Consider the following 72,089-nt stretch of genomic DNA (forward strand, 5'->3'; position numbering starts at 1 on the left):
TGCTTCTCTCGCCAAGACTTGCCCGCGCCCTACATATCTTACTCGGTCGAGCCCCTCCTGCCATAGCCAGGCTTCACGCATAGTCGGGCTTTGAGCTCGCACTCTACGCGGTCGAGTCCATCTCCAGCCTAATCTCGCATTCCGAAATCTTTACTGCTTAACGCAAGAGGAACGGATGACCAGGGCCACCTCTCGAAATTTATTTCTCTACGGACGGAGGCAGGTCAGTTCGACTACATATTTTACTTTTGGAGATTCTCAAGGTTTTCTTTAGAACAAATTGCACTTAAGAATCGTGGGCAACTATGACGAGGTAAAATACATAGGCCCAAAATGGTTCTCAAGACCCAGCCCATCATGGGGCCATTACTAGAAGACAAAGGAAGAGAGAAGGGACAAGGAGGTGAGGGTGTCAGAAGGCATGGAGGTGTCAGGAGAAAGTAGGAAAGGGAGAGACGGTAAGACACGCAAAGCAGACATATCTCACCTCTATCGAGGAGCACGCGTGAAGTGGGTCAAATAAAAGGGACGAACACATACGACTTTAGAGACTTTTTTGGCCAGGCTTCTTCTTCGACTTCTTCATCAACCTTTGGATAAAGAGCTCTAGAGAGAACATATTCTCCAACAAGTAGATCTCCAACTCCCATTATACAATGAGAAATGAGAGGCTATGAAAGACTATAAACAAGCACATTATAGTAGAATCTCCCTTCCCCAAAATCCCGTGAATGTAGGTCTAGTGCCGAACCACATAAATCTATGTGTCTATCTTTCATTATTTTCTTTGCATTTAAATACTATTAACTGTCATAGACGTATGCACGAACACCGTACAGCCACACCGGATCACTGCTAGGGCGTCACACCTCACCAATAAAGACCCAGTCCACCTCAGCGCGTTCGAAAATGGATCTTTGTCCTCTTCTGGACTATGCCATTTTTGGCCGTTAACAATATAATTCTCTTCCAACTCATTTACAAACCATTTTATAATTAACTAATGTAAGAATGCCACTTCAGTGAAAATAAAATTTAATTTTATAAAGTTATCCTCTATTTAATATATAATTAAAAAAAATTTAAAAAAAGTTGTAGGTTAAACGTTTTCCAAAAAAAATTATTTCTATAGGCAAACTATTTTCTACGTTAATCAAGGACAAAAGAAATTAGTACAAGAGTTTATTAGTTCTCAAAATACTTATAAGAATTTCATTACTTGTTAAAAGACGTAGGGTTAAATAAATGGGTGATGCTATTGGGTGTGCCCACTGTCCACTAGGGCAATCACCCTTTTTTTTTTCAAATATTTTTAAAAAAATACACAAATCACTAGTGGTGGTTTTTTTAAACATTCTAGAAAAAAAAATTAAAAAAATAAAATACACAAGCGATCAAACCTATGGGGCAAGTCCATAGCGGCAAACTAGCATTTTCCTATATTTTTATAAAGAGAGAAATGGACACTGGCTGGTTTGGATAATGAGTTGAGATGAGACGACTTAAGATGATTTGTAAATAGTAGTGAGATGACTTATGAATAGTAGTGAAATGATTTGAGTTAAAATATTTATGGAGTTTTGAAAAATGAGGGAGAAAAAGTTAAATTAAAATATTATTATAATATATTTTTTAATATTATTGGTAAATTGCTTGACCTCATATTTCTTTGTCTAACTAGAACTAAGTAGTTTTCATGATACTAAGCGAGTAATGTTGCAAAGGAATAGTTGTGTTGTATAGCAACAACTATGTTTGGTTGTTGAACCAAACTCAATTCATTTCAACTCATCTCAAACCCATTAATGATCTACTATTTTTTCAATTTTTCATAAAAAAAGTTAAATTCATCTCAATCTCTTTCATACATTTCAACTTAAAAAGTTAAACTCATCTCAACATTAAAAAGTTAAACTCATCTCAATTGGACTCACAAAATACTATTATTCACAATTCAACTCAACTCATCTCAACATCTAAACGCAACCTAAAGTTTTCCTTTATTGCATTACGAGGGAAATAATATATGGATCTCAACGTATTTGTAATATATTTGCATGTATTTAAGTGAGGCAATGAAGCTCTCTTGATCTGATTTGCCATGAGATAGATTTTGAGTTCTGGCTTTCAAAGATTTTCTTTCTATCTCATATCTATTGAATTTGTGGCTAGGGTTGTAAATAAGCAAAGTTATTCAATGAGAGCTCAAGATCAGTTCGGTCAAACTCAAATTTAGCCCGATTCATTTATCAAATGAAGTATTCATAAACACAAAATTATAATTAATTATTAAACTATACAACTCGTATAAAGTTCAACTTGACTTGTATAAGCTCGCATAAATTCAAATAACTTCATATTTATAACTTTTAATTGTATTATCTCTATATTTATAATGAGGGTAATTTTAATATTTAAAGAGATTATAGAAATTGATGTTACTAATACCATACAAGTTACTCAAATCGTTATAAATATAATCATTGATATAGGTATATATAGAATTTATATAGATATTAACAAAAAAATAAAACAAATTTAATTTGTAGATAAAATTATAAAATTCAATATAAATAATCTATTATATCAAAATGAAGTACCTCATGAACAAGCTCAAATATTAAATGAGTTATTTGTGAACATAATATCCAACTCGATGAAAATATCAAACTCAACTCGTGTTCGAATAAAAGTTAAATGATCAACTCACTTTTCACTCAAACTCGATTTGTTTCACCCTTATTTGTGGCATATAACTAAAGTATGGTCTTTCGAGAATTCTCATTTATGTAGACTGGCAAGCACTTAGAAGAATCAACTTTTCCACTTGCCAAAACAATTTTGCCAAATCTTTTTTTTTTTTTTTAAATTTATAACAAAAATACCTTCAAGCCATTTCCACCAAGTTAGGTGAAGGTGTGTGAGGATGGTAATATTATAATAATGTGTACCTATAACAATCTGATCCTAAATTAGGCCAAAAAATAATTGTTATCTATTTTCATATTATTATAAAAATCTTATTATTGTTATTATTATACTATTATTAGTTTATCAAATTCTATGTCTTTAATAAGTTGTTCATTTTTAATTTGGATTATTATTATTATTATTATTATTATTATTATTATTATTTATTAATAGCATAAATGTAGTTAAATGCTTTACACCGTCGTCACATTGATCACCCTATCTCGCATTTAAATCTCCTTTTCTCCCTTGAAATCGTAGTACTATCCACATAATAGCCTCCGTCAAACTGCCCAGCAACCAAATTGACGATGCCACATCAACCAACCTCTCCTGCACCACAAAAGTCAACGCACTTGATGTTACCCATGAACCTAGCTCCTCCCATGTCGACGAAAGACATCATCACCACAAACCAAGTTACACGGCAACAACCAATTGGACGTGCAACCTGGTAGAGAGACCAAGAACTCAACCGACTACTCCACAAGGCCCTTCCACCTCTTCGAATTGCCTAGCACCATTGCACCCATTCCCGAGCAACATCTCCCACAGCAAATCTGTTAGACCCCCACGTCGAGTTGCCTCTAGAGATGCCGCACATGCCCTAGTCATAGTGGGAACATACACCTTGGCTAGCCCACAACCATGCCTTGGCTCGTGGGAGGTCACGCACGGGGCGCCCATCATGCATGCATGTCTTGGCCCGCGCGATAACACTCACGGGGCACCCAGCATGTGGGCTATTGAGGACCTGCCCAGGCACACAGCATAGCACAGCCCAGGCGTGTAGCACAGCCCATGCGTACAGCCATGCGCGCAGCACAGCCCATGCGCATGGCATGGCGCGCAACAGCGAGCCGCACGCCCACGCACATTCCAGTGCGCAGGCCCGTGCGCACGCTAATGGGCCGCATGGCCCTACGCACGCCCAGGTGCCTCAAGGCCATGCGCCGCACATCCATGTGCCGCACATCCATGTGCCGCACAGCCAGCCCAACTAGCGCGCACACGCCCATGCCCACCATCCAGTCGCATGAGAGCGCACGCCCATGCCCATGCCCACCATCCTGCCGCACACCAGTGAGGTTAGTGGCATGCCTCACGGCATGCCATCCAGCGCACGGCTCCAGCCCGTGCCTTGCAGAGCAGGCCAATGGCATGCCCACTAGGCATGCCATCCAGCGCATGGCTCTAGCCCATGCCTTGCAGCCAGGGCCTAGGCCACCAGCCTAGACCATGCAGTGCACCCACATGGCTCACCATCAGCAAGCCATGCCGCACCACCTAGCCATGGACCAACCCGAAGACCACCATGCACCAACCTAGCCCACCATGGGCCCATGCATGCCACAATCAAGCTTGGTCCATGCCACTATCATGTTTATTTATTTTATTTAATTAATTTAATTTATTTATTTATTTCCAAGAGACCTATTGGGGGTTTCTAAATTGTATTGCTTATAAATAGGACTTCATTCACTTGCCTTGGGATCTTTTGGTAAAACTCTTAGTGAGAGAACTATTGTTTGAGAGATCATTTTCGGTGCCTTTGCACTTGGGCTTTTTGGGTGAAATTCGTGAATCCCAAAGAGATGATTACTCCTTGCAATTCATTGAATAGTTGTAATCCATTTATCTTGTTTCTTTGCAACTTGGTGCAATTCGTGAATCCAAGTTATGTTTATCAATATATGAGGTTTATTCAATTCTTGTGCAATTCGTGAATCAATTATTGGATTGTTATTGTTTATGCTTTTGTTCATTCAAGTTCATAAGTGTTTTGCATTTTGTTCTTGAGTGTTCATCTGTGTTCTTGGAGTTCTTCACATTTTGCTCTTCCAAATCCATTTTACCCTAGTGGTCGACCAACACAAGTGTTAGTTAACTTTCCATAAGTTGATTGCTCATCTTTTGTTGCCCTAGTCGAAACCACCTCCCTTTGAAATTTGAATTCAAATTTCGGCACTCCTTGCCTAATTTGAATTGTTCTAGCCGAAACCATAACTTGCCAAATTAAGGTTCCTATAATTTAAGAACCCTAGTTGACCAAGTTACACTCCCATAGCCGGCCAACACTTACTTTTTTGAATCCCTAGATTCTAGGAACTACTTCCTAGAATCACTCCAAAGCTTGGTTCGGCCACCCTAGCCGACCACACCTCATCCAAAACTTCCAAAACCCTAAACACAACCCTAGCCGTCCATCACTATCATCCAACCCTAACCCTAGTCTCAAGTGGCGCCAACCCTAATTCCACCATTGCCGTGCACCACTTTCCACCAAAGAACCCATACACTTTCCCAACCATTCTCACCATTCCATACAACCATTCTAGCCTAAACACCTAACCTCACCCTACCACATTGGTCATTGTGACCACCATTGCTCAAGAACCAAGAAAGAAAGGAACAAGCTTTCGGTCACTACTCACTACCCTTAGCGTGGAGAACATAGTGTTTAAAGACTTGACCGCCGAGGTCCCTAACAAGATCTCAGTCGATGTCACGCCAACGACTCTGTGAAGCTTGAAGCCGAGTTTAACCAGCCCAATGTCTACGTCTAGCACACATCAAACCACCCTCCACCACACAACCATTATGAGCCTCCCTCACACCCAGACCACCACGATGCCAAACACCATGGAAACCACCCCCAAAATCCACACTCATAACACTGTTTATCCACCCAAAAACACAGTGAGCTACTCATTCTCCTCCACCGTAAATGCATTATCGTGAGACCACCCAAATTCATAGCACCTTGGGTACTGACCAAGTTAGAGTCGAAATGCCCCACCTCTGATTCCATCTTTATCGGAGGTCAAATCCGACCTCCGACTCCTACTCCAAATTGTGTATCCTCTGATTTGGCTCCAACTCCGACTTATTGAAGCAAAGTCAGAGCAGAGTCAGATTTAGGTTTTTTTGGATTTTTTTTAACTTCATTTTTTGCCCATTCTTTAAAAAAGAATTTTGAGTGAACTTTCAAATTTTAATTTTTTCAAGAGTTACAATCTAAATGGTTGAAAGTTTAGGGGTGAGATGAGAATTTTGTATTTTGTTTTAAAGTTTAAAATATTATGTTTTGATATTATTATTTTCTTGGGATTTAAAAAAGTTAAATTGGGATTTGAAAATATTGAATTGTTTATTATATTTTGTATGAGGATTTGAAAAATGTGTAATGATGAGATGAGATAAATGAGAATTTTGTGTTCTGTTTTGTGCCCCAAACCAGTTTATAAATCAATCATTACTATTTACTTCAATTTTACTAAAATTATAACCAAAAATGAAAAATTAAATATTTCACTACAAGTTTAAAAAAATATAACCAAAACTACATCTAATCAATAATCACTGCTGATTTACTATAGCTTACAAGTCAAAACTAAAATATAAAAAAACCTAAATCATTCACTCAAAGATTAATATAAGCCAAAACTAAAACATAAGTTACATAACCAACAACACAAATTAAAACCAATTACATTTTCTCATTCCAGCAACAAACAAAAGCAAATATTGGGGGCTTCTTCCCATTCCAAGTTGGGCTAAAACACAATCAGCTTCCTAATTATCCAACCAACCCATCATTTAAATCATTCACATCTATCATTCATCATAATGTTATTTCTTTCCAACTATAACAACCAAAATTTTGTAAGTTCCCATTCCAATGACAAAAGAAACACAACAACAACAAAACAAGTTTGTTTTTTGTGCCAACCAAATTTCCATCAAATTTCTAACAAGTTAACAACAAAAGAACCTAACTCCAACTACTATTCCAAGTTGTGTCTGAAGAAAAGAGGACAAGATAAGTGAGGAAACAAAATAAGTCCACAAAAAAAATATAAGAATAATGAAACAAAATTGAACAAATAACAGTTACACAATTTCACAAATGCACCTCAAGGCTCAAACTTCAATTATCTTCATGTGGTATACTCGTCATACTGATTGTTAATTCTACATTAAAATGTTAAAGTATAAGAAATTAATATCACAAATGACAAAATCAAAGTATATAACAAAAATTATAAAAAAATCTTTAAATATATTACGTGAGTCTAACTTATAGTTGTCTGCATCATCAATTGTATCTGAATAACTTTGATTAAAGCATATAGGAGTGGACTTCAACCATTTTTGCTCACACACAAGAGCCTCTATAGTTCTAGGAGCCAAATAAATTCATCCTCAGACAAATAAACTCATGAGTAGGGATTCTCATCAAGCAAAAGTTAGAAGGTTTTTTTATACTTCTCAGCCGCATCCAACATAAGATAAGTTGAGTTCTATCTCATAGGCACGTCAAGACACAATAAACAAAAACATAAAACTTTTGACCTATCAACACAAGACTTGAAAGTGATAAGTCTTTGAGGAGACTTCACATGCTTGATCAAATTGTGGACCCTTATGATTGAGTTATCACCATCTTTTAAGACCTTCACTAACAATAAGATTTAAAATGTGTGTAGTACACTTAATGTGAATAAATCCATGATCTATAACACAATCATTACTTCCTATTTGTCATGTTCCCAACCAATCAATAGCGGAGTCGTTATAGGTAGTATTGTTCACCGTAAATATAAGAACTTTATCAATGTCTCAATCAAACATACACTCCTCCAACTACTTTCCAATCGTTGCCCCCTTGTGATTGCTAACTCAAGTAAATGAAATGATCAGATTATACAATTTCCAACTACTATCAATAAAGTGAGCCATGAAAATTTAACATGAAACAATTTAACACATGAAACACATTCACAAATATGAAAAACATTAGGTAGTCCATAATTACTCACAGCGGTGGTGCAAACAGACCCCAAACCTCGAAGTAAAGCTCCAAAATCAACTCATTTAATTGTTAGTGAACGTAAAAAAATAATATGCATGCTTGGAGGCAACATAAAATTTAATTTCTTGTGTGTATGTGCATATGTGCCTACTACCTACTCATGCCTATTAGATTACTAAGATAGCAAACATCCAAGCACAAACAAATATGGCGAGGGGCAGTGAAGGGATAGAGACTTACTATGGACCGTGTTGAACCAAAAATCTTGAAGCCTTTGGGCATGCAAGCAGATTCCAAATCTGGAAGCAAACACAAAAGAAAACTCAACTAAAAATGAAAAATCAACCAAAAATCTAAAATAAAAAATCAACCAAAAAGCTTGTACTGTGAAACAATGATGAATGGTGAGGGGGCAATGGTGGCCGATGAGGGTGAGGACTTGGGGTTAGACTTAGAGTTTTAAAACATAAAAGCCTTAGAGTAGAGTTTCTGAGAGACAAAGAAGATTTGAATCGAAAAATAATCACGCTAGGGGGGGTAGGGTGGAGAAGGAATTGGCAGAGAGGAGCAGTGGTAGCTAACGACAAGGAATGGGCAGCGAAAGCGATGGGTGAAGACTTAAAGAGAATAGACCAAAAATTAAAAGGATATATGAATGAGATAAGGTCCCGGGGGTGGGGTGGGGTAAAGCCCAAAGAATGTAAAACAACACCGTTTTACCCACTAAAATAATGTCGTTTTACTTGGTCTTTGGATGTGTTGAAAATTACCATTGATCAAACGACTTCGTTTTACTTGGTTTTTAGACTAGTCTGCCAGGTTTTTGGACTTCTAAACCCAATTTTGGGCTTTTTTGTTTTCTAAATTCTAAATTCTAAACCCTAAACCAAAACCTAAATTAATTTTAATCTTTGTTTTAGCTATAAGTTTTCTTATTTATGATTTTTATAATTTTTTCATCACTCAATTTAATTGTTAGTATTGATTATTAACAATTACTATTTTAATAGACTTGTACTATAGTGTTTAAATAGAATTTATTATACTGGTGTTATTATACATTACTATTATATGTACTATAGTGTTTGAATATATTGATTATTAATAATTACGTGTTATTATACTATAGTGTTACATAATTTACATGTTATTAACTCATTATGCTAGTAACCATTCTATACTAGTGTCTAGTTTATTTTTAACTTAATTATATTCTAGACTTAGTTTTATATGTTATTATACAATATACATTAGTATTATTGTATATTGTATAAATGGACTTGTACTATAGTGTTTAAATAGAATTGTTAGTATTTATATTATGGTATTGATTTATTAACATTACATGTTATTATATCATAGTACATGTTATTAACTCATTATTGATTATACCATTCTATACTAGTGTCTAACTTATTCCTATTATAAACTTGTACTATAGTGTTTAATTATATGTTATTATACTAGTGTCTAACTTATTTCTAACTTAATTATATACTAGACTTAGTATTATATGTTATTAAACTAGTGTTATTATATATTAGTATTACATGGTAGTCATACTATGATGCTTACATATACTAAATTATTATTAATCTATTGATATTATATTATAAATATATTATCTTAAATTAGTTCATACAAGTATATTATTGAATTTAACTATATAAGTTCTAGTTATATAAATATATAACTAAACTAGTATATATGATTAATATATAGATAAATACATATACTTCTATAATATATAATATCGAAGTCAAATTCAGATTCAGAGTCGAAATCGAAGGAAACAGTCAGAGTTGGCCCGATTGTAAAATGAAAAAAAAAAATCCAACTCCGACTCCGTTTTTTCAAAGTCGAAGCAGAGCCATATTTTTAGATTTTTGCTCATCCCTACTCGAGATTAGCTCGGTCAAACTCAAATTCAGCTCGATTCATTTATCAAATGAACCATTTATAAACACAAAATCATAATAAATTATTAAACGATACAACTTGTATAAGCTCGCATAAACTCAAATAACTTCTTATTTATTATTTTTAATTTTATTATCTCTATATTTATAATGCTTATTTGTCAAATTTTGTAGGTAAAGTTGTAAAATACAATATAAATAATTTATTATATCAAAATGAAGGAACTCGTGAACAAGCTCAAATACTAAATGAGCTATTCATGAACATAATATCCAGCTCGATGAAAAGGTCGAACTCTACTTGTGTTTGAAAAAAAGTTAAACGAACAACTCACTTCTCAGTCAAACTCGATTCGTTTCACCCTTATTTGTGGTATGTAACTACAAGTATGGTCTTTCGAGAGTTCTCATCAATGTAGTCAAGCAAGCACTTAGAAGAATTGACTTTTCTACCAGACAAGACAACCTTGCCAAATTCTTTTTTCAAAAAAATTTATAACAAAAACATCTTCAAGCTATTTCCACCAAATTAGATGAAGGTGTGTGAGGATGGTCACATCATAATGATGTGTACCTATAACAATCCGATCTTAAATTAGGCCATAAAATAATTGTTATCTATTTTCATATTTTCATATTATTATACTATTATCAGTTTATCAAATTTTAAGTCTTTAATAAGTTGTTCATTTTTAATATGAATTATTATTATTATTATTATTATTATTAGGATAAATGTACTTAAATGCTTTAAATTGTCGTCACGTTCTCCATCTCTTCTCTGATTTGTAACCAACTCCTTACCGAGCAGGTTGATCACCCTCTCTTATCTTTAAGGCTCCGTTTGGATGTTGAACTGAGTTGAGATTAGTTGAGTTTTTTTATGAATAGTAATGAGTTGAGATGGTGTAATGAGTTTTGTGTGACCCACTTAAGATGAGTTTAGATGTGTTTGGATGTTAAGATGAATTTAAATATATTTATGGAAAGTTGAGAAAGTTGTGGGTCTCGCGTGTAAAAAGGTGTTGAGTTGAAAAAAGTTGAGGGTCTAATGTATAAAAAGGTTTTGAGTTAGTGATATTTAGTAATTTGAGAGTTGGGTGTTTGGATATTAGACTCAGCTTAAAATTAGACTGAACTGAATTAATCTCAGTACATTCCCACATCCAAATGGGTAAATCTCATTTTCTTCCTCGAAATCGTAGCACTATCCACACAACAACCTTCGTGAAATTGCCCAACAACCAAATCGGCTATGCCACAACATCCAACCCACGAATCACCACCTCACACTGCCAAGCCCACTCTTGCACCACAAATATCGCTGCACTTAGCGTTACCTATGAAGCTAGCTCCTCCAATGTTAACAAAAGACATCAACACCGCAAACCAAGTTATACAGTAACAACCAGTTGAACATGCAACCCAATAGAGAGAACAAGAACTCAACCGGCTACCCCATACAATCCCTGCAACCACCAATTGGACGTGCCCAACACCATTGCAGCCACTCCCAAGCAATATCTCCCACAACATATCTCAACTATCGTCATGCTAATTGCTCCACACAAATGTAAAGCCCGAAACTAACTTTAGCCAACCCCATGCCTACGTCTAGCATGCAACAAACTTTTTATTGCCATGCAACCATTGTGAACCTCCCTCACACCTAGAACACCATGATGCCAAACACAATGGAAACCACCCCTAAAAGCCACAGTCACAACCCTGTTTATCTACCCAAAAATAGAGCAAACAACTTCTTCTCCACTGTGAACGCACTACGTACCATGAGACCACCCAAATTCGTCGCATCTCGATCTCCACCACGTGCCACAAAGGAAGCCGAATAGCTTCTGATTCTCAATGACGATCACCAGAAACGCCACGTGCTCCACCACCACGCCACGGAAGACGTAGATAGATGGTCGCTGTAGTCCTCAACTCAGCCACCTTGGCTCCATCACTCTTTACCCCTCTCTTGATAAGCCACGCCGATCTCTCTCTCCTTTTTCCTCCACTATTTTATCAGCCTAACAATGTCACTCTGCTATCCAGAAATTGTTAGTGTCATCAATCTCAGTCTAGCCACCTAGATCCACCGTCGCACGGCGTCCCTTTCTTTTTCAATGAGGCATGCACCTTTTTGTTGCATAGCCCTCCCCTCTGGTGAATTCTCTGTTGTTCTCAGAAGCTTGGGTTGCCCTTTTATTTGGTCTTCCCACAGTATAAGTTTATAACCATAGGTGTAGTGTTATTAACGAATATGCCATTAAACCCTTTGTCATGTAGTTTTTCCAAAAAACACATGGGAAACTTCTTTAAGGTTATGTTTGGATGCTGATGTGATCTCATATGATCTATGAATAGTAGTGAAAAAGAAGTAAATAATTTGTGAATAATATTAAACTGTTTGTGAATAGTAGTGAATTGTATTAATAAAGTAGTCTCCAACTACTTCACTTACTGAACACAATCTTACTTAATATGTAAGCCATGGCATAATACATTTTAGCTTGAGTTGTGCTTGACTTTTAATTGGACTTATGTTTTGAGCGGGTTGGGTTATGCTTTTACAAATAATCATTTTATATTGTTTTACATGGACTTGATTTTACTTGGGTAAATATTAGCCCATAAACCTTATTTTTCAAAAAATACTTAGAAGTCTAAATTATGTTATCAAGTGTTAATTTATACAACCAAATTACAACAATAAATCATAAGAGCTTAATTATATTTTAACAATAAGATTATGATTAAGCCTATTTACAAAACGTGTTTTCCACTGCTTTTTAATATATTTAGATAAAATATAGTTTCCATTAAATTATATATTTTAAAAGGTAAAGATGTGTTATTACGATTTATATAATAATAGTATTTATTGATTATAGTATGTGATAGAATATTTATTAAATTATTCTCCCTAGTATGAATTTAATTAGGTAGAATATTACAACACGTTTTTCTAGAAACACTAGTGATGATTTGTACTTCGTATACGTAATGAACTACAAAGTAAAATTAATGAAACAACGTAACGAATAAGTAGCTTGATCATAAATTTGGATTAACACATGTTAGTTAGTTTAGATAGATTATTATTAAAGCTTGTTCTTTGATAGCTACTTTTTAAGAACCATGCATTTCATTCATTATAGTACATGATCATGTTAATTCCGTATCATGTTTAATTCAACATTTATAATTATGTACGTATTATGTATGTCATGCATCTCACGTTGCATAAGACACGCAAGCTTCCAAGGTCAAGTGTAAGATAAGATTAGAACAGTTAATAAGATGATCATTCAGATGCATAGTTTCAATGTGACCCATGGATAGATGTGCAAGCCACAGACTCAAGCGTGATCCACCATAGCATGCCAAAATACTATTAGCAGTTCCCCTTATAGCCACAATATGTTAGGTCAGTGCACAACCTTGCACATAAGGTAAGTGTGTTGGCAAGTCATATGTGTCAGATAATTCATATAAGTCAAGACAAATATGCATGTCATAAGCATATATATTAATGATCATGATTTTAATTCTCAACACGAAATATTTTTATGAAAAATCTTGTGTTTATTATGTTTACGTTATTATGAGTTTCTTACCGAGTCTTCAACTCATTATAGTTTTATTTCATATTTTTAACCATTCAAGTGAGGATGATGATAAGTACAAATATGCGAGCTAGGCTTAGATAGAGCAGTTTGATTTAAGTCCAAGATCATTAGACTAATTTATTTTATGATAGCCATTTTATTTAGTTATTCGAGACACAGTCTATTTAATTATTCTTTTTATGAAATAAATTTTTATTTTATTAAACTATCAAATCTCTTGCCTAACTATATTTATGAAAATACATGACATCCTTAACCTACGTGAATGGGTGCTTACAGTACCCCCATGTAAGTGAATCTCCCATAGTGATAGGTTCAAGAATACCATTTACATGTGAATGTGGTGCATTTTGTTATAAAAAAAGCTTTTACTATGCATACATTATTATATAAGATTAACATACTCATGGAATTATCAATCAGTATAAATTAATATCATTGATTTATTGTATTTTCATTATTTCTGTAGCGTCATTTATCTATAAATAGGAACATATGTTATGTATTAAAAAATAATTGAGAATAAGAAAGATATAGTCTTCAAAGTCCTTCTCTCCTTCCTTCTCCCTTCCTCATCACATTTTCTATTTTATTTTTATTTTCTACATAGTATTAGACCCCTTGGCTAATGCCATGCTCGATTTTGTGGACCATTTCTTTTAAAATTCTTCCATTTGTTTTATTTCTCACAAAATTTTCTTAGTTACATCCTTTTTTTTTTCAATATGGTTTTTTTCATATGCCAATCAACTTAAAGAGTTATCATTGGCATTTTGGCATGAGAGCCACCGATTTCCTAGTGTCTATTGCAATGTTTCTCTGTCCGTGATAAGTCTCATATTCAACGTGTTATTTGATGTCCTTTTTCGTTCACTACACGCTCTCTATGAGTCTTACCACAAACAACGATCCGTTAAGTGTATAGAATGCCTCCAGAGAACATGTACTGAATGGAAAATAACAACAAATAAAATATTGAATATGAGATTTATCATAAATGACGATCCGTAACTGCGTAAGAAGCCTCTGCAGAACGTGTAGTGAATGGAAAAGAATACCAAATAATTCGTTGAATATAGGACTTATATTGAACCAAAAAACACTGCAAGATACACTAGGAAATCGGTAGCTCTTATACCAAAATTTCAATGACAACTTCTACAGTTGATTGTTGATCTGATATGAGACAAACCAGATTGAAAAAGGAAAGTAACTGAGAAAAGTTTGTGAGAGGTAAAACTAGCAGAAGAACTCTAAAAGAAATAGTTCACATAATCGAGCTTAGCGTTAGCCAATAGCTCTAATACCATGTAGAAAATAGAATAAAATAAAAAATGAGATGGGAAATAGAGACGGAGGGAGAGAGAATCTAAGGGTTATAGCTTTACTATTATCAAATGTTATTGAATACATAACATCTATCCCTATTTATAGGTGAATAAGGCTAAAAAAATAATGAAAATACAATAAATCAATAATACTAATTGATCCTGATTAATTTGCACAATAAACTAAATATAATAGAGAATAAGTTATATAACTATACATACTAAAATATTATGAATAAATGTTATAATAAGTATGGTAATATTCTAACAATTAACCTTCTCATGGGAGTATCCCTTTGTTCAAGTTCTATTCCAAGTTCCATTCAAAATCCTTGTGGTACATGAGTATATGTCATGTTTGGAAAGTGAGAAAGTTTGTCACATATTGTGAAGACCATACACATACAAGTACTCCGATTGAAAACCTCCATTGTTATTGTAGTTATTATCTAGGAGTTTTCACTTTTTATTAAAAAAACCCATTGCAAATGATTGTGCTTAGTATCAAATATATGCAGAACATGTCTAACTTGTAGAGTCATTGTAAAAGAAGAAATCTAATTAAGAGAGTTATTCTTGAAAGGTTCTCTCTATTGTCAAAATCAGATGAAGATTTACCAAATAGTTCTTCTTTGAATGAGTGAAATATCATCACCCACAAGTTTTGAAAGCATGGGTGTGTCATCACCAACTAAAGGCTAGGGCTGCTTATAACCTTTATATTTACATGTAAAATAGAGGAGTTGAAGAAGATAGAAACACAAGTCAAAGCGGTCTTGATTGATGATAGTAAGTTCAAATAGGAGGTATTAGAAACTTTAGTCCAATCAGTGTCAATTTAATGAATGGTAATAAATCCAAATATAGGGTATGGTATGCACTCATTTCATATGGCGTTGTCCCAATTAAATGGATTACGACATTTCAAATTAGGACATGACTCGTGAATTCAATACGAAATAAGCGAGTTTGAGTATGATACAATATTTTAAATTCTATTTCAATGATTGTTCCTTTTTAAGTACAAGAATGAAATATTTCGATATCAATACATTCCACTATGTTGTTTTAGGATTAACTATATAAATTTATATGTATATATAAACTAATAATTAATAGAATAAATATATGTATATTTAAGTGTGTACCATCTATGTGTGTGTGTATATATATGAGAGAATTGACGATTTATAAAATGAATATACGTTGAAAACAATAAAAATAAAAAGTAGAGATATTGGTGTTAAAAGATAATATTAAAAAAATGTAAACTTGAGTTGAGACACAAAAAAAGTAAGGAAAAAAATACAAGAGGAGAAAAATTATTAAAAATAATGATATTTAAAAAAAAAGAAAAGAATGAGGGACAAATCTAAAGTTAAAAAAATTAAGACTATATAAATATCTTTCAGGTTTAAAAATTACATAAATACCATCTAGATTTAAAATTTACAAAAATACCATCCAACGTTAAGAAAAACTCAAGCTGCCATTAAAACAGTTTGAAATTGAATAGGGTTTGAATGCAAATTCCTACCAAAATGGTTGAAATCCGAAATGAGAAGGTATAGTGTACTGGGTATTACAACAGAATGAAAAATTCTAGCCAGAATGGAACATAATTCAAAACTATGATTTGATATAAATGGATTTAGGTCAAAATGAGTTGACTCGATTACTAAACGGGTTAATTACAAGTCAACCTGCAAAATCTACAATAAGCTCGTATAATACGAAAAAGTTCTATTTTTAAGTTCTATAAATGTTTAGTTTAACATGCCTATTTTGTTATTGGGATGTAATTGAGTATTAGTATTTGACTACTTAATATTTCAATTTGTTAAATTTTTTTGTTGACATCTAAATTTATTTTATGGAAATATTTATTTTCTTATATATTATTAGTTTGGGTATTGATTATAAAACATTTTATCATAAATCCAGTTGTGATTGTAAATAATTTATATAGTTATCATTGTATTATATATGAAATTATATTAATTGGGTGAAAAAACAAATATAAGGATTACTGTAGGGGTGTAACCGGTCTAGTTTTGGATAAAATTTAGGACCGAACCAGTATGTACCGATTTTGTATTTTTCAAAACCGATTACGCACCGGTTATCCTCCTAAACCGGTATCTCCGGTTTTACCGGTTTCTGGTCTGGTCTAGTCCGATTTTCCGGTTTTTTAAAATGTAAGTTTGTCATTAAAAAATAAAAATCTGTTTTAAAAAAAAAATTGCTTCAAAAAATCCGTTCTTAAAATCTTTTCCTATTACAAAATTTGCACTACTAAAAAAATCTGTTTTAATAAAAAAATATGTATTAGTTATAAACTTATATATTATATATAATATAATTTAATATATATATTTTATGTTTAAAGTATATGATCAATTAATAACATTCTCTTATATATAATTATATTAATAACATATGATCAAACAAATTACAAATGTTCATATTTAAGATTAACATTTTATGTTATAATTTATAAATTATAATATGAAATTATTTCATATATTATATATATTATATATATAAATTTCACATATAATTATATATTATATATAAAACTTATATATAAAATATTAATTTTTATATTTTTTCCCCCAATCGGTCCGGTCCCGTAAATCATAGAACCGAACCGGTTCTGGCCGGTTTGCATAATTCAAGAACCGGTTCCGGACCGGACCATTTCAAAACCGGTCCAATTGGTCCGGTTTTCCAGTTCAAATTTACACCCCTAAGGATTAGTTCAACCAAGCTTTTGAATTTCGTGCCGTACCGGCCAGTACGGCCGAAATATTACGTTTCCATAACACAGCTGGTACAGGTAAGTCTGTTATTTCTTACTGGCCTAAATTTCGGCCGTACCGGAGTGTTTCGGCCGGTATGCCAGATTTAAGCCAGAATGGCCATTTCGGTCGGTACTAAATCCGAAATTTTGAATGTATTTATGGGCTATGGCATTTTTGTAATTTTAAGTAAAAGTAAGGGGCATTTATGGAATTTAAGCCTTTAGGCCTTAGGGTTACTTTTTACTTTTTTTTTTTTTTTTCCCTTCTTCTTTAGTTTGGGGCTCTATCATCTCGCCGACTTCTAATTCTTCGTGGTTCAGAGTCTCAGACTTCTAGTTCAAACTTCAAACTTCATCTTCTTTTCTTCGTTTCATTTCGTTTTGTTTTTTCTTCTTTTCTTGATTTGCCGTGACGCCGACTTCTTCTTTTTTCTTCTTTTCTTGGTTCACCGACTTCTTTTTACTTTTTTTTTTTCCTTTTCTTCATTTCGTTTCTGCTTCACGAAAATGAGTGATTTTATTTTAATAGTTAGATTAAGAACTTATTTAGTTTTACAAGTATGTGTTGTTAAAATTTAAAACTTGTATTGAGAATTATTACTTGTTTTATGACTTATTTTATTGTTATTTTGGAATATAGTATGTGTGTATATATATATATAATTTATTCACGTATATACTATTCCGAAATGGTACACGAAACGGTACCGGTATTGAAATATTTCGTTCAGTGCCTTGACCGAAAAGACCATCGAAACGGTATTCAAAACTTTGAGTTCAACTCATTTATATGAAACGGGCTAAATGAGTTTTGTCCAGGCTAACCCAATAGAAGCTAATTACTAAACGGGTTATGTAAGTCATGTTATCATTTGTAATTTATACGAATTTTAGGGTCTTATCCGTTTAATTAAGTAGATCATGTTCGGGCTAACCATATAGTTTAATACTCATTGACATAATACAAAAACGTACGAAAATGAATTGCCACCCCTATTTCAAATCTCAATTCTTCAACCTTCAATGCTTCAAGCTACATCACAGAAGTCCACGAGCCCAAGCCTAAAAGCTTAAGCCAAAAAAGTAGAGTGACTTCTTGTAAATGCATCCCCTATGGCGTTTTTGGAGATCTACGATCGACTCCTAAATGGAACAATCCTCTAACTTGCAAGACAATGCTATAATCCAAGCTATGAGTCTCAACCACGCTACCTAGATCTAGACTGCTCAACTCTGATTTTTAGAAAAATGATTTGTATAGTCTTAGAGTGTACACACTCCGCACTCTTTTTGAAAAGTAGGGTCTGCTTGGTTTAAGTCATTCTAAGGTCATTGCAAAGCTAATTCATTATAAATTCATTCTATTTTTTTTATACAAGGGTTTGGAGTTTCGAATCTAGATTTTTCATTTGGAGAATTGGTTCATATATGATCAGACCATCAAACTCTTAGCATTATAAATTCATTATATAATGCATCTAAATACATGAAAGTCAATTTTGGGGACAATAAAGAGTAATTGAGGAAAAATCATGGACTAGAGGCTAATGGTATAAAATGGCAAAGGCATTTTGTGTCATATTGGCTACTTCTATTTTAGAAAGTAATTGTTTTTTACAATTCAATTGGGTGCAATGAGAGATTAAAATCTAGTTTGGATAGTGAGATGAGATGACTTGAGAATAGTAGTGAAATATTTTGTGAATAGTAGTGAAATTATTTGAGTTGTAATGTTTTATGAGAATTTGGAAAAAAAAAATAGAGAAAAAGTTGAATAAATATTATAAAATTAAAATATTGTTAGAATATAATTTTTATTTTAGGATTTGAAAAGTTGAATTGTTTTTTTTTTTTTTTAATGTTTTGTTTAGAATTTAGAAAAAGTTGTAATGATTAGTAAATGGTTAGATTAAAAAGTTGAATATTTGAAATTGAGAAGTATTTGTGTCTACGGTGTTTAGATAATAAGCTGAGATGAGATACTTTTGCTATCCCAACCAAGCCTAAGTCTCATATGATGTTCCACATCCACTTATGATAAGTAGAATCATTAGGCAAATTCTAAAATATTCGTATTCTCTTGACTATTCCTATAATTTCTACCCAAGGATACACAAATATATGTCTCCCCCAAGGATTAGACTTTACCCTAGAAGTATTGTAATTTGTAAGCTATTTTTATTATATTTTTATGCTTTATACAATACTACAATTCTTTGTAATCATATTTCTTATTATTAAATAATTATCATATCTAAATACTAGAATGGCTCTAAAAGGTATTAATATTCTAGAATCAAAGGCTTGATAGAATAGATTTTCTAACCTCGCAAAGATTCTTATTAACTCATGAAAATATCTTATATAGATGTAAAAGACCACTCATGATGTGCACCATAATAAAATTGGGTAACATCTAAACTAGTATAGTGTAAAGTCGATGATAATCAAGCAAAACCTCATGAACAAGGTTGTAAATGGAGTACTTGATCAAAGATTAAGTGTAGGCCAACACATGGATTAGTTAGAACATGATAAAAACATGATATCATTGATTTGGAACATGAAAAAAAAAAAATTTAGTTAGAAAACGTAGTGGCAAAAGTGTACGCATACAAAAATGACAAAACTGACAAATCACATGGTGTGTAGTGTAGGTATGATAAGTAGCATTTCTCTTATTTTTTATCGGCCGAACACTTCTCATTAACCAATAACCATTAGTTTTCCGGACAAGGAAAACTGATAATTGTCGACAATCTCTTTAAGCCACATTATGGCGCAAACATAAACAAGTTTTTAAGGTCAAATGTCAAGATGGCAGATATTGCCAACAGATCGTACATAAGACATACTGACAACATAATATTTCTTCAATATTTCTAAGTGGAGAACTTATGTTATGTTCAGTTCATCGACAGGAGCAAGCTCGAGCTGAAGAGAAGCGAGGTGTTCATTTGTTCAAGCAGCAGTGAGTTAGTTAGTTAGTTAGTTAGTCACGTGATATGCATGTGTTCCTTATAACATTAATGTACCTTTGTATCCCTACTTACTTATTGCACATTACCATAATACCCCCTTGTAGCCGTTGTTAATCATCATAAGGCTTCTATAAATACTGAAGCCTTCCTTCCTTTGTAAACATATTGAATAATAAAGTGAATTGAAGTGGAGGTTTCTGATCCCTCGAAGATCAGTAATTCAAGTTGTTTGATCTCAGTTTTAGTCTGTTGTTACAATTGGCATCAGAGCCCTTCGAAATTCTGGGCACAAACACTACATTTTTTTTCCTTTCTTTCTTTCTTCTTCTCCTTACTATTACCATGGCAGAAGGCACACGGTCCAAAGAATTAGAGAAGCTTGTTCTTGGGTTGAAGCAAAATCAAGAACTCCAAGACCAGAGAATTGCAGATCAGCAGAGTGCTTTGGAAGGACTGAATTCAAAGATGGATATTTTGTTAGAAACACTGAATGGAGGTAGAAGTGATCGCAATGGCAAAGCCTCACATATGGATGGGGGTCACATTGGCAATACCTCTATGAATTCTGGCATGCAGTTTCGTAGCATTAAATTAGATTTTCCACAGTTTCATGGTGATGACCCATCGGGATGGATCTATAAGGCAAATCATTATTTTGCCTTACACCCCATGCCAGATGGACAAAAGATTCTGATGGCCTCGTTTTATATGGAGGGAAATGCCTTGGTTTGGTTTCAAGATGCTGAGGAGACTGATTCTTTCAATTCTTGGCATTCTTTTATTAAGGCTGTTCAGTCTAGATTTGGCAGCTCTTCTTATGATGACCCTATGGAGGCCATTACAAGGTTAAGGCAAACTTCTACAGTTAGTGCCTACAAAACCCAATTTGAGGTCCTTTCTAATCGATTGAAAGGTCTATCTGAAAATTATAAACTTTCTTGCTTCTTGAGTGGCCTTAGGGATGAAATACGACTCCCTGTGAGAATGTTGCACCCTCAGTCCTTAAATACTGCTTTTGGATTAGCCAAGATCCAAGAGGAGTATATTACCAGTACTAGGAGCAACAATAGACCCCATTTCCCTTGTCATTCTGCTTCCAATGAGGTCAACCACTCACTTCTTGGTAACTCCATACGGAAAGAAGGAAATTCTGGTCCCAAGCCCACCACCTTCAAAACCTCAGTTCCTTTTCAGAAACTCACACCAGCAGAAATGAAAGCAAAAAGAGAAAAAGGAATCTGTTACTTCTGTGAGGATAAGTGGCAACCTTGTCATAAGTGTAATAAGGCCAAGTTCTTTGAAATGGCAGGATTCGAATGGTTACAAGATTCTGAGAAGGAAGAGGCTGGTCCACAAGAGTCACAGGAAACTAATGAACCTGTGGAGGTCGAGACTGAGGTACCTGAGATCTCATTCCATGCAATAGCAGGCTGTATAAGCCCGAAAACTATGAGAGTACATGGCAAAATCAAGAACTGCTCAGTTATAGTTTTGGTTGACACTGGTAGCACACACAACTTCCTTGATCCTATGGTAGCAAGAAAGATGGGGTTAGCTGTCAAGCAAGGTGGTCAGATTACAGTAAGGGTAGCCAATGGGGAAAGCATGAATGGTGAAGGTCTGGTCCAACAATTACAGTTTCAGATGCAAGGCCATAATTTCACCACTGATTTCTTCCTTCTACCATTGGGAGGTTGTGATGTGGTGGTTGGCATGCAATGGTTAAGAACCTTAGGTCCTGTTTTATGGGATTTTAACAACCTCACAATGACCTTCACCAGTGGCAAGGGTTCTATCACATTGTTGGGCTTGAGCTCTAGCAAGCCTGAGTTTGTGGAAGATGTTCAGATTTGCCAACTCACTATGGTGGAAAGGAAGGGAATGCTACTTCAGCTAGTGCACAACGAGACAACTCAAGCAATAGGCAGCTATGCTGCTGACATTGAGGCAGTATTGGCTAAATATGACCATGTCTTTGCTGAACCAAAGGGATTGCCTCCAAGAAGGTCTAGGGATCATCAAATAAACCTTAAAGAGGGCACCATGCCAATCTCTGCTCGACCATACAGGTATCCTTTTTTCCAAAAAACTGAAATAGAAAAAATAGTAAAAGAATTGTTGGCTGCTGGAGTCATAAGGAGTAGCCAATCCCCCTTCTCATCACCTGTCCTCTTGGTAAGAAAATCTGATGGCTCATGGCGCATGTGTATAGATTATAGGGGCTTAAACAGAGAAACAATTAAACACAAATTTTCCATTCCTGTCATTGATGAACTTTTGGATGAATTGCATGGAGCCTCGATATTCTCTAAGATAGACCTTAGATCTGGGTACCACCAGATCCTTATGAAGGAAGAGGACATTGAAAAAACAGCATTTAGAACACATCAAGGGCAGTATGAGTTTCTGGTTATGCCATTTGGCTTGACCAATGCTCCTGCCACTTTCCAATCCTTAATGAATGAGGTCTTTCAACCTTTTTTAAGGAAGTTTGTTATTGTTTTTTTTTATGATATTTTAATCTATAGCAAATCACTAACAGATCATGTAGAACATCTTTCTCTAGTATTAGATACTTTGGCACAACATACTCTCTTTGCAAAAAAGAATAAGTGCAGGTTTGCTTGTGAGGAGATTGAGTATTTGGGCCACTTAGTCTCTGCACAGGGTGTCAAGGCAGATCCAACCAAGATCCAAGCAATGCTCGAGTGGCCTCTACCAAAATCTCTCAAGTCATTAAGAGGATTTCTGGGTCTAACTGGTTATTACAGAAAATTTGTCAAAGGGTATGGCTCCATTGCTGCCCCATTGACAAATTTGCTAAAGAAAGATGCTTTTCACTGGGGAAATGAAGCTACCACAGCATTTGCAGATCTCAAAAAGGCTGTGACAAACCCACCTGTCTTGGCCTTACCAGATTTTTCCAAGCCCTTTGTATTGGAATGTGATGCTTCTGGTCGAGGCATTGGTGCTGTCTTGAGTCAGAATGGAAGGCCCTTAGCATTCTTGAGTCAAGCATTGAAGGGAAAAGCATTGGATTTATCTACCTATGAAAAAGAATTTCTGGCAATAGTAGTAGCTGTGAAGAAATGGAGGCCATATCTGTTGGGTGCTGAGTTTGTCATAAAAACAGATCAACAAAGCTTAAAGTTCCTCTTGGAACAAAAGATAGGAACTCCATCCCAACAAAAATGGATTACCAAGTTGCTTGGCTATGATTTCACAATTGAGTATAAGCATGGTAAGGATAATGTGGCAGCAGATAGTCTTTCGAGAAGAGAAGAAGTAAAGGAAGAATCTGCTGACATGATGGCCATCACAGTTCTTGATCCCCTTTGGTTAGAACAGTTGAGACATTCTTACTTGGAGGATGCAGAAATTTCAGCTATTTGTCAAAAATTCCAAGAAGGCAAGCTTTCTGACAAGAAGTTTGAAGTCAGAAATGGGTTGTTATTTAAGAAAGGTAAGATCTTCTTGTCATCTTCATCCCCTATGAAGGATCAAGTCTTACAGTTTATCCATAGCAGTGCCTTTGGGGGCCATTCGGGTTACCATAAAGCACTCCATCGAGCCAGGGCAGATTTTATATGGAGTGGTATGAGGAGAGACATTAAGCAATTCATCAAGGAATGCCAAGTTTGCCAAAGGTGTAAAACAGAAAATTTACAACCTGCTGGGTTATTGCAGCCCTTGCCACTTCCCAGCAGATCTTGGAGTGACATCTCCATGGATTTTATTGATTCCTTGCCATGTTCACAAGGGTTTTCTGTTATATTGGTGGTCGTAGATAGGCTCACCAAGTATGCACATTTTTTACCTTTGTCTCACCCATATACAGCTGCATCAGTAGCTGCTGTTTTTACATCCCAGGTATTCAAGTTACATGGCTTGCCATCAACTATTGTAACTGATAGGGATGTTGTTTTCACCAGTAATTTTTGGAGAGAGTTGTTTAAAGTGCAAGGGACTAAATTGCACTTCACATCTGCTTACCATCCACAATCAGATGGGCAAACTGAAGTGGTTAACAAATGTGTGCAACAATATCTGAGATGCTTTGTTAGTGAAAGACCCAAACAGTGGGTGCATTGGCTCCCTTGGGCTGAGTGGTGGTATAACACCTCAGTCCACTCTTCCACAAAAATGACACCATTCGAGGCATTATATGGAATATCTCCTCCAACTTTAATTCATTATGTTGAGGGGACTACTCAAAATGAAGCCGTGGGCAGGGAGTTAAAGTCGAGAGATGAGATACTAATGTTGTTAAAAAAGAACTTGATGGCTGCACAGGTTACTATGAAGCAACAATATGATAAACATCACATTCAGAGGAAGTTTAAGGTGGGTGATTTAGTCTATTTGAAAATGCATAAGTATAAACAACAGACTGTTAGTCAAGCCAGCAGATCAAAGTTAGCTGCCAGGTATTGTGGTCCATTCAGAATTGTGGAATGCATTGGAGAGGTAGCTTATAGACTTGAATTACCACCAAGCTCATCAGTCCATCCCGTGTTCCATGTATCAAGACTCAAACAATACATTGGCCCCGATTCACAGATCTCTCCTGTATTACCCTTGGTGGATTCTCATTGGAATTTTAAGGTGGAACCTGAAGCTATTCTGGACAGGCGCATGTCTGCTGTGAATAATAAACCCTTTATCGAGCTATTAGTGAAATGGCGTGGTATGGATGAAGTAAATTCCACTTGGGAACCTGTTGAGCAGCTACGGATTCATTATCCTGACCTTGTGGGCAAGGTCTTTTGAAGAGGAAGGCAGTTGTTATGTTCAGTTCATCGACAGGAGCAAGCTCGAGCTGAAGAGAAGCGAGGTGTTCATTTGTTCAAGCAACAGTGAGTTAGTTAGTTAGTTAGTTAGTCACGTGATATGCATGTGTTCCTTATAACATTAATGTACCTTTGTATCCCTACTTACTTATTGCACATTACCATAATACCCCCTTGTAGCCGTTGTTAATCATCATAAGGCTTCTATAAATACTGAAGCCTTCCTTCCTTTGTAAACATATTGAATAATAAAGTGAATTGAAGTGGAGGTTTCTGATCTCTCGAAGATCAGTAATTCAAGTTGTTTGATCTCAATTTTAGTCTGTTGTTACAACTTATTTCTTAATCATCAGTAGATAACAACTTAATTTCATATGCTCCCCAAAGCCCTAGGCTGTCCATACTCAATACAATAACAGTTATCAGAAGATTTATCTTCAATACAGCCATAAAGCATTACGCAGCTTTCTAGAATATCATGAAGACATAACAGAACCCAGGAAAAAGAAGAAGAAAAAGAAAGAGTAGAAGGCCAGCGACTGCCTCAAGAGAAGGCATATTTAGTTTGCCAACCTGGGCAGTCAGGACCTCACCATGATAATGATTCCTGCTCGATACAAAAAAACTTTGAAGTATAGCAACTAATACTATTGCTACTAACCAACCCATCTGAGGGCATTCCTGAAGTTCTTCACTGTACACTTACAAGTTCGGCAATATTATGCCAGTTAACTTCGTTCATAATGGAGATTTGGGCAAAACCTGACTGAAAAATAAGCAGGTATACCCACCTTCATAACAGGGCTCTTGTCCATTTTCATGTCGGTAGCTCTTCACTGTGACATGGCATCCTCGGATGACACGAGCATCTCTGTTTCTCTGTCATTGGCAGAGTAATCCACTGCAGAATCACCTAGCAATGAACATTATCGTTAAAAACCTTCCACTTGAGGTATAAAAGGCACAGTTGACAATGCTTGTACTAGAATGTGATCTATTACTGTGGAAAGAACCGGGGGATGATATAATTGGGGACGTGCTCCTTAAACCTGTCATTGTATGATAGATTGAAAAGGGTCATTATAGAGCCATAATGGAGAGCTAATACACAAGCAGGTCTGTCAAAATTACGCAGTCGGGATTGTTATATATAACAAAGCGAATACAAGTTGCAATAACATATGCACTTGCTTTTGTTGAAGTAAAGGAAAGGAAATATCATTCGAAAAAGTGGCTACAGATCTTGAGCAAGATGGGTTTGTGAGTTAATTGAGGAAACCTTGATGATACAAGCATGCCTCGTTCTGAAACAATACCTTTACGAAGCACTCTCTAAACATCCATGTTAATTCACCATGAGTTCAATACATAAGGTTAAGGAATGCTTGGTAAAGGTATTGGCTTACGCCTTGCATATGAGCTATGTGTGGAGTCTTGTTGACTAATAGCGCTATTAAGCAGGACAATATTTTACAACTAGTGAACTAACCCTTGCAAGAAGATGCAACATCAAGAACAAGTAGCAATGCATTATTGCCTTATTTTGTGGTTTATAGCATCCTTTAATATACGTGGAAAATGAAAAATCAGAGAAATTTGAACTCAAGCAGAAAGAATTTCCCATACCACCAGAATTATGCAACCCTTTGACAGCGTCAAAATTCTTGTACGTATAGCCAACAAAACTGAGATCTTTAGGAGTCAAAAGCATCTGCCAACAAAGTCATGGGACAATAATAAGTTGCAATAAGAACATGAAACAGCATTAAATCAGAACATAGTCAAGTCAGCTTGATCATATATCTTTTGCAGACACTGGCAAAAAAATCTCGAAAAAATCTATTTGCAAGCCTATTATTTGACAAACCCAACTCACCACTGAAGTGGGTCTCACAATGATGAAAAAGTGTTGGTGTTTTAACTTTTTTATAACAATAATGGATCCCTCAACAAGTCGTGTGTTGACACACCACGCTTACAAGTACCAAAAATAAAAAATTTAGGCAGTTACACGGTGGTTGTGCACAAAGTTATGACGATCCAGATGTAGGCTTTGCAAGAGATGCACCGGAGTCTTCGTAGGTATGAACAATGACTACCAAAAATCAGCAAGTTCACCAGACAAAATGTACAGAATCAATTTTAAGCCTTATTAGCACAGTTTCAAATAGTTTTATATATATATATATATATAATATGAAACTTTATTCCCAATAATAGGCAAAGCCCAAGTACTAGGGCCGTATACAAAAGAAATACCTACATCTCTCTAAAAAGAAAATCTAAAACAAATTCTGAAAGTTAACATCATCCATTACAAGAATTTTAGCCCAAAAACACAAAGTACTAAAGAAAAAATCCCTAAGTTCTCCCATCGAACGTTCTTTGTCTTCAAAACATCTCCCATTTCTTCCAAGCCATAGACACCACATGAGACATGAAGGAATCATCTTCCAAATATCAACAGCATACCTTCCTCCCTTTGATCCATACCAACCTGCCAATAGATTCACCACATCCTTGGGCATCACCCAAAGTAAACCTGTCCGATTAAGAACCTCATTCCACAAAAACATGGCCACTTCACAGTGAAGAAAAAGATGATTAACAGATTCTCCATCCTTCTTGCACATGACACACCAATCAGCTATGTACATACCTCTCCTCCTAAGATTATCAGTTGTCAAAACTTTGCCAAGGGATGCCACCCAACTGAAAAAAGCCACCTTGGAAGGAACCTTCACTCTCCAAATATTTTTCCCAGGGAACTCACAGCTCCTAAGACAGTTTAATATGCTGTAAAAAGAAGAAACAGAGAACTTGGAATTTCCTGTATGAACCCACAGCATGCTGTCCTCCCTTCCTAGCATCACCTTAGAACAATAAAGTCTTTCCAAAAAAGCAGTAACATCATCATCCACTTCCCAATCGTTGGCATCCCTAATAAAATCAACATTCCACTGAATTTTATTATCAATGCATGAGGAAGAATGTTGCACAGTTCAGTTTGATCCCTTGCAATCCTAAAAAGAGAGGGAAAGTCCGACTTAAGCGTAGAATCCCCACACCAAATGTCATGCCAAAAAAGAATTCTCTTCCCATCTCCCCCACCTTCAATTTTATATGAAATTCACGAACACCTTCATGATATCTTCTTGCACAATGTCCCAGCATGCTTGAAAAACCCCAAAGAGAACCCATCCGGCCCAGAGCCTTATTGTCCATACCCCTAACCACGTTAAAGACTTCTTCTTCCTCAAACTCTCTCTCCAACCATTCAGCTTCAAACTGATCAATAGTATTAAAACATAGTCTGTCCAGTTTAGGTCTCCAAGAAAAATCTTCCAAAAACAGCTTCTCATAAAAATTCATTATGTGAGCCTTAATATCTTCTTGATCCATAATAAGTCAATCCCCACCTCGAAAGACCTCAATCATATATTTCTTCTATGAGAGTTTGCCATTTGATAAAAAAATTTAGTGCACCTATCAACTTCCTTCAACCACAAAACCCTAGATTTACCACCATCTTCTCACCCTATCCACAAATCCCTCATCCTTCAGCCACATTTTCAAAGTTAAAATACCTACGCCCACCCTCAATTCCACCACAATCCAACATAATACGAAAATGATCAGAACACAATCTCAGCAATATTTTCTGACTCAAACCAGAAAAATGAGCCTCCCAAGAGGGTGAAACCAGAAACTTGTCCAGCCTAGAACAAGTCCTGCCATTTGTCCACGTATAATCTCCTCCCACCAATGGTAAATCAATCAGGTTTAACTCAAAAATTAAATCTGAAAAAACAGGCATTGCATACGAAAAGTGAGAATCCCCCACTCTCTCCCTAGGAAACTGAGTAAGATTAAAATCCCTGCCAAAACACCAAGGTAAATTCCACCAACCACATAAACCCAAAATTTCATCCCATAAGATACTCCTTTTACTATCCACATTCGAACCATACACTCCAGCAAACACCCATTCAAACCCATCCTCTATACTCTTGAAATGACACGGCACCAAGAATTCCCCCACATAATGATCCATCAACTCCACCACCCTCCTATTCCACATTAATAAGATGCCTCCCGAAGCCCCTTTTGACACTAACTTAACCCATCCCACACTATTACAATTCCACAAACTATGAACAATAGCTTGATTCAATTTTTCAACTTTGTTTCTTGAAGGCATAAAACATCCACCCTCCATTTTTTAAACCAGTTTTTCGCCCGAAGATGCTTACGAAAATCATTAAGTCCCCTTACGTTCCATGAATCTTAGGATTCATTTATAAACTGTCACAACCCTTTCCTTTCCTCTGTTTCTAAAAACACTTCCTCCCTTCCCATTATAGTTGACCAAGCACGACAACCTCTTCAATTCTCTCTCCTTTTTAAGGCAGGTCTAGCCAATGAAGGTTGGCTAGCCTCAATAGCAATCAAGAGAGCTCTAAACTGTTCCTCAAAACCCTCACAAGATACACCCACACAATCCTTTATCTCATCCACCTTTCTCATCACCCAATCAGAAGATTTTTTATTCCACTCTATACAAGGGAATATAGAACATAAAGGTTCAGGAGAAAACTCCTCTTCAGATCCACTTGAAACTCCAATTTCACCATCCTCATTCTCTGTACTCCTGCTAAGAACCATTTGCATCTCTAAAATATTATTCTAAGAACAAATGGGCCCATTCTTCAAAATTCCAGACACATTTTTGACCTGGTTCCTTGTCCCCTCATTCCCATCTTCCTCTTCCACCATCACTAACCCTTCCTCCCTTCCCCCCACCCTTACTCAATTGAGAACTCTGAACAAACAACAAATCTTCTTTCCTACCCTTCTCCTCACTCAGTGCAACCTAATCACTGCCTGAATCTGAGGAAAACTGCATTTTCTCTGTCACTGGAGAACTTCCGACGTCGAGGACCCCCCAGAACTCACCTCCTCCTCCGTCGACCCTTTTTGTAAAGAAGAATCCACAAAAAGAGTCGATCTAAAGCTTCCTTGCATACTGTCACGAACCAGACTTGTAGATATCCCCTGTGATGACGTTGTCGCCATACCATTCCTTGCCAGAAAGCACCCTGAAGGATCGCCTCCCTCCATCGCTCCTTTCTGTGAAGACTAAAGACCCATCGGTGCCGACGAGCAACTGGGTTGAGCTTCCTTCTCCTCTATCAAGCTAGAAAGTCTCGGTGACGCCCTCGCCACCATGCCATTCCTCATCGGAAAGCACCCTAAATGATCGTCTCCCGCCATCGCTCCTTTCCGCGAAGACAAACGACCCATCGGCGCCGATGAGCAACTGGGCTGAGCTTCCTTCTCCTCTAAGAGCACTGGCAATGGACTAGCCATTGCCAAGTCCAAGTCTAATTTGCATCTGATTTTGAGATAAAATCTCTGGCATTGGAATCGGCAAAGCCATAATTTTCCAATTTTAGCTACAGTGAAATCCTCTCGCTAGTCATACTTGGCGAGTACCTGTAAAAGGAGCAAACATATATTTTATTCTTTCTGCTCTCTCTTTCCCTCGTGTTTTCCATTTCCCTCGTATTTGCCCTCGTTTCTCGTCTTTCCCTCGCCCTTTTTTTTTTTTTTTTTCTGCAGCTCCATCGCGGCTTCTCTCTCTCTCTCTCGCTCGTCTCTCCCTCTTCTCTCCGTTTGCCATTTTCTTTTTCTGAAACTCCTCTCCCTCTTCTCTCTTCCTCAATCGATTTTCTCTCCATTCGTGGGTCGATCTTTGACGGTTGTGCAATTTCCCCTCTCTCTCTCTCTCTGTCGGCTTGGCTCAAGAACGCGACACTCTCTCTCGGTTTGGGTTGGTAAGACTACCGAAACTTTATTTGGGTAAGCTTTTCATTGTTGATTTTGAGTATGAATTTTTTAATTTGTAAAATGGGTATGAATTTGTGGGACAGAGGTTATTATCGTTGCTGATTTTTCTACAATTGTTATTGCTGATTTATAGAGTATTTTGAGTATGAATTCGTGTCCAGCCAAACCTCCTCTCAGATTCTTAGAGTTGAGAGCCCATATTTTTTTTTTTTGTGTTTTCGGTAACTACAATCTGCTGTAGTTATTAGAGTTGGTGTTGGTTTTCTGAAGTTGGTTGCTTGGTTCTGTATTGTTGTTGCCGTTGTTGCTTTTTTCTGAAGTTGGTTGCTGTTTTGTATTGTTGTTGCTGTTTTCTGAAGTTGGTTGCTTGGTTCGGTAACTACAATCCGTTGTAGTCATCTCAATTCTCAATTCATTTTCATCTCTGCAGAAGTTGATTATTATTGTGGACCTGTTCGACAACATCAATTTGACCTTTAGAATTTGAATTCTTCTCATTGTAGTTGTTTTAAAACTGCCCACCGATCCACATGGTTCATTTATTAGTGCCTTTGATCTTGGTATTGATGCATTCCATAATGAAGCTATTGTAAGGATTTGGGGCTGATTCAATGCATCTCATCAACAGATTTTCCCTAATTTAAGCTCTCCTTTCATGTAAGCATGTTTTAGGGTGTATTTATGTGTGTATGTAGTAGTATATGTATGTGGGTAATGGCTTGGACGCTACATTAACGTTTGTGGCTATCTTGATCGATGGTTGCTTTCAATACCATTTGATCCCGGAAACACCACATATATTATTTGTTACAATTGTTAAGACACTTAAAAAAAAAAAAAACAAGTATATGTATGTGGGTATGTATGCATTTCTTTATGTGCAGAAGCTAAATCCTAATATTTTCTGCATGTATAACATGATTTGCTACTGATCAAAAAGAGATGAGTAGATAATTATTGTTTAGATAATATTGATTTAGATTGAGTAGAACATTAACATCAACACATCCAACCAAAAACAGAGATGAGTTTGCTGTTCTTTGCATAACAGATGAGTAATAAAACTTGTTTGCTGTTCTTCTTTGCAAAATAGAACACTGAGTTTATTTCTTTGCTGTTTTTCTTTGCAAAACAGAACCAGAATTTTATTTCTTTGTTGTTTTTCTGCATATTTCTTTGCTTTTTTCCTTTGATATTTTTCTACATATTTCTTTGCATACCAGATCAGCAAATGAATTTTATTTCTGACTCTGATTTGGAGCATATTTGTGGACTGTTTGCATGTCAGTTTGTTTAATTTGTGACAACATCAATTTGATGTTCTCTTATCAAAAAACTTTTATAGAACGTATTTTTTTGAGAATTTAGTGGTTGCCCAGCCACATGTGGGCTGGATAAATATGTGGCTGGGTAGCAACTAATTTGTGGACTGTTTTGTGGATAAATATGTGACTGGGTATTTATTTGTGGGACTCTTGTATGGGACTCTTTTGTATTTGCACTAAGTTTGGGACTGTGTTGCTGGACTTGAATGGGACTGTGCTGCTGGACTTGAATGGGATTGTGTATGTATTTATTTGTGGGACTCTTTTGTATGGGACTATGTAGCTGGTTTGTGTATGGTTTGTGTATAATGTGTATGGCTTGCTAGTTTTAGGTTCTTCTATTTTTTTCTCGGTTCTGATTATATATTTTTTGTAACTTCTATATTTTTACTTCACATTTGGAACTTCTATATTTTCACTTCACATTTGGAACTTCTATATTTTTTGTAGATGAAAAATAATAGGTTGAGGAAAAAAATTAGTTGGAAAACAATAATTTTTAAGTATCAAATTAAATTATTAATTAACATATGGTTAGTGTAATTGCAAAATATGAAAAACAAAATATTATTATTATTAAAAAAATAATATTATATTAATATTTCGACTAATCTAATGGCTAGTCCAATGTGAATTCATCTAGCTAAAGATTAAGGCTATAGCCAAAACTTAAATTCTAGCTAAAATTTGGACTTGGCAATCGCCTAGTCCAATGCTCTAACGAGCAAGAAAGTCTCGGTAATGCCCTATGTTCCTTGGGCCTCCAAACAACAGAACGGGTAAATAGGCCTCTAACCAGCCCATTTCTTTTGTCTTCTTCGCTCGACCCAAGCTTCTCCTCCAATTGTTTCTCATTTAATTCAAGGCCCCCCCCATCTTTTGGCCAAAGCCCATCATAAGATCCAATCCTCCATCAACCTTGTTCAGCATAAAATCAATATTTTCCTTGCATCCAATTAATTCAGATTGTAAATGCCAAAGAGTCCCTTCCACTTCTCCAATTTTTTCCAACACATTGTAATTCCTTCCAATTACTTCACCAGAGTTATTTCGCAGGAGTTCTGTCCCACCTTCCTTCCTCCCTCCATCTTCCAGTAATGTTACCCCTCCTTCTTGCTCTAAACAAATTTTAAAGAATCGGCAAAGCCATATACATAGGTCTAAAACAGAAAAAATGCCTTAAGCTACGTAGGCACATTATAGACAAGAAAACCACGGACGTCCATGCCATTGAAATCAACAGCAATGGCCCAAGTACAAAGTGTTCTAAAGAAAAACTTGCAGCTCCTCCTGCGATCTCTCATTGTCTTCAAATGTCCTGTCATTCCGTTCCTGCCATATACAACACATAATGCATATAGGGATCATCTTCTATACGGCTTTAATCTGTTGCATGCCTCTTAGATTGGTCCAGCTGGCTAGCAATGCCACCGCTGTCTCTGGCATAACCCAAGACAAGTCTAATCTACTGAATACCTCATTCCATAATACTCGAGCGGTCTTACAATGTAGTAGGAGATGGTTTACAGACTCTCCCCCTTCTCTACACATGCAACAACACCAATTTACAATGATTACACTTCGTTTCCTCAAGTTGTCAATTGTGAGAATCTTTCCCAACGAAACTGTCCATACAAAAAACGCTGCTTTGGGAGGCGCCTTATGTCTCCAAAGCCTTCTCCATGGAAACTGAGTTCGGGGTTCTTGTGTGAGAGCCTTGTAAAAGAGCGAACTGAGAATGCCCATTTACCATCTAGTATCCACCACACTAAATCTTCCTGTTGAGTGCTTGGTAATATAGAGTATAGAAGGCTGTAAAAATCTGAAAAGCTGCTCATTTCCCAGTCTTGTGCCGCTCTACTAAAGGTGATGTTCCGACGGATCTGCTCCCCCAGATATCTCCATAACTTCCGCCACTGATACATCTTTAGCACTAGCGATATTGAACAGAGAAAAATATCTCTTGTAGGGTACTATTACCACACTATATATCTCTCCAGAATTTGATCCTAGAGCCCTCTCCCAGAAGAAGTCTAGTATGTCTACTCAAGGCCTCCCAACCTCTTCTAATGTGTTTCCACAAACCCACTCCATACGCCCCCCTTACTTCGTTAGTGCACCATCCCCCTCATAAATCCTTATATTTGCTCTCAATCCCCAGTTTTTACAGAGCTTCTGGTTCCTTATGATATAACCACAATCACTTGCAAAGTAAAGCCCGATTAAAGGTCTCCATACTTCTAATGCCCAAAACACCATTAGAAATAGGGTGGCATATCGTCTCCCATTTGACTAAGTGAAATTTGAACTCCTCCCCCACTCCACTCCACTCCACAAGAAATCACGTTGGGATTTCTCAATTCAAAACAACACACTTGCAAGTAAAGGAAACAAGGATAAAAAAATATGTTGGTAAGTTAAGAGTATTTTTTATCAACATCATCCTACCACCTTTTGACAAATACATCATTTTCCATCCCACTAGCCTCCGTTCTACTTTCTCAACCACTGTGTCCCATATAGAGGATGCTCTCGAAGGAGCCCCCAATGGAAGGCCCAGATAAGTCATGGGGAGTGAGGCTATCTTGCACTCCCAACGTGTTGGCCAACTGTCGTAGGTTAAGAACACCTCTAATGGGCACCATCTTTGATTTGTCGAAGTTCACTTTCAAACCGGATACTGCTTCAAAACATAGGAGCAAAGCCTTCAGTGCTCGAATTTGATTTTGATCTGCCTCACAAAAGATAAAAGAGTACCATTTGCAAACAATAAATGAGATATATTAACGGTTCCCCTCTCAGGGGATCCAATCGAAAAACCATCCACGAAACCATTATTAGCCAATGCCGAAGTTATCATACTAAGCGCCTCCATCACAATAACAAACAGCAAAGGCGACAAGGGATCTACTTGTCTTAAGCCTCATGTGCTATGAAAAAATCAACCGGACTGCCATTTATCAACACTGAGAATTTCGCCATTGATATGCACCAACGGATCCAAGTCCGCCATCTCTCCCCAAAGCCACACCTCCCAAGAAGGTAGAGAAGGAACTCCCAGTTAACATGATCCTACGCCTTCTTCATATCTAGCTTGCAAATGATCCCTGTTTTTGACAGCCTTTAACCTACTATCCAGACATTCATTGGCAATAAGAACTATATCAAGAATCTGTTTCCCTTTTACAAAAGCATTTTGAAGTTTTCTAATGATCTTCCCCAACACCTCACTTAGACAGTTCGCCAGCACTTTGGAAATGCAAGAAAAGTGGTGTTAAGGTTTTTCTCGAATTTTCCCACCAAGAAAAGCTCCTGGAACACCCACATAAGATCTTCTTTTATCAATTCTCAACAAGTTTGAAAGAAACTCATAGAGAAACCATTAGGCCCCAGTGCCTTGTCTTCCATTTTCTTCACTACATCATAAACCTTCGCCTCCTCAAAGGCCCTCTCCATCCGAGATACATCATTCACCTCAATGACGACAAAAGCAAGGCCATCAAGTGTAGGTCGCCATCCCTCCTGCTCAGTTAGGAGCTGCTCAAAGAAGCCTACTACATGTTCTTCAATAACCTGCTCTTCCTTGCATTCAACACCATCAATTTTCAACAACTCAATGTTGTTGTTTCTCCAATGGAAGTTTGCAATTCTATGGAAATATTTGGTACTTTGATCTCCTTCCCTCAACCACAAGGCTCTCGATTTTTCATTTTTGCTAGCTCGTCCTGTGTAAGAGGCCGCATCTCTTGTAATCTCTCAAGCTCTTGGATTTCCATCACCTTGCTTTTCTTGCGCTCCCTTATATCTCCAAAAGTCAGTATATTCCAAAGCTTCAGATCTTTTTTTAGCGCCTTCAATTTACCTGCTAGAATGAAGCTAGGGGTACCCTGAAACTGATACGAGGACCACCATTGTCTCACCCTCTCTACAAAGCCTTCTGACTTCAGCCACATGTTTTCAAATTTGAAATACCTTCGCTTTCTTTGAATACCACTGCAATCAAGCATGATAGGCCAATGATTCAAGCAAAGACAAGACATTCATTTTTGCCATACATCCGGAAAATGACTTTTCCATTATGGTGATATTAAGAAACGATCCAAACGAGACCAAGACTGATTGTCATCCCATTCAGGGATGACTAAAATACCTTTACCCTTTCCTGTACCATACTCTATCATCTTCAAAAACCTACCAGACTAATTATGGCCCCCCTGCAGCATAAAAACTGTCTCCCTCCCTTCTAGTCTGATAATCTACCATCTTACCAAATTTCTTCAGACAATCCTCCATGACCTTTGCAAACCAATCAACCATACCTCCAGATAAGTATAAAGAAATAGTATATTTCCTGCCCTTTTCTGAAATGCAGAAAGCATTGCCTCCTTTTCTCCTGAATACGAACACCTTAGCTTCTATACATAAACTTCTGATCCATCACTAAGATAACAACTAACCAAAAAAGGAACACAACCAATCCAAGGTGGGGGAAGAAACACACAGGAAGATCAAGAAACATTCCCAGCAGAAACCACTGGAAATGGGAACTGGAAAGTCATCGAGAGAGAAGAGAGAGAACACCTCCAGTTTCAAATAGTTATCATAACTCAAAACACATACTCTTAAAACCATTTACATTGATGGTTAGATGTATGAAAAACACTGTTGGAATGGGTAGAGAAAAGATACTTGTTGGGTTAAGTTTTATCTTTCCATGCCATCAACTTCCTGATTTTCTCTTCTTCTTGTTTTTGATAAGTAAACAGTTAAATTATATTAATACGAATAGGCATAGCCCAAGTACATGGGGAACTTCCTGATACTCTTATTAATTTACTAATTCAAAACTCACACCTCACTCCCGTTCCTAAATACTCTAATGGAAAACCATCACCGGCTGAACAGCATTTTGGCTGTTGTAAGCTTCTTTGACTTAATAGAGAAATACTTAACAAGCAAACAACAGGAATAAGTGAATTACTTTGTGCCAATTAGTTTGTTCTTTTGTGCAGAAAGATTGCATACCTTCCTCATGAGTCCAGATCCGGTTCTTGCTTGTGAAGGAGGATCTACCTATTCCACAATTAGTTTTTGTCAGGGTTATGGTACAAGACAGGCATGATATTGAACGGAAGCAAAGATCTAGTAAAACATTTAAAAAAAAAAAAAAACAGAGAAGAAAGCAATCAATCAGATGATATAAGAAAAGGATGACAAATCAGTCTTTTTTATTTACATAATTGCTCAAGGAAAATTCTAGCCATAAGACCTCAAGTGTAACACCCGTATAACATTGCTGATATGCCAGGTAATCAACCAATCATTTTTTATGGTTGATGTGGCAGGTAAACAAATTTGCAAGAGCAGCCCAGAATAAAATACATAAAAACTTCTCATCAGAATAAAATGCTTCATCATCTCAGTAGCAGACTAAAGAATCCCAGCCCTATCCAAAAGAGATAACAAAAAATTCAGATCTTCTTGAAAATAAAGCATAAATCCCTATCAAAAAAAAAATAAAAAATAAAGCATAAATCCTAGCATACAGAGAAAAGCACATGCTTAATACATACAGAAGCTTTGTTGAAAGAGACATCTTTTTTTATATAGGTATAAGGAATATTATTAATAGAAATTTGTCGAGAGAGAGATCTTGACCTCATACACCTACACATTTTATACACCAACTCCAAGTGTCTCAATGGAAACATAAAATAAAAAATTCTTTCTTTTATTTTTCAAAGGATTAAAAAAATTATCTAAGGCAACATATAAATACAAAACAAAAAAATATTCAATTGAAAGTCAAACACAATTGCACAACCATGGCCTTTACCAATAATCAAGGGTGGTAACACCTTACCTCGTCAAATTTCATAAAATTTTGTGTATCAAGTTCCCCATTGACCTCTGGCTTAAATGCTGCCTCCATTTCATAGAGTTTGTCCCACACAACATCTTTGAACCAGGGATGACTCTGATAAAAGGTACCATTAATAACAATTCTAAGTTGGAAGAATACTAGAATGCAAGATTTTAATTCGGTCAGTCAAAGAGAGAACAAAAAAATTATACTTTAATTTGGTTCAGCCCTCCAGTGCTAAGCCTATGTTCAGCATCACATAGCAATCTACAGATCAAATCCTTTGCTTCAGGTGTCAATCTAGCCTCCTCTGGAAACTTTAAATGATGTTTCCAATGCACAATCTATCATCCATGAATCAATATGTCAATCAATGAACTCATAACATATTAATTAACTTTCTAATCACGCCAAGTTTGAACTATAAGTAACAAAAAAAGAACAATGTGTTACAAACTTTAGCAGACTATAGATGTTCTGCCAAAAATACAAAGGACTAGGAGAAGGACAAAATGACCACAAAAAAGCAAATCAGGAAAACGTCAGATGAATAACTTCCTCAAGGTAACTTATTTGATTCACATTAAAGAGAATGCTTACCAGAACTTCCCCCTTTCCTTACTAATTAATGCAATTCTTTTGAAGTCTAAAAATCACCTTATATCCTACTAAAATGGTAAAGTTGAAAGATTTACAAGCACCTTCTGTTGTCACTGGATCTTCAAGGGGTAATGCTGCTTCCCTAGATATTTAATGTACTTATTTAATGTACTTACTATACATATTTCTTTACCTCTAACAAGAAAACAACCTAAAAGCACATTCTCATAAGCTGTTCAACACTTTAATAATGTGTTGTGGTGTCATACAAGAAGCCTACAAATCCCACCTATACCCGAGGGGTTTGAGATGAAGAAAGGACACCTCACAAGTTGTAGTCCATATTCAATAGAGAAAGAAAGGTGGGGCAGGGAGGCTAGAAATAACTTCTGACTAACCAAGAAAATTCACCTTAATCCATCTCAAGGTTAGCACTTGAATATCACAAGAAAAAATGCTCACGGAAAGAATTATTTCCTTAGCACTTCTTAATGCCTCAATCTAACAATTGAAGTTTTGGGAAATTCATTGCCTTTGAAAACAGTTAAGTAGGTTGAGTCTATGGGTTAAATGATGCCTTTTTGTTTTATCTAATCTTAACCTAACCTCATTATGAAATTAAAATGGCTTCATCATAGCCATGATAAAGTGTGATAGGTCCAGCCAACCTTTGAGGGAGGCCACAAGAAGGCTTTACAAGAGACCTAGAAACCGAATTATTAGAGTTAACCCAGCCTTTGGACTGAAAGGTGTCAACGATATATATATGGCAGTAAATATGCATATATGTATAGGAGACCATTTTGTTAGACACTAGGCTGCTGTACAGTTTCCCTATTTAGATTGTTTCCTTACTTAGATTGTTACCTTATTTACATATTATTTGTAGGCTGTAATTAAGGGAATTCTGGGCTTTTTAATAAGAAGGAAACTCTCGATTGAGAGGTATTCAAACCAATTTGACATGGTACCAGAGCCCTCACTCTAAAATTTCTAGGGTATTTTTTTCTTCTTGTCGGCGTTTTTGGGCTGTCGGCAGTCTCTGTTCTTGGGCCGGAGCTTTCTAGGGCTGTCGGCAGTTTCTGTTCCAGGGCCGGTGCTTTCTGGTGTTGCCGGCAGCTTTTGTTCTTGGTGGTCGGCACTTTCTGGTGATCTTGGGCTATCGACAACTCTTGGTTTTGAGCAATTTTTGTTTTGTGGTAGTCATGTCAGGCGAAAATTCAATAATTTGCTTTAATGGCAAGTATTATGCAAGTTAGGAAGGAACTATGGGATCATTTTGATGGGTTTTCTACGGCTCCTACTGATCTCAAAGAATTTAGTTCATGGTCCAGCAAGGATGCCAAGATTGTTTCCTAGCTATTAAGTTCTATTGAACCACATATGGTCAACAATCTTCGTTCGTTTACTACTACTAAGGAGATGTGGGATTATTTTAGGCGAGTCTATTATCAAGACAAACTGCCCGGAAGTTTCAAGTAGTAGAGTTAGAAATTGCAACTACAAACAAGGTAATCTTTCTATTGAACAATTCTATGATGGATTTCTTAATCTGTAGAGTGAATATTTTGGGATAGTTTATTCTAAAGTTCCCAAGGAAGCCTTAGAAGCACTGCAAGTTGTCCATGCTAAGAGTCAAAGAGACCAATTTCTGATGAAGCGAAGACCAGAATTTGAGACTGCGCGAGCTAGTTTGATAAACCATAATCCTGTTCCTTCCTTGGATGTGTGCTTGGGGGAATTATTACGAGAAGAGCTGCGTCTTTCCACTCAACTTGGCCTAACTCAAGAAACTGTGACTACTGAGATGGTTAATGTGGCATATGCTGCTCAAGGGAAAGGAAGATCCAGGACACAAATACAGTGCTACAGTTACAAGGAATTTGGGCATATTGCAAAGCATTGCAGCAGGAAATTTTGCAATTACTGCAAGAAGGACATATCATTAAAGACTATCGCGTGTGACCTCAGAATCCAAGGTCAAGCATTTCACACTGTTGTCCAGTCCAATTTAGCTAATGTCCCCTCTATTCCTGCTCCAGGGCAGCAACCTACAGCCGGTTCTTCATCTACTCTTACACCCGAGATGATCCAACAAATTATTGTCTCCGCTTTCTCTGCTTTTGGCCTTCAAGGTAAGGGAAACCTACTCACCTCTCCTTGGTTGGTTGACTCTGTGGCTTCCAATCATATGACTAGAAATACCGATGCTTTACATGATGTTCGTAAGTATAAGGGTGACCAACACATTCAAATAGCCAATGGTAGTACCCTTCCTATCACTGCAATTGGAAATCTAGGGTCTTCTTTCAATAATGTATTTGTGTCACCACAATTATCTACGAATTTAATTTCTATGGGACAGCTGGTAGATAATAATTGTGAAATTCACTTTGATCGTAATGGTTGTTGTGCAGGATCAAGCGTCGGGGAAAGTGATCACGAAGGGGCCTAAAGTGGGATGTTTATTTCCTCTTCAGTTTTCCATTTCCAATTTTGATTCCTTTGCTTGTACTATTGTTGCTAATAATAATAATGTTTGGCATAAGAAATTGGGACATCCCAATTCTACTGTTTTGACTCATCTTATGAAACACCGTTATTTGGGGAATAAAGATTCAGTTTCTAATATGTCTTCTGATTGTAGTTCTTGTAAACTTGGTAAAAGCAAATCTTTACCTTTTCCTTTACATGGCAGTTGGGCTTCCACGTGTTTTGAGATTATTCATACTGATATATGGGGTGAGTCCTGTACTTTCTCATGTTCAGTACAAGTATTTCGTAACCTTCATTGATGACCAAAGTCATTTCACATATATTTCCTTCGATCTAAAGCTTATGTGTTCTCCACTTTTCAGGCTTTTGTTGAGACCCAATTTTCTACTTGTATTAAGACACTACGTTCTGACTCTAGAGGGGAATATATGTCCAATGAGTTTCAGGATTATCTCAGAACCAAGGGTATTCTCTCCCAACAATCCTGTCCTTACCCCCGGGCCAATAGAATGGGGTGGCTGAGCGTAAGAATCATCATCGTTTGGATGTTGTTCGTACTTTGTTGATTGAATCTTTTATGCCTCCTAGGTTTTGGGTAGAAGCCTTATCTACAGCTGTTTATTTGATTAATCGTCTACCCTCTCAAAGTTTATAGTTTGACTCTCCGTATTCTCGTTTGTTTGGTGTCACTCCTGAGTATAATTCTCTTCATATATTTGGTTATGTCTGTTTTGTTCACTTGCCATCCATTAAACATCACAAGCTTACTGCTCGATGTGCCTTCCTTGGGTATAGTAACGCACATAAAGGGTTTGTGTTATGATACAGATGATAACAAGCTTCGTGTCTCTCAAAATGTGGTTTTCTTTGAAAACCAATATTTCTTCCAGTCTTGTGTTCTTAATGATTCTGATTTTGTTCAGCTTCATATTTTTGATAATGTGTCTTGTACTATTGAACACTTTAAGCCAGGGGTTGTGTACCAAAGACGTCGCCCACAGTCTCCACTGCCCCTTCCTAACACTGAACCAACGTCTGATACCATCCCACCTGAACCTCAACAGTCATCTTGAGTTTCACGTCTCCTGGATAGGTATGGGTTCTCACATACTGCTCATCAGGCTACTCTTGATACTACCTCTGTGCCCAAATCTTACTCTCAGGCTTCTACTCAAGCTTGTTGGCGGCAAGCTATGCAAGAAGAATTTAAGGCTCTTCAAGACAACCACACCTAGGACATCGTCCCATGTCCTGATGGAGTAAAACTCATTGGATGCAAATGGATATATAGCATCAAGCTATGGCCTGATGGCACCATAGAGAGGTATAAAGCCTGTTTGGTGGCTCTTGGGAATTATTAGGAGTATGGCCTTGATTATGAGGAGACCTTTGCACCCATGGCCAAGATGACTACTGTACGAACTATTATGGCTATTGTTGCTTCTAAAGGATGGTCTCTTCAACAAATGGACGTGAAGAATGCATTCTTACTTGGAGATTTGAAGGAAGAAATATATATGACTCCTCCTCCTGGTATGTTCACTCACTCCTCCACTGAAGTTTTTCGGTTGAAGCAAGCACCGCGTGCATGGTTTGAGAAGTTTTGTACCACTCTTCTTGATTTTCATTTTACTCAAAGTCAGTTTGATTCTTCTCTCTTCCTTAAGAGGACTGCCATTGAACTTGTTGCACTTTTAGTATATGCGGATGATATTGTTATCACAAGGTTTGACCCTCAGTTGATTGAGCAACTATAGCAGCATCTCAAGACTATCTTTCATATGAAAGATCTTGGCCCACTTCAATATTTTCTTGGTCTCGAGGTGCATTATTGTCCCAATGGTATGTTTTTGCATCAGCACAAGTATACCCAAGAGATTCTCACCTTGGCTGGTCTTCAGTCTGAGAAGTCAGTACTTACACCTCTGGAGGTCAATTGAAGCTTTGTCAGGAGGAGGGTGAACTATTATATGATCCATCTCTGTATCGGCAGCTAGTAGGGAGTTTGAACTATTTGACAATTACCCAACCAGATATTTCATTTGATGTACAGCAGGTTAGTCAATTTATGCAAGCTCCTCGTCCCTCTCATTCAGCAGCAGTACGACGGATTCTTCAATATCTCAAGGATACATCTAGTAGAGGGTTATTAATTTCTACTGGGAACTCCTTACAGTTAATGGGTTATAGTGATGTTGATTGGGCCAGTTGTGTGAATACTCGCCGTTCAGTTACTAGTTGGTGCATGTTCCTTGGTGATGCTCTTATTTCTTGGAAGAGTAAAAAGCAGGATCAAGTCTCGAAGTCCTCTACCGAATCTGAGTATCGTGCGATGTCACCAACATGTGTGGAGATTGTGTGGCTTCGGGGTTTGTTGGGTGAACTTGGTATCCCGCAACTTACCCCTACTCCTCTTTATATGGATAACACAAGTGCTATTCAGATTGTTGCCAATCCGGTATTTCATGAGCGCACCAAACACATTGAAGTAGATCGTCATTCCATTGGTGAAGCACTTGATCAACATGTTATTACACTTCCTCACATTTCCACCAAACACCAAACTACTGTTGTCTTAACCAAGGCTTTGTCTAGTCACCACCATCAGTTCATGATTTACTGCCATATATATATGTCGTTGACATCCCCCCTCCAATTGATGTTGGTCGATCAAGAAGAAACATGTATATATGTATAGGAGACCATTTTGTTAGACACTAGGCTGCTGTACAGTTTCCCTATTTAGATTGTTTCCTTACTTAGATTGTTACCTTATTTACATATAATTTGTAGGCTGTAATTAAGGGAATTATGGGCTTTTTAATAAGAAGGAAACTCTCGATTGAGAGGTATTCAAACCAATTTGACAAAAGAGCAGCAGGGAAAGAGGAAAAAAAAAAGAAAGAAAAATGAAAAATGATGGTCTGCCATTATGAAAATAAGATAACCTAAAAGCTAATTATATATAATATGTTTCAACTAAAAAGCCAAAATCGAACAAATGATTTTAGCAGATTAACCTTTCTGCAAGCTGTTACTGGGTCATCAGAATAAAATGGGGGATAGCCAACGAGCATCTCATACATTATTGCACCAAGTGACCACCTGCAACCAGGCAACTGGATAAGAACCCATGAAAAGGTTAAACGTAGAATGACACCACTTTACTTGGAGATAAAAAGAATATATTAATATGTGTTCCTCGGGGTGTGTGTGTTTTCTGCCATAACAACCTGCACTTTGTGTGGGCATAATGTGTGTATAAGCAAGCACAAGAATGAAGAAGAACATAAATTATACTTTTAGCCGGATGATTATAAATGATGTTTTTCACTTTTCAGTTGTGATTAGCTTTATTCCATTCTTTGCAGACAGTGCAAGAACATTGTAGAATAAAGTCCGATAACATTTTGGACTTGATCATAATTTAAGGTACAAAATGCAAATGAGAGCCCAAGAACCCAAATTAATTCAGAATACTCTCAAACTCCATCCCATGCCTTAATTTCTTCTAGTGCTTTTGCATAAATCAAACTAGATGGTCTCAAATGCAAAATTTTCACAGATCACGCCCATTTTGGCTTTTTCACTGTTTTGAAAACCTGTCCTTATTTTTGGACTTTTGAAACATTAACTGCCTATTCATAAGACAGGTGTATAAGTATAACTCTGCATCTTACAGAAAAACAGTCCAATTCTGATTGAATCTATTTTTGCTTCTTAGAACAGTTTTACACTAACAAGGCACAGAGTTCATCCTACCATTTTTCAGCTACTAATGCAACGCAATAGCACAGCATTGTATTCACTCCATAACACGAGAATGAAATTCAGTGCAAAGGGATGCACAACAATCAATTATGAACTTCAAGAAAGTGCATCAATTTATAAATCACGAACCAGTCACACTCCACACCATAGCCTTTTTTTAGCAGTACTTCAGGAGCAATATAATCTGGCGTACCAACTGTTGAATATGCCTGTAATTGAAACAACATATATAAGAACACATGAAAGTGAAGACCTTTAGGAACATTAGACTTTAGAATCAACAGGATGCAATTACATAAACAGAATACATATGTCACACGATTTAGATCTTCAATAAATTAGTAATACGTCTGATAACCAAGATGATAACAACATGTGCCGTGTTAAAGCACTGAAAATAACCAATACAAAGGCGATGTTTGGTTAGTAGGATTTTCAAGAATTCTTGAGAAGTTTTGAGATTGTTTTTATTGGGTTTTGTGAAAGTGGGTGGTAAAAATTAAAAATTGATTTGTTTGGGGGAGACAAATCCTAGACTCGGTCCTTATTGCTAATGAGTGCTTGGATCATAGGCTGCGGGAGGGAATTCCAGGTATTCTATGCAAGCTTGACATGAAAAAGGCATATGATCATGTGAATTGGAAATTTCTTTTATACTTGCTCGGGAGGTGTGGCTTTGGTGATAGGTGGACCTCTTGGATTCGACATTGTGTTTCCACCGCTTGTTTCTCAGTGCTAGTTAATGGCATCCCTGCTGGTTGTTTTAACAATTCTCGTGGATTGAGGCAAGGAAATCCACTATCTCCTCTTCTTTTTGTTATAGTTATGGAGGCACTTGACCGGATGTTGAAGGCTATTGTTGGAGGAGGTTTTCTGTCAGATTTTCGATGGGTAATGGTAATAATGGCTCTATCGTAATTTCACATCTTTTATTTGCAGATGATACTCTACTTTTTTGTGAAGCGGATCATGGCCAGATTCAAACTCTACGAGCACTTTTACTATGTTTTGAAGCCGTGTCGGAGCTTAAGGTGAATCTAGGTAAGTCCGAGATGGTTGCGATGGGTGTGGTATTCTAATCGTAACTAAATCTGCAATTTTATGATTTGTATAAGAGAAATTGAAGCAAAATAGCTATTAAACAATGACTTTGGTTTACTAAAGACATCAACATATTGTTTTAGCTCGGTAGAAACAAAATGCTTTCCCTAAGGATTATTAAAAATCGAAATAGAGAACGAAGTAACTAGAAAAATTGTTATGATCCCCCTCTTCTATAGGGATCATCGAGAAGTGGTTTGTTTTGAATGCATTCAAACAGATGCCTAGTATCAATAGCCTGGCGAGCCTTCAGGATTATAAAGTGTCTTCGCTACCTATAAAATATTTGGGCCTCCCGTTGAGGGCAACTTTTAAGGCTAGAGCCATTTGGGATGGAGTTGTGAAGAAAATAAAGAAAAGGCTGGCTGGTTGGAAACGGTTGTACTTATCGAAAGGGGGTCAACTCACATTACTTAAGAGCACTTTAAGAAATCTCCCCACCTATTTTTTTTATCTTTGTTTCCTTTATCTGCAGGGGTGACGAACAGGATTGAGAAATTATTTCGGGCTTTTTTTTTTTTTTTTTTTGGGGGGGGAAGAAATTACATCTTGTTAATTAGAATAAAGTTTGTTCCCCAATTTCAAATGGGGGATTGAGAGTGTGCAACCCGAGGACTTTCAATAAAACTTTGTTGGGGAAATGGTTATGGAGGTATACTTCGAGTCGTTGTGGAAGGAAATTATTGACTATAGACACGGAAGTGCTAGGGGGGGTATGGTGTGCGCTTACGGAAATTTATTAGGAGGGGATGGCCGAGTTTCGAAAATCATATCCGTTTTATGGTTGGAGAGGGTACCAGAATCAGGTTTTGGCAAGATATTTGGTGTGGAGATCGTGCTCTTAATAGGGCTTTTCCAGCTCTCTATCATGTTGCAGCTAACACGGATGCTTCTGTGGCGGATCTGTGGTTTTTTCTCATGGCTCTCACCAATGGAATGTCCTTTTCAATAGGGATATTCATAATTGGGAATTACCCACTGTTTCATATTTTTTAAGATCGATATACTCCATGGGAAACACTACGGCGCAGAGGGATAAGATGCATTGGAGGTCTAATGGCAGCAAGAAGTGCATAGTCAGGGCATACTACAAAATATGGCATTACAAGCTAATGTTCCTTTCCCTTAGAAAAATATTTGGAGGTCTCGTGTGTCTTCTAAAGTAGCTTTCTTGGTATGAACTACTGCTCTTGGTAAGATTTTGACCACAGACAACTTGAGGAAGAGGGGATGCGTTGTGATGGATTTAGGGCTGTAATCGAGCTGAGCCGAGCCGGTTTTTGGCTTGCTGAGCTCGGCTCGACTCAAAATACTCGAGCTCGAGCTCGAAATTTTTTTTTATTCTTTGTTCAAGCTCGACTTGATAAGCTAAACACTTAACTCGAGCTCGTCCCACAAACGAGTTCGAGTCGAGCCGAGCTCGAGCTCGAGCTAGAATTGTGGATTTTTTTATTTTTTGAATAAGATTTAATAATTAATAAAAATAAAAAATCTAATATTAAATTTATACAACTAACAAGTAGAATCTCTATTAAATTATAAAATTTTATAAAATTTATAAATAATTAATATCTAACTAGTTGATATTTATCCAAAATAACAATGTATTATATGCCTACATATATTATTAGTACATACACTTTATATGATAGCATATATCTATTTCATATATGGTTCCCACATACTAGTATATTAAATTATTAAGTTTTATCGACTAATTATTATACAAATTATAAAATATACTTATGAAGTATATTCACTATATAGACATAAATAATTAGATTACATATTATATATTTAATTATAAAAGTGGTTTGCTTATATTATTAGTTACTACATATATATGTGTATATATACATAGGTGTATATATATTTATCAATATATGACTGAGTTTTAATCGAGTCGACTCGAGCATAAACGAACGAACCTTAATGAGCCTTAGCCGAGCCGAGCCGAGCCGAGTTTTATCGGGTATGTGTCATTTACAATTCGAGTGGGTATCTGCTTTCACGAGTGAGCTTTTTTTTTTTAAGAGTCGAGTTCAATTTGAGTTTAACCGAGCAAGTACCGAGCGGACTGTCGAACAAACTCGTTCATTTACAGCCCTAGATGGATTGGTGCTATATGAACGTATAAAAAAAAAGGGATTGGTGCTATATGTGCAAAAAAATGGAGAATTAGTGGACCACCTATTATTGCATTGTGAGGTGACAAGGGTGTTGTGAAATGAGATCTTTAGAAGAATCAATGTCACTAGGGTAATGCCATTGAGGGTGGTGGATTTATTGGCCTATTGGAAGGAGATTCAAGACTGTCCTCAAGTGGCAGCAGTGTGGAAGATGATTATGTTGTGCATCATGTAGTGTATTTGATCAGAAAGGAATGAACAATGCTTTGAAGATAGAGAGTGTACAATGGTGGAGCTTCAGAATTTTTGTGTACACACTTTAAGAAAAGTAGGGAGTTAAAGCTTCTTTCTTGGGCAATCAACTACGACGTTAAGGTTGGTAGCTCAAGTCGAGGGAAGACTAAAAGGAGGGCATCATGAAGACGTTCTCGTAGAGGGAGTTTCGGGTGGAGTATTAATCTTACGGGAAACAAGGGGTTGGGGTTGGGGAGGTGTGTTTTTATTCCAATTCGGGCTTGGTGTATTTTGGGTAGTTTTTCATAGGCTTTTTGGGTCTTTAGGAGCTCTCTAGTATGGGCTAAGTGTTTTCTTGTATACGTCCAGTGTACTTGGTTACTCCTATTGATATACATATAATATTTTTACTTATAAAAAAAATGCTTTGGTTTCCAGCCATTGTGCTTAATGGAAACAATGTTCATGAATGATTTCTTGACCTTAATCAATTGATCTTAGAATGTATTTAGGTTTCTTTTGTATATCTCCTGTATGCACGGGCTATGTCTATTTCATTCTTATCAATAAAATTTACTCTTACTTATCAAAAAAAAATTGCTTAGATAAAAAATTTTTGAGATGTATTTGTATTGGATTTTGTGAAAGTTAGTCGGGTAGGTTTTGAAAAATTGTTTGGATAAATTTTTGTGAGTTGTTTTTTTGGGTTCTTTTTTTTTTCTTCTTTTTTTTTTTTGTGTTTTTTGTTTTTCATGAAAATCTAGGCAATGAATAGATGAAAATTTTTTTTTTTTTTTTTTTTGAGAAATAGAAAATTTCCTTGAGATTTAAAGATGTTTGGACTGAAGTGGAAAAACTTTTGAAAAAAATAGCAAACCAAAAGCAGCCAAGGCCTCCCAAGGTCAATATGTTCCTTACCCCACCAACACCCTTTTGTTTCTCGTAATCAATAATACTTCAATGGACCATAGTTACTCATGTATATGTCATGTTATTCTTATTCTGATAACTAATGTAGCTCACAGAATTTCATGTTATTCTTATTCTGTTAACTAATGTATCTAAAACAATATATATTCTCATTAAAATCAAAATTGGAAACATGTTTTGCCCAACATATTCAGGTATGTTCCTAACTAGGTGTAATCACATGTATACTTCCTGGGTACTAGGGCTATGCTTATTTCTATATCAATAAAATATCTTATTACTTATAAAATATATATATATATATTCAGGTATGATACATAGTTAAATGCCAATATGTAAGACATTCAAAAGGGGCACTATCCTTACCAATTTCCTCCTGTTCATCTGCCAATGCTGAAGTTGTTCAAGGGGGCTTTTCCAACGCCTCCCAGTTTTACTATCTGGAAAGCATCCATCAATATCCATTGTATCATTCAAATTCTCATCATCCAGGACTTCATTTTCATTTATGGATGATAAATGAGAGCAGTCAAGAGGCTTGCAAAGGCCAAAATCAGAGAGCTTCATGTGACCATTTTTATCCAACAGGAGGTTGTCAGGTTTTATATCTCTGTAATAATCATGGTTCCAAATTCAAAAGTAAGTCACAGCTAGACCAAGTTTAAAATATAATGCAGTTCAATATTCCCCTGTTCCTAGGTAAAAATTTCACAACAGGAGAATAAAAACCTGTGGATGTAGTTGTGTTTATGGATAGACTCTATGGCTAGAACACTTTGAGCAATATAGAATCTAGCAACAGTTTCGGTCAAAGTTTCTTCCCTTATGAGCAAAGTCATCATGTCACCACCAGGAAGATATTCCATGATTAGATACAAGTATTCAGCATCTTGAAAGGAATAATAGAGTTTCACAATGAAATGACTGGCAACTTCCGCAAGCAAGTTTCTTTCAGCTCTAACATGTTCAACCTACATTGTAAATAGACAATCCATAAGTGTAGACAGATTTATGCAAATTAGAAGTGAAGATAATTGTAGGTACTACAGAAATACATAAAAAAAAATTAATTAATTTAACAAGAACAAAATAATCATACTTGTTGCATAAGAAGCCACAATGTGTTAATTATGCTGCTGCTTGGAATTGAATGGTGACATGGATGTCTCTCTTGTATACATCACATGTACTCGGCTTGCATGTTTTGTGCTTTATAATGAAGTTTTGTTACTTATTATATAAATAGATAATAAAATGCTATCACTGTTTAACCAAAATAAAAGTATGCACCTCCTCACAGCGTAAAAGCAGCATAAGAACAAGGAGTGCTTAAAAGATCAGCTACCACCTTTATTTATTTGCTTATTTTGACAAGTAACAGAAAATTTTATTATTAGAAAATGCAAAGGGCATAGCCCAAGTACACATGAGGAATGCAAGAGGAACATATAAAGCTACCGCCTTAAAAATTCATGAACCACTAAACATAAAGCATAGGAGAACATCTGTTTGTTGACATTGAGAAAGAGGAAGCAATGACTCATAAATCCTAGTTCTATAGTATGACAGAAGTAGCAAACACCCACCGCCCAAGTACACATGAGGAATGCAAGAGGAACATATAAAGCTACCACCTTAAAAAGTCATGAATCACTAAAAATAAAGCATAGGAGAACATCTGTTTGTTGACGTTGAGAAAGAGGAAGCAAGGACTCATAAATCCTAGTTCTAAAGTATGGCGGAAGTAGCAAACGCGCCCCTCCCCCAGAACGAAAAAACAGACCCTTCACCAGGTCACTTTGTTTGCCAGCCCTTCATTGTATACCATTTGGAGAGACCGACTATGTCTAAGACCACCAATAATTAGAATGGCTGATATTTACCGGCTATAAGAGGCTCAAGAGTTTATACAAGGAATAAAGAAAGGGCATTACCAGTAGAGGAAATACAGAACCACAAAATTCATCGAGTAAATTTATGTCTAAGCATTACATGCACATCATAAGGTTTTTTTTATCAGTTAACATGCACACCATAATTACTCACATCTTGTAGATAATATATACGTATGTATGTACATATGTATACATATAACTATATATATCTTAAATTTATATTTTTGTACATATAGTATTGCTTGTGCCAAGGAGGCCTCTGTCAAATAGCATTTACAATTGTAATGGATCTCATCAGTGGAATGTCCCATTCATTAGGGCATGCATGACAGGTAGACGAATCTTTTCATGCCATTTTTTTATATGTTAATTCAACTAGACTGAGACAGAGCGGTGTTGACAAGATTCGGAGGGGTCCTTCAAAATGAGGGGTCTTTGGAGTCAACTTGTACAACAAAAGCCATTATCCCCAAGATAGCACTTTTTCCTTGGAAGAGTATCTGGAAAACTAAGGCCTCTCGGAGTGGATTTTTTTGTTTGGACGGTTGCTTTATGTGATTCTTTTTTTTAATTATTGGTAAACAAGAGTTTTTTTTGTCGTTCTCTATATGGAAGATATGATGGAAAATCTAAGGAAGTGGCATATTAGTGTTTGATTTGTGTTGCATGAGCTGAAAAAGTGGGGACTCCATTAAGCATCACTTATGCATTGTGAGATAGCTTGGGCTCTATGGAATTATATTCATAGCCTGCTAGGGCTAGCTTGGGTCATAACTCGACAAGCAGTGGACCTCCTTATGTGCTGGAAAGGAGAGTATGGCATCCATCCTTGTGAATTTCTATGGAAATCAATTTCTTCATGCTTATAATCGTGTGTTTAGAGAGAGAAATTATCAGTATTTTAAAGATTGCAAGCAATCATTAGTAGAACTTAAGGCTTCCTTCTTCAAAACTTTACTTTTGGGCGGTAGCTCATAATTGTCTCCTTGCATCTAGTTTTCAACATTTCTTCACTTCATTTTTCATTTTCTCCTCGTGCTCCTCTAGTATAATGTAATGAATAGGTGTCACAATCATTTATTTCTTTAAAAAAATTATAATTACATGTCAATAAATATACATTTTTTTTATAAGGACATATCAATAAATATACATAAATATATATATAAGGGGCAAAATAGTTTTTTTAATGACGAGGAACACTGGAGCTCATGCAAACGCAATATGTCTCAAGCCACAGACACATGTAATGCAACTACATCACACGGATCAGGTAAATCATCACTTTCTCAAAGATGAGATGTGGCAACCTAGAAATTGTTTGCACCCAAGGATTCGAACCTTAGACTTGGGGTGGCATATGCCCAAGTCCAAAGCCCTTATCTTGAAACAACTACTAGTGGCAGAATAGTATAGAGGGTATAAAATGAACGTTTAAGACCACTTTCTAAAATAAGTTAAAATAACTTGTAATAATATCATATTCACCTGTCCCCTGCTGACCATTTCTGACTTCTTCAGCTTTTTCATGGCATAAATGTTGCCTGATTTCTTCTCCCGACACAATCTAACCTGTAAAATAGTAACATATAAGCATCCAATATTGAACAGAGGCTCTAAGACAAAACCATCCAGGACAAATGAATCAAATAACTAGGATATTCAAACCAAATTGATCCAAGGCAACTAAAATGCACTAAGGAATATGTAATTCATTCTTCCTAAATAGGGGTTACCTCTTGTATACCCCCTTGTGTACTTGGGCTATGCCTATTCCTATTAATACAACCGTTTACTTATCAAAAATAGGAATATGTAATTCATTTAGGAGGGTTGGGAGTTAGGAATATGTTGGTGTTTAACCATGCCCTACTAGGAAAATAACTATGATGCTTTGCCATGGATCATCATTTACTTCATTCAAAGATTAGTTAGTGTGCTATGAGGTGACTACTTCAAAATGGTTGGTTTGGCTTGGGTCTTACTCAAAAGAATAGCATACCTATTTTTTCTTGGAGAGGGCTAGTTGGTAGCCTACAAATTATGATGGTGGATTTTTTTTTTTTTTTTTTTTATCAGTTAGGATGGTGTGGAAAAAGTTCCTACTTGGTTTTTTTTTTTTTATGGGTAAAATATACAAGACTAGATACAAGTAGTATACAAATAGTCCCTACTTTTATACTTATAAAAATAGAAAATAGTCCCTACTTGTCTCATATGGTATATTTGGAGGGAAATGAACTATAAAAATTTTGAGAATTGTGAATGGATGTGGGAGGAGCTCAAACATTTCTTCTTCAACACTTTTTGTTTGGATAGCTTCGACAGACTCTAACGGGCTTATCTTTCATAATTTTCCTGTATCTTTTTCCTCTTTTTTACATGGGTGTATTTCTTGCATACTTCTCATGTATTTGGATTGTTCCTTTTGGGCATTTTAATGAAGTCTTATGACTTGTCAAAAACATTAAGTTGGATTCAATCCACCTTTTGTTTCGACCAAACCCCACTTGCCTTCACCTTGACCTCTATAAATCCCCTGCCGGCATCTACAAGGTAACAACCACCACCAGTAGAATCAAAGCTAGGAACTGAATCTAAGAGGGGTCACAGCTAGGAACTGAATCTAAGAGGGGTCACGATGCATTTCTCCTTTGTTTTTTTTTCTTTTCTTTTTTTTTTTTTTTTTTGGGGGGGGGGTCCAATTAATTTTGTCCCTGACAACCAGCACCTCCTTTGATCCATCAATACCTATTGCCACCATGCACTAGTTCCATACCCCTTCAAATTGTCCTCCACCACCACGCCACGTCTTTCTAAGTACCAATATGTAACTATCATGATCACCATGGCTACAGATGATTGGTCATCTCACCTTCACTTCTGTCACCATTTGCTACTTTCATCAGTGCTATCACTACCACCAAGACTGCATTACCAGCAACACTGCCCCCAGCACATCACCATCATCACTGCCTCCACCTCCACCTACACCTTCACTTTCTCCGAATTTTCCATTATTATTTATATAGACAGACAAGAGAAGTGGCTTTGCCTTTGGCAGTATATCTCGACGATCACTAAAAGCCCCAGAAGTAAATCAGACTCTAGGCTATGCATCATGAGAGGGTGAACTCTAGAAGATGTTTGGTATGAAGCAAAGAAGCCCATTAGAACCTCTAAGGTGTTACCTTTGGTCTACCCATAAAAAAAATAAAAATAAAAAATCGGAGATTGCTTCTTCAACAGCTCGAGAGGCCTAAGACAAGTGCTGCATGTGTAAGAAAAGTGGTGAGCCTGTGGATCATCTTCTACTGCATTGCAAGGTTGCTAGAGAGCTATGGGATGATGTGTTTTGCAGTTTAGAGCTAGCTTGGGTCATGCCTGCCACAGTGGTTGAGTTCTTGGCCAGCTGGACAAATCTAAGAGAAGCCCCCCAAATCACAGCTGTATGGAAAACGGTGCCTATTTGCATCTAGGAGCAAAATGACCGGACATTTGAAGACAAAGAATGCTCTATAAAGGAACTTGGATCACTTTTTGTTAGAACATTATTATTTCATGACTTTCTTGTTTCTTTTTTTTCTTCCTAGATAAGCGCTAACTTGTGTATACTTTCTTGTGTACTTAGGCTAAGCCTATTATTATTAATACAATCGTTTACTTATCAAAAAAAAAAAAAAGACAAAGGAATACCTTTGCTCCAACCCTGCAAATTAGTACCTTTAACACTTGGATACCTTGTGGGATTGATTAATGGAAAACTAAAATTACTCCAAATATGAACGAATCCTAACACTATACACAAGTCTGATAAGCTTATAGACACTTAAGAATATTAAAATGATACAAAAAAATAATAGAATCTTTGAAACGAAGCTCGTATGCAACTTAAAATATGCATGTTCTCTGACCTCTCCAAAGGCCCCTCTCCCAATAATTGTCAGAAGGTCAAAGTCATCAACACAAATCTTGTGTCTTTTAAGACGCATATATTCAGTCTCTTTGCGCTCCAAATCCTTCAGTAGATTGATTTGTTCCTCCTGTGATACATCTGAAGATGCCAACTTCCTTTCCAGCACTGAGCGCCTGTGAATGAAAAATTAGAATCAGAAAAATGCCAACATTAATCACTGAACCAGAAACTTCATCCTATTAAATTAAGAGTTTTCTTAAAGAACGAGAACTGGGCACTAAAAAAGCATGGGAAAGCACTCTTCCCAATCCAATAGAATTTGTGGATGTACTCTTGCCTTAAGTGGCTGAAACCTGTGGAAAAGTTTCTTATTGCAACAAAATCAAAACTTCTGTCATCACATCATTAATAAGGGTAGGGTTAAAGATTAGGGACTGTTTCCAAGACTCAAATAGCCTTTGTTGCCCTGCCGAATGAAAGAAATCAATATCAAACAGCTTGTTGGTCACAAACACTTCTACAGTACCCACAGGAGTGTAGGCATGACAGAAATGATGGTTCCCTTAGTTTTTATGGGCTTGAGGCCTGACTTTGAGAATCTAGATCCAGGAATAATAACATGATTTTCCATGCAATGCAAGTGCACAAGTATGAAGCAAGAACGCCAGAGCAGCCAACAAATAAAGTGCTTAGCATGCTTGAGAGACAATTTGGAAATGAGACATGGGGGTCATGCATCATGGAAAGATGCAAGAATGAGCCTTTTCTTCAAAGTGCAAGGAAGTCGTGTAGCATCCATATTATGCCTTTAGATGTTCTATAGGCCAAGATGTGCTTCATATATTGTAAGAATAAAGAGGCCAATTAGATGGATTCTTAATCGCTACTTGCAAAAACTAGAATGTAGATTCTCTTTTAACTTATTTGGAAAGTCCATTAGCATCCAAATTCCTAGTTTTTTTTTTTAGCTATATAGACTTCAGCTTTCATGTTGAAGGGGACAACCACTTTCATCAGCTCATAGTTCTGATATTCTAAAATGTCTCACCCGATGATATCAGGTTCTTTATATGCAATGCTCAGAAAGCAACAAAACCAAATAGCCTCGTAGTCTAGTGGTATTTTTCCTCTTATTTAGAACAATTTTAAGGCTCAACCTACCGTGGGTGCTGGAGCTATGGAAATAGGGGATTCTAGCTATTAAACAAACGTGTGTGTAGGTTTGTGTAGATTGTAATAAAATCCAGTCATGCAATGGGCAATGTTATCCACAACTCCCCCCCCTCCCCTCCCGCCGTTTTTCCCTACCATAGAATGATGGTTCTGGTCCTTAAGATAATGCACTTTACTCCACCCCATAAAAGTTACACCGCATTAATCCATTAACTCATTATGAATCCATTTTCCGTTAACCAATCAAACTCAAACTTTTTTCCCGAAAACACCAATCAAGCTCTAATTTTCCTCCTCTATTCCATTTATTAACGCAAAGCTTAGAGCATGCGTTAATAATTATACCGCCAAAAACGCATAATAATTAAACTCGTTTCTTTCTTTAACTTTTAGGAGCACAAGAATACCATTTTTCGAATCAACAAAATTTGGTCAGCAAATATCCAGCTCCGTTTCTGGCCGAAAACGAAATGGGAGATCTTAGAGTTGAGAGGAAAAACTAAAAAAAAAAACAATGTGTACCTCTCCTTGCGTTCTTGGATGTGCTTCATCTGCGCTTTGTAATGGCTCTCGATGAACTGCTTGGCCGCAGCCACCCTCTCCATGGTCAAGCTGGACCCCACCGCCCCCTCCTCCTCCGCCATGGGCCTCACCTCGTCCCCTTCCTCCTCTCCCTCCACCTCCTGATGATTCTCCATAACCTCTCTCTCCCTCTCTCTCCCCCTCTCTCTCGTCTAAATATTTTCTAGGGGGAGGGGTGTGTGTGTGAATTTTGATGATGGTGACAACGAAGCAACACCCTGGGGACCTCAAAAATTACAGACAATAACTCTCCTTCCTTCAACGTCTATTTTGTCTATCCCACACGTGGGATTCGGTGATTGGTCCATTCCAGGGGCTCCGACAGCTGGACTTGGAGACCAACACCTGGGATTAACGTTGACGACCATTTCTGGCAGCTCTATCAACGGTCATAAATCGTCTGAAACATAAAATTTTGAGGCAGATCGACCGGTCTGTAGCGACTCTATGGATACGTTTGGATTCGAAGATGATTTGAGATGAACTGAGATGAGCTGAGATGAATTGTGAATAATAATGAGATGAGTTGTGAATAGTAGTGAGATTTATGAGTTAAAATTGCTGAATAGTAGTGAGATGAGTTGAGATGAGCTGAGATGAGCTGAAATCACTTATGAATCCAAACGAGTCCATATGTATGATAATGGGACCAAGCCAACTTCTGTGTTTCGCCAAAATAACATATTTGTGTGAAGCAAACGTCATCCACGAGATCAGATCAAATTGTGTTTTTTTTTTTTTAATAAAGACTCAATTTTATATGAAATATGGTTATATTTTATTAGTGTCATACATATTTATTCATATGACTCATTCTAAATAACTTTGTAATAGAACTATTTAAATAAAAAAATTGCTCAAAATAAAATACATCATACACTCGAATCTCGAATAGTTAGTGTTAGGGGAGTATTCCCTTAGACCTGGGCTGAACCGAACGGACTCGGCCCAAGCAGCTTAGGTAACATGGTCAAGACTAGGCTGAAGAGGATTAGACCAATCCAAAAGGTTCATAGTGGGAAAAGGTAGTAAGCGTGCCTTGCGTGGGGCCCAGTCAAAAGTACGAATCGCTCCTAACTACCCATGATCAAGGCATCAAGGTCAAATCAAGGTGTTAGGAATGGCCCTGACACCCAAGCACTGAAAGCAACGTAGACAGAGGCGCCGACAACTCAGGAGCAGGATGCTAGGAACAACCCCTGTACTCAAGTATTGATGATGGGCTCACCTGACCATGGTCACACCACATTAAATGGAAGACAACGCCAAGCACGGCACGACATGGCACGGACTGAGTCGTCACTGAGGTGTTAGTAGCAATGTTTTGAAAATCGTTTCGTACTGGCCGGTACGGTCGGTATTTGCCGTACCGGCCACTAGGCCGGTACAAGTACTACCTGTATTTCATACCGGTCGGCTTGTGTTTCGACCTGTACCAGCCTGTGTTTCGGCTGTACCGGCCGATATTTCGGCCTTCATTTTTTTTTTTTAATTTTTTCAAACTAAAAGCTCATTTTTTGACCCCCAATTCAGATTAGACTATTTATAATTTATATATATATATTTATATATAATTTATTTATATATAGACTATTATTTTGGAATATAATTTTGAAATATAATTTATTTATATATCGACTATCCCGAAATGTTATCCCGAAACGTTATCCCAAAACGGTACCGGTACCAAAATATTTCATTCCAGTGCCTTGACCGGTACAGCGTCCGGTACGATATTCAAAACATTGGTTAGTAGTTGCCACAATTAGGCGTGGGGCCCTGCCACATGACGAAAGACTAAAAAGGAACACAACAGGAGGGGATGCGGGCGACACCCCCACGATCTGATTGACAAGTACGGACGACACCTCCTCGAATCCCTTCATCAGAAGATCACACTGGCTAGATATATAAATACCCTCACACACCCTCTAGGGGGTTCTCTCTTTGATTGAATGTTTTTCTCCTAGATTTACTTTGTCACCCTCTCCCTATGACTAACTTAAGTATTGGAGATACTACGGCATCCCGAGCCCCTCATTCTCTATCTCAATAGGATCCAAACCAAGCTTAGCAGCGTGAAGTTGCCCAAACAGTGAAACACAACCTCAACAGTTAGATTTCTAAGTTTTAAATATAATAGTAATTTTATTGGAAACCCAAAAAATATATTTTTTAAATTAAAAATAAAAAGGTCCACCCTTGATGAGGTTACGGATATGGTGACCATTGGTTTTATTTTTTATATTTTTGGTTTTTATTACTTTTAGAATTTAAGAAATTTAGATAGTTTCTCATATAGGTTTTTGTATAAAAATATGTTTTTTAACTTGACTAGTTAGGGCAACGTGCGCTGCACGTTTGCCCAGTTGTCTACTATTAAATGCTACGAGATGTATAATAGACAGTAAAATATGACCAACTTCAGATAAAATCATCGTGTAAAGCAAATCATCATATTATCACAAGCAACATATGAGTAAGGATTTTTGACTAAATCATTTTCTTTTTTATCTCATATTATAAATCCTAATATCAATTATTATATCCAATAATATTTTTACGAGTTCCGGATAAAATAACATATATTGAGAATTTTAGATCTTGTTAGGCAACAAACTCAAGAATTGAATACACTTAAAATGAAATGTAACATCCATAAGCAAATTAAGATTATTTCTTTTACTAAAAATAAAATATTGTTTGGTTAAACTTACAAAAATCTCTTGTTTAAAAGGCTAATGTTTCTATAATATTAAAAAATAATATTCTAACAATATTTTATTTAATTTTTAACTTTCATTTCAACTAATCTCATCTCAATTAGGATCTAATCTATCAAAAAAAAAAAACCTCAGTATCCAAACTCACCTAATCGGCAAAAGAGCAAAAATATAAGAGAACCGGATTTGATAAGAAAACAGAAAAAAAAAAAAAGAGAGAGAGAGAGAGAGAGAGAGAGAGAGAGAGAGAGAAATTTATAAGAACACTGTTCATCCTTTACTTATTTTCAAATAAAAGTCTATTTAAAAATAGATTTTATTCCAAAATTTTCATATCATATCCCATCTCATTTTTAAACATAACTGAAATACAAAACTTTTAAAATAATCATTACAACTTTCTCAAAATTTCAAATTTCAAATAAAATATAATTATTATAAAATTATAATCTAAGTGTCTTATAATATTTTAATTTTATAATATTTTTTATTTAACTCTGTCTCTCTTTCAATTATTTTTTATAAAATTTCATCTCATCTAACTATCTCCAACATTATATAAATTTTCAGAGAATGAAAAAATTAAAAATGTTTTAATATATATTAACATATTCTAGACCATATTACTTAACACTACAGATAATGTTAAATTATTGCGTTAGTTTAAAAGCAGTTTAGTTCTTAATTTAAGAATGCAAACTACATCATCTTAATTTACTTCAAAAGTTTTCATAACTCTTTTTAATATTATTAAAACAGAAACACTATAAGAAATAATAACAATGAAAAACATTAATTTATTTAACATTTTCACACTTGGCTAAATAAAATAATAATAATGACATATTATATTTTTAAATTATTAAGAAGTTATAATTTATTTCCTTATGAAAATTTGTAATTATACTAACCAACCTATTATTATTACTATTAATAATTATAGTTGGATGCGCATGTTGTATATTTTTTATTTCCAAAATAAATATATAATGTGTCAGTTTTAAAATTCAAAACTATAGTGGTAAGTATTAAATAATTTAATCATATATTTTATAAAGTCTCATCCTTTACATTTTAAAAAAGGTAATGATAGGGTTACTACCCTATTACGACCCAATTACTACTTATAGTTAATTTTAAGTTTTTTTTATTTTTTTATCATTTTCTTTGAAGTATTTTTTTAACATCCTTAATCGAAAAAATTAAAAAAATATATAATTTTATTAATAATCACTTCCTTAACCATTAAGTAAAATAAAAAATTTTAAAAAAATCAAATATAAAAGAATAGTAGATGAGTAGTAAGAGAATAGTAACCATATCATTTTCCTTTAAAAAAATTAAAAAACTATAGTACATTAGAAACTATAGATCTACCTCAAATAATGTAATTAATTCCAGGTTAATTAATAAACTATTCAGTTTATCCATAAATAAAAAAATATATTTAAGTTTATTTCTTAATAAATCATTAAACAAAAATCATTAATAAGGAAAAAATTAGATTTATATTGAAATAGAACAATTGAATTCAATATTTACATAATTCAAAATTAAAGGAAATAAAAGTATAAAACACAATAAAAGACACAGCCGCTCTTACTAGAAAAATAAAATAAAATTAAAAAAAAAAGCCGCGGCTTGGATTCGCTCGTGGCAGTCAACGGCGGCACGATAGGGGTTGATATTGGAAGGGGAGGAACGCCAGACGGAGGGGAAGAGAATGGGTGGGGCGGTGTTAGCCACGCCGGCGTGCAGCGGCGCACTGGAGGCGACGAAGAATCGGACGGGCCGCGGCTTAGATTCGCTCGTGGCGGTCAACGGCGGCACGATAGGGGCTGATATTGGAAGATGAGGAACACCGGACGGAGGGGAAGAGAATGGGTGGGGGGTGCAATACCGAAGGCGTACAAGTGACTGATGAGATCCGACGAGTCACATGGATTCACTCGTGGCGGTCAACGGCGGCACGATAGCGGCTGAGATTGGAAGGGAATGGACGCCGGTTTGAGGGGAAGAGAATGAGAGCGGTGGTGTCGAGCACGAAGGTGTGCGGCGGCGCACTGCAGGAGATGAAGAAACGGACTGGGGAGAGGGAAGAAGGGCCTCACGCGCGAGAGAAATGCAAAATGGGAAGAATCTCAGTGGCAAAACCGAAATTTGGGAATAGAAGCTGGGATAAAATTGGAAACGAAAATATTAAACGAAAATACTGTTCATAGGCGATTCGCACTTTATATATAAGTAGATGTTGTAATTTTTATGTTTTAAATTAACTTTTTGGATTTTTTTTTTTTTTTTTTAAGATGCGATGTCAACATGTCTAACCATTTACTAATGGAAACCTCCACGACAAATTTGATCGATCTTATCATAAGAATCATTTTTATATTTAACACAAAAGAATATAATTAAATGTCTGAAAAAACTTTAAGAACCTGTAAACAAACCCAGACCTAATAAACTCATTTAAAAAATAATCAAATTAATTAAAGTTTTAAAATCAAAACAAACAAAAAAAATTTTAAAAATCTCAAATAAATTAAAAAAATTAAAATTATAAAAAAAACTTAAAGATTTATGTTTCATTTGATTACACAGATGATATGAAAGTTAAAAGTTGAATAAAATATTATTATAATATTATTTTTATTTTAAAATTTAAAAAAATTGAATTATTTATTATATTTTGTGTAAAAATTTTAAAAAAAAATTATAATAATTAAATAAAATAAGATAAATAATTTATATAACTAAACAAAAACATAAAAAAATTAAATAAAAAAATAAAAACCCAACATGGCCTCTCATGGGTGGCCTACCCAAGGGTGACTCACAAGGACCAATGTCCAATGTGGTGTGGTCAATCTGTCGCGATATGGGTGTGTTGATGGTAGCGAGGCCACCAAGTGAGTCTCCGTCTAGTATTATATTTGAGTTAGTATTATATTTGAGTAATGCTAGAAAGAAGTTATTATAATAGTATATATTTTGTATTCATTACGTGGTTGCTTCTAATTGATTATTCTCAATACTCAATTGGAGAGATGTGTGATCTAGATGATATCACATCATATGTGCAAAATATATGTTCTTAATATTGACTTCTATATATATTTATTCATTATACTTATCCATTCCTTCCAAATATAATGATATCTACAACTCTTTTTTATAATAATTATATAATCATGTGTTAATCTAAAAATATTTATATAAAATAATATTACTTTTATAAATTATTTTGCAAATATATTTCTCACTTAAAATCTAATTATATAAAAATTATAAAAAATTATTATAAGTGTATCATTTTCCTTCTACAACTCTTTTTTATAATAATTATATAATCATGTGTTAATCTAAAAATATTTATATAAAATAATATTACTTTTATAAATTATTTTGCAATATTTCTCACTTAAAATCTAATTATATAAAAATTATAAAAAATTATTATAAGTGTATCATTTTCCTTCCTTTCCTTAACTCGACCGCTCATGACCGTCGGGAATGCTACTTTTGCTTGGCAAAATAAAGGATCATCTGGCTCGTACTCGTATTTCACTCTCCATGCATATAGCGGAGCTCCAGAACCAGAAGAATTACGAGATATCATTATAGTCATGTGGAAGCTGGTGTGATCAACCACCTCCTCCAAAACTGATTTTGAGGTAGTAGTCCAGGCATATCCGCGCTCGTTGAAGGTTTTCTTTGGATGATTTATCCATTTCATGATGATGTTGGGTGCCTATTGCTATAGCTGCAAAAAGAAGAACTGATTCATCAAGATGAATGTCAAAGGCTGGGTTAAGTTTTAAAAAGATCATGATCTATTCCAAGATTCTTGTCTTTCAAGTAGTACTGACATTCTAGAAAGAGGTGTTGAAAGATTTTTTGTTCTTGTCATACAGAGGGGCACATTGTGGAGTCCATATCCAAACTGTAAGCTTTTTAGAGTATTAGTATTGATTTCATCAAAAATCTAGTCAAATGTAAAATTTAATGAATTTCATCAAAATAGGGCTGCATTGAATTAGTCAAATAGATAAATATGAAACTTTGAACTACAGTAAATGTATAGGTTTCTTTAAATTTGAAGGTCTACTATTCATTCATCAAATCTATTTTTTATTCACTTTTAATCTCCAAAGGTCTTTTTTATTCACATTTAATCTCCAACCGTCTTGTAATAATAATGTAAGAATCAAATTAAATTATTAATCAACATATGATTAGTGTAATTATAAAATATGAAAAAAAATAAAAATATTTTTATTAAAAAAATAATATTATATTATTATTTTGATGAATTCAATGGCTAATTCAATGTGGAGTTATGACTAGGAAAGTTTTGGATTTATAGAAATCATGTACTTTTCATCAAATTTTAGAGATAACTTTAATTAAGCCAATGCCAATGCTCTTATGTGCTCATGTATGTTAGCCGACCAAAAAGTAGACCAATCATTTTGGCTCAAGATTGGATCGCCTATGTTGTCTATCAAAGAGGTAAACAGTGTAGATGTAAAAATCTGACTAAGACTAGGTGAATAAGTTAATAAGTTTGTATAGTATTATGTGATTAAAATGATGGAGTTTATCCTATTATTAAGTTGATAAGTTTGAATGAATATAAATTATTTATTGACTTTATCTATAACAATATTAAGTTTATCTATGATGTATTAGAGATTGTTTAGATAAGTCATAAGTGAGAAAATCGAGTCCCAAGGAATCTGCACTTATCCAGAAAGAGGTTGATCTGAAATCTGTTACTGCAGTGAAGAGTTATCATGAAATGTCAGAATTTCGTCAGGAGACGACTTCGCGACCTTCAGCAGAGTCCTACTAAAACTAAAATTGCTTTCAGATTGTTTATTTAATCTATCTTACTGGTTAGGATCTGTAGAGATTCAGATCTAGATATTTTTTAAAGCACTTTTCAAAGCATATTTTGGTGAGAAAATTTCTTGGAGAATTTTCATATTATTTCTCTCAGAGAGTGGTACTTGAGTGTGAGAATTTTCAAGTATTTTATCTCTCTTTTTTAGTGCGTGCATACTCCATGTCGGAGTTAAGGTGATTGAGTTCAACCACTAGAGTTTTAGAAGAAAAGTCAATGTTTGAAGACCGTCAGAGGTTCTAGCTGCTACTGTGGTAGAAAACAAATGAGTCATTTATTTGGTTAAGTAAGAGTGTGAATTGACAAAAGTTTTGTAATTGAACTTTACTTGTAATTGATTTTCAAATAATAAAATTGAATTTTCTCGGTTTGGCTGCTTTGTAGGATTTTACCTTTAAAGAGTTATTTAAAGGGTTTTCCTTCAATACCAAAATTTGTGTTACGCACTTCGTTTATTTTATGTATTTGATTGTTTATCAAGTTATTGCATAATTAACGACTAACCAATTTGTTGAGTGAATTGGTAGATATTTCCGCTGCGTTACAATACAGGGTACTTGGGTAATATCAATTCGCATCAGAGCGTGGTTCACTCATTCGATTACGATCCGTTTCCCTGTTGATCATGTCGTCATCATTATATGTCTCGTCACACTTTGATAAGAAAAACTACGCTTATTGGAAAGTTCGTATGAGGGTTTTCCTAAAGTTTTTAGATGAAAGTGTGTGACATTAAGCGATTGGACCACTTGCATGTTCTTGCATTCCTTACATTTCATTAGTCTAAGACATACATTTTATTTTTTTGTTTTTAATTTATGTTTCTATTTTCAGTTTTTAAATAAGAAAAATAATATAAAAAATTTATGGCTTGTTTCTATTTTTTTTTTGGAAATGCATGCTTGATATGTCAAAGTTTTGAGCACATGTGTTCTCACAAAATAAATTTTTAAACTTATGCATCTCTCTATTTTGTGCAGTTCACTTTGTGCATACTAACCCTATGAATCATCTTGACAAAGTTCATTTACAAGCACTGTGTGAAACTTATATGTATGTTTATTATAATTAAGTTTTATATTTGTTATTAAGATGCTCACTATAGAGAGAGTTCATGTCTTGAATTGACTAATATTACTTGAACCTAGTACAATAATAAATAGATCTTCCATTGCCAAATATCAATAGTTGATCTATATAGAAAAATTCGGTGTTATATCATTACAAAAAATAAAAACACCATATACGGATCTATCCCTTAAGTGCTTATAGAAATAATCGTGATTCAAATCATTGTGGAAAAAGATGAGCAACAAAAATGGACATGAAAGGAGTTGTGTAAACTAGTGTTTGGAGGAGATACTCATGTATGTAGGCCCTAGCATAAAGTTTGACTTTTGAGGTAAGTGACAAACTCTTGGGAGAATCTATAAGAAGAAAATACTCATGAATAATATTATCAAAAATATATTGAAGATAGAAAGAAATAAAGAGTTATTTTTCTATATAAATTTGCTTACTTACACACTCACATGAACTTTGACATTGATGATCTTATAAGGTGTGAACATCTAGGAGTGCTACCCACCTTCTAGGGGGAGGGATCACCCCTTCCCTGCCCCCGCATGGGCGAGAGTGGGGAATTTTTCCTCGTACCCCGCCCCCATCCATGCGAGGGCAGGGTACTCCATTCGTTGCCCGGGGTGAGGGGGTAGACCTCTATTCGTCCACCCCTACCCCCTACTAGGCCTTCGGCCCAGCTCAGTTATCTAGGCCCGAAATGACCCATAATTTATTTTTGGGCCACTTTGGCCCAAGCTTTAACTAAAATAAATAAATAAATTTAAAAAATGAAAACAAAAAATAAAATATATAGGTAGAGCTATTAACTATATACTAAGTTTCAACTAATACCATTAAGTATTAACTAATTAAGTAATAATCATCACTAAGGTACTAAGGCATTACAATTTACAATTGTACAAATTAAGAGAACTATTAAACTACTACAATATGACAAACTCATCTAAAAATAGTACATATTACAAATTATACTATTAACTATTGTAGTAACATTATAATTAATTTTAAATTAACAAAATTATAACATTTCAATTTGATCAATTTGGGGTGGCACCGTAACGATGAGTTCATTGAGTGGTGAGTTGGGTCAACTGCTGTGAGATTGAAAATCAAGATCATAAAAGTTAATAAGTTATAAAACCTGAAATATTAATAAGTTAAAAATAAAAAAAAATAGAATTATAAAATTATAAAGATAAAACAAAAATTTAAAATATAAAATATTAAAAGTACTAATCAAGATGAGATTGGGCCACTGGAATTTGGGATGAAGATGATGCATATGAGCATAGATTGGTCATTAGGATTCGGCATATGTATATTGAGAATATAAAAACTAAAAAACATACAAGCAAAATAATTAGATACTAAAATATTATACAAAATTATAAATGCAAAAAATAATTAAATGACAAATTGTGCAAACCATGGCAATGGTGGGTCCAATACACACAAAGTTATACTGCATCAGAGGTAGCCGTAAACGCCGTATCAAGTATTTCTATAACAATTAAATTTGAAATGAATATCGATTAAATGAAAATAAATAAATTAAAATAAGAAAATAGAAAATGAAACTCAAGTCCCACAATTACTAGATCCAAACTGATCACCACCCTCTTCCTCGACGTCGACCTCCTCATACTGAAGAGCATACAAAACATGAATTGGAGTTTCCTTGATCTAATTCTGCGTGCAAATCAAAGCCTCCACAGTGGTAGGAGATAATGAACTCCGAAATGAATCCAATACATGTCCTCCGGTGATAAAGGCCGACTTTGAAGCTACGGTGCTAACAAGGATGGCCAAAATATTGCGGGCTATCTCTCCAAGGACGGGATACTTCACGGTATTCATCTTCCACCAACTTAATATATCGAAATCTCGTGAAAATGATAGAAGCTTCGCTATTAAGTATCTGTCTATCTCTGACTGAGTCTCTACAGAACTTCGGATGAAGGGGTCTGCTCCAACCTCTCACCCCAATCCAATTTATGTCTTTTCCCAACTTCGACTTCTGGAACTTGTGGAGGGTAGATGTAGGTGCCGCAATATTACCAACCTACAAGATAGTAAACTCATCAAATAATCTACTAAGGGTTTCTCCCTTGCTACAATAAGCTCCGCTCATGCTTGCCCGTACGTAATGCCCAATTCAAATATCATGCCATCCACCTTAAATTGAGGGTCAAAGACGACAGCTAAATATAACAAAATATTAGCCCTACTAAAATCTCCCAATACTTGTTGTGTTTTGTCCTCATAATTAATGTCATCTCTCGTAGCCTAATGTGACCACCCACGACCATATCATTTAATTTTTTTTTTACCCTACATATTTGCTGATAGAATAGATGTGATGTAGGGTACAAAGTTTCAGATTGCGTCATGGTGACCTAGTAAAAAAGCCTAAAAAAATCTATAAAAATATATACAATTTCTCAATCATCATCTATAAGTTTTCCCAATCCCCCGTGATCATCAAAATATTTAACATATTGGATGCCTTTGTCACCCAATAATGCAAATGTCTGCTTATATTCTTGGGTCGCCTCCAACATAAAAAATGTTGAGTTCCATCGTGTAGGCGCATTAGTAAAGGTCCTTCTTGGATGTTAGGCCCGCAGACCTTGCAAAAATCTTAAATTTCTCTAACCTCGAATGAGAAGATCTCACTCATCTCACAACAGTCCTGACCCGAGCAATCACATCATGAAGATCCCTCAAACCATTAGTGATAATAAGATTCAGAATATGTGTTGCACATCTCACATGCAGATACTCACCACCCATGATTATCTTATTTGCTTCTCTAAGATAGGTCTTCAGATGTCCCAATGCGACATCGTTAGACGATGCACTATTAACTGTGACTGTAACAACTCGGGTCAACCTCCACTCCTTTACTGCAGCCTCTATGGCCTTCCCAATTGTCTCACCCTTGTAATTGGTGATTTGATAAAATTTTATAATTTTGGTTATGTAATGTTTAATGACTATCAATAAAATGCACAGTTAAAAACATATAATTAAAATTTTAGACTAATATCCAAGTATCAGTGGTGAGGCAACCAATTGACCCGCCAATTGATCCTCCAATTGACCCCTCAACTTCTCTTTTTCAGACAAAATATTTTTTTACATCTTTTACCACCGTATGGCGAGAAGGAATATTAAACCTTAGTTCCAAGTAGCGAGAATATGCTTGGAACCTTTCTGATCAACAACTTAAAAATGTAGCTCGTTCATGATGACCATACGAGCTAGGTGTCTTCTATACTCATCAAAATCATACCTAGTGATCAACAACTTAAAAATGTAGCTCGTTCATGATGACCATACGAGCTAGGTGTCTTCTATACTCATCAAAATCATACTTAGTAAACCCCCTCAAAGTTGTACCCCCACTATTCTCATCCGCCATTTTTTTAAGTCCAATTTCTATTCTAGATTGGCTTTTCACTTGTAATGATTTTAATATTGAAATTTTTTTGCATTGCTCTTCTAAGTGCATCTTTAATTGTGATGTGTCATGTTTCCTATAGTGACATTCATAAATTTTTCCACAGTGGTTATACTTGGCTTGGGGCTTATTGGGGTCACGACCTTCTAGTTTGGTGGAATGAGCCCAACTATGGAAGCAGGTTTCTTGCTAGGCTTGGGGGCGGGGCAAGGTGCCGTAGGGGCAAGTGTTGGGTCAGGGGTAGGAGTAGGAGTAGGAGTAAGGGTAGGAGTCGGGGTAGGGGTAGGGGTACCCTAGGCTTGGAAAGTGAAGCTCGCACTAGACTCTGCCGGTATATCCATGAACTCAAGCAAATAAGAAATCTGAAATTATAGCAAACATAAGAACATGCCAAACAATTAACATCCAAACATTAATTATGAAAATTAACATCCAAGTATTAACATATATATTGAAAGTTAGAAGATTAGGGAAATGATTATGAAAATTGAGGAAATGGTATCAAAAAATTTGTCTTAAAACAGAAAGTCACTTATTTCACGATATTGATCATCTGTTATGAGTTGAAAATTTGAACAATATATAAATAAATATATATATCAGCTTTGTGATAAAAAAATAAAATTAAATAAAAAAAAGCTGTTCAAACATTAAAAAATGAATTTTAGAGCTGTGAATGCAATGGATATCGAGTAGGCAATATATATATAAGAGCCAGCTTGTATGGTTAATCTTTTTTTCTCTTTAAGCTTGGTTTTCAAACTTAATCCAAATTAAATTTTGAGTATTTCAAAATTCCATAAATTAATTTAGGGTTTCGGATTGAAATCATAAATTAATTTAGGGTCTCAATTCGAATTAATTAGCCATAAATTCACTATCATGTATTCAATCATCAAAATTCAAAATACATTACATAATACAAACCTAAAAAAAACACACGGATAGATTCACACACAGTCACACATCGTTCATCAATCATCAACGATTCAAACCACATGCACAATCAACTCTCCACAGCACACAATTCACAAAATCCCATCCTCTATCTCCGATTAAATCTCATCCTTCCTCCAATCTCCATTTCATAAATCACAAAAAATAAAACTTTAATATCGTTTCTTACCTTCGGTGACGGAGATGAAGACGGAAGGCTACAGCGATGGCATAGTGCTCAAGACGGTGATGGCGTAGTTTGCTTTTTTTTCGACAGTGATGGAGGTTCAAGAATCGGAGATGCAAAGAGAGGGAGCGAGACCCAGAGAGAGAGATGAGAAGAAAGGGACTCGTGCCAAGGGGGTGAATCTTAACAAATAATGAAACGACGCATTTTTCTATGACAAAACTGCGTCGTTTCGTCATTTGTAATTAAGTAAAAAAATTCAGGCATGAAATGACTTCGTTTCATGTCTAGGTTATATATATTATATAAGGCAGGGCGGGGGTAACCCCTATCCCGCCCCCACTCCTGCCTTGGGTGCCAGATGCGGGCGAGGCCACCCGCCCCCCGCATCTGGCGGACAGGGTAATCTGCCCCACCATACGGAGGTGGGGCGGGGCTCCACTGTCCACCCCTATGAACATCTATGGTGATTGTTGTAAATAAGAAGGTGTCCTCTATTAAATTTTTTTTGTGAGTAACACTATGTTTGAACTAAGATGCATCTAGGCATGTTACTTGCCCTATTGATTATATATATAAAAATAAATTTTTTGTTAGTTTTTATTTTTATTATTTATTTATTTTGGTTTATATAAAATAAATATGAAAATATAAAATAAATTGAGGTATAGGTCAGTGTTAGGTGCTCTTTTTGTATTTGTTGCATAAGTTCCAGTGGCGGGTCTCTGTTTTGCTTCTAAATCCCAGTAGGACTCTAAGGCACAAGGCATGTACACGGTCACTAGTCACTTAAGTGACTTAAGTTATTCGAGCCAAACACAGACACGCACAGCCCCAAAGTGTATTTCTCTAAGTCCCCCGATACATGGCTCATGACACACACATTGCAAGAGCCCTAACCCGTGCTCTTCCATATATCATTCGATTTTCCTGTGAGAAATAATCGGTTCCGAGTTTCTTGATTCAAGGTTCTCCATCATGGTAAGACCTCTAGTTTATTCAAATCATTCTCTCATTCTAGTTCTAGGGTTCGGCGCATCTATATTTGAAGTTTGGGATTTTGATTATTGCATTGTGAAGTCAAGGCTAAATTACTCAGATACTTGAATATTTGTTCATATGAGGCTATATTATGCATGTATTGACGATTTTTGGCGGGTTATGTGATTATACATTTTGGTTTTAACCAAGTGCACACCAGGTGTTTGTGTTTATTCCTCAATCAAGTCACACTATTTATTTGTGTATAATTGCAATGGTTATCTTACCTATATAGCTAGAACATAAGTGTGATTGGTCTGTGTGAAAAATTGAGTCAATTCCAAGGGGTTAATAATGTCATGGTCTTCATTGTCATCGGACTCATTCAATTCTAATCTTAGTTACTTCTACTTTGATCTTGTTGACTTGATTATTTAGAAGAGATTCAAAGAAAGTGCAAAGAGGAAGAAATATACTGCTACAATCACTGACCTTTCACATATGAGATTCACATATGACAACTATCATTGGAAATATAGTGAGTCTTGTTAGATTAGTGACAAAAAGTGAGAGATTTAAATGTGTTGCTGAATGGGAGTTGAATGAGTAAGTGAAGTAAGTATATTGCTGACAAAAAGGGGGAGAGATTGATAGGGAGCAGCAGAATATTGAGGGGGGAACTAAATACTGAATATGGTTAATG

General features: G+C 35.9%; 1 protein-coding gene and 1 non-coding gene across 4 annotated transcripts; one reads left to right on the forward strand and one right to left on the reverse strand.

Annotated features, from left to right (window-relative positions):
- Positions 1-25,597: 25,597 nt before the first annotated feature.
- LOC109009023 (serine/threonine-protein kinase tricorner-like) lies at positions 25,598-57,335 on the reverse strand. Of its 3 annotated transcripts, XM_018989358.2 has the most exons (13): positions 57,048-57,317; positions 55,351-55,525; positions 52,925-53,008; positions 50,271-50,512; positions 49,908-50,151; positions 45,277-45,356; positions 44,397-44,481; positions 38,493-38,624; positions 38,281-38,394; positions 37,443-37,490; positions 26,869-26,953; positions 26,244-26,291; positions 25,598-26,155 (listed from the first exon to the last, which is right to left on the reverse strand). In XM_018989358.2, exons 1-13 carry the CDS (start codon positions 57,221-57,223, stop codon positions 26,076-26,078), a joined length of 1,593 nt encoding a protein of 530 aa, XP_018844903.1. In that variant the 5' UTR covers positions 57,224-57,317; the 3' UTR covers positions 25,598-26,075. The 3 variants fall into 3 exon arrangements, with proteins under 3 accessions (XP_018844903.1, XP_018844911.1, XP_018844919.1); XM_018989366.2 differs by lacking the exon at positions 26,244-26,291 and having other exon boundaries at positions 57,048-57,290; XM_018989374.2 differs by lacking the exons at positions 25,598-26,155; positions 26,244-26,291; positions 26,869-26,953; positions 37,443-37,490 and adding an exon at positions 37,629-37,863 and having other exon boundaries at positions 57,048-57,335.
- Positions 31,767-31,895, forward strand: LOC118344342. The gene has a single exon (XR_004798114.1). It is a non-coding gene; the product is annotated as a small nucleolar RNA snoR80 (small nucleolar RNA).
- Positions 57,336-72,089: the final 14,754 nt, after the last annotated feature.

Source organism: Juglans regia, chromosome 1 (assembly GCF_001411555.2).
Source record: "Juglans regia cultivar Chandler chromosome 1, Walnut 2.0, whole genome shotgun sequence".
Classification (NCBI taxonomy): domain Eukaryota; kingdom Viridiplantae; phylum Streptophyta; class Magnoliopsida; order Fagales; family Juglandaceae; genus Juglans; species Juglans regia.

Coding starts and splice junctions, on each gene's coding strand:
- LOC109009023 (XM_018989358.2), bottom strand. CDS start 57,223: ATGGAGAATCATCAGGAGGTGGAGGGAGAGGAGGAAGGGGACGAGGTG. Junction 50,152..50,270: donor AAACACAACTACATCCACAG/GTTTTTATTCTC, acceptor TGATTATTACAG/AGATATAAAACCTGACAACC. Junction 26,156..26,243: donor ATCCCCCGGTTCTTTCCACA/GTAATAGATCAC, acceptor GTTCATTGCTAG/GTGATTCTGCAGTGGATTAC.